Genomic DNA, 51,479 nt, shown 5'->3' on the forward strand with positions numbered 1-51,479 from the left:
GAAACAGATCAATATTTAAGTCCTTTTTTACTATCAATCTCCACTTTCACTTACACTTTTTTTGGTGACTTGAATTATTTGTGCATATCACCACCTGCTAGGCAGGGAGGAGAATTTATAGTAAAAATGTATAGTACTTATCATATCGCATCTGAAGATATGGATGTGTTCACTGCAGTCTTATGGATTTCTTTTATGCTGACTTTATGTGATTTTTGGAGCTTCAAAGTTCTGGCCATTCACTTGCATTGTATGGACCTACAGAGCTGAAATATTCTTCTAAAAATCTTTGTGTTCAGCAGATGACAGAAAGTCCTACACATCTGGGATGGTATGAGGGATGTAAATGATGAGGGAAATTTTTATTTTTGGGTGAATTAACCCTTTATTGCCCGTTAAGCATTAGTTTTGTTAAACTCATTTATACAGCCCTTCTTTTACTGACACTCTTACATGTTTCTTAGCTCTAATTAAACATGCATGGACTTTGACTTTATTCGATTATATTAGAAGAAGAGCTCTATCGCATAAACAGCTGCAGAAGATACACATACAGTTCTCTGAATCAATTTCTCTCATCAGGAATATTCACTTAGCCAAAAGGAGGGGCAAAGGAAAACACAAGCTTTCACCATCCAGTGGAATTATGCAAAATGATATCAGCAAGGCAGGTTTGATCGAGAGAGGAGAACTCAATTTTTCTCTTCTCTTTCAGATTTCTGATTCTGTTACACTTAACCTTTCTCAGGTATGCTGGCATCAACAAAGAAATTTGCTGCAAATAAAATAAAAGGTTCTAGAAGCTAAATGTCATTTTTATTGCTCTGCTTCCATCTTGATAGAAGTTAAATTTGATAAACTTTCACATTTACATCTGAAAACCACATGTAGTGCCTGTTTAGTTTCACTTTTTATATCTGAAAGTGAAAGTGGAGATTTAGAGTAAATAAAATAAAATAAAAGACTTAAATATTGATCTGTTTCTCACCCACACTTAGCATATCTCTTCTGAAGTTATAGATTTATCCACTGGAGTCATATGGATTACTTTTATGCTGCCTTCATGTGATTTTTGGAGCTACAGTGGTCTGATCACCATTCACTTGCACTGTAAGGGCCTACAGAGCTGAAATATTCTTCTAAAAATCTTTGTTTTTGTTCTGCTGAAGTAAGAAAGTCATACACATCTGGGATGGCATGAGGGTGAGTAAATAATGAGAGAATTTTCATTTTTGGGTGAACTATCCCTTTAAAACATGTAGTTGCATTTCATATTTCTATTTTCGATTTCATTTTCCTTCAGGTTTTCCTCCAGGGGCAGACGAATAAATGCAACTTCTCGTCCACATAGAAAGCAAACGGATGAACATTATGAGACCGTCCACAAAAGAGAAGCGACTTAATGAACCGTCTGCCAACTTCCTTCCGCCCTTAGTTACAGTATGGTTTTGTTCGAATACTTGAAGTATTTGCTTGCACTATTCATTCAGTAGAAGACAGTATGCAGATTACAGAGTGAGCCGCATTCGCATTGAACAGAAGGAGTGAAATCACTCTACATCTTAACAGACTGGCTGGGGGAGGTGAATGGACTATTCTTGTAACAGTAGCCCTTGTAAGAACTTGCGTTAAATAGTCAGGACGCAGCAGGCAGCAGAGTGGAAGCAAACAAACGGCCTTTGCCAGGGAGAGAGGTTGGGTGCGAAGAACAGTAAGCGCCTCAGCATCATATCTTAACGCGCGTTTAGTGATGAAAGTGAAGCAAGGCTGCGACGCGGGTGTACCGTGTACAACCGAAGAGGATTTGTTGAAAAACACAATAATAACGCCGGAGGACGTTCTTGGGCTGCAGAGGATCACAGACAGTAAGTTTTCGTCCACAAACAGAAGCTTCCGAATACAATCGCACGCTTACGAGCTGCTCCGCCAAAGCAAATATTTCGTCATAGAATACCTCTGACTTCCATATTTTGCCAGCGAGAAACTGCAGATTTCCCTCCAGAATGTTTAGTCTTGCTGTCGATGTTTTGATTTGTTTTGACGTGAGGCGCCTCATTTCGCGTGTCATTATAAATACACAATTGAAAGGTGCTGTGAACGATCTTTTTCATGGAATAGTATGCAAAAAAACAATAAATAAATAATCCAACTAACTGAAAGATATTAATAAAATAAGTGTCGTGATATATCTCACTGGTCTCTGTGACATTTCTAGGCTATTTAAAAAGCAAACAAAAATGTGTCCGCGTGCCGCGGTCTTTGACGCTTTCTGCCTGTCAATCATTTTGCATGTTCTCATAGTGTTGTAGCTGCAGCGAATTATTGAGGCTTAATGCCATTTTTATGCCATGTTGTTCATTACACTTGTCAGTTGAGGGCGCTATTTTGCTGTTGTTGTTTTTGACAACCAGCTAAAATTGCTTACAGTGTAACGTCTTAATTTAGAATATAAACATCTTCATTTTGAATGTAATGTCTTCATAAAGGGTCATTCAAACCGAATGAGATTTTGCATCCTTCCACACTGGTTTTCAATTGTTTTTCAATTGTATACATGCACTTGACGGGCGTCTTGCTGCTTTTTTAGCGTCACGCGCAGGAGAGCCGTGTTTTGTGGACGCCTTGTCAAGTTAAAAAGAACATAAACTTAAATAAAAAAGTGCCTCGAGACACCTGCATTCTTTTTCCATTCATGGAGCAGCATTTAGCTTTTTTTAGCGCAAGAATGTGTTCGGTGTGAATGCCGCTGAAGGTCTTCATTGGAACGTATTCACCTTTTTCCTATACACGAAATTTTTCCTCGATTTATAAAGGAAGACTGTTTTTGTTTTCCGGTCTCCAGTGTTATCATTGCATCGCCATATTTTTTAGGGGATGTTTTGCGTTTTAAATTTGTAAAAATCTCCAAATCTCTGATACTTTACAGATTTGCAATGACTGTCATTTGGGAGTGCCTCGCCCATCAAAGTTTAAGGTGTGGGAGGTGAAATGAAGTGATGGCTTGATGTTAGTTATGTTGATAACATGAACTACTTTGAGTTATGACAGCCAACATCTGCACAAGTTAATTCTGAACTAATTTATACTCCAACTCCAACTTAAAATGGTTGTTGTTCTCCTTCTAGATTGCTCATTTGTTCGTTGCTCATGTTGTGCTTTTTGAGATGCTATTGTGCTCACTACAGTTGTACAGGGTGGTTATCTGAGATACCATAGCCTTTCTGTCAGTTTGAACCAGTCTGGCCATTCTCCGTTGACCTCTCTCATCTACCAGGCGTTTCCATCCGTAGAACTGCTGCTCACTGGATGTTTTTTGTTTTGGCAAAATTCTGAGTAAACTTGAGTCTAGAGACTGTGAAAATGCCAGGAGATCAGCAGTTACAGAAATACTCAAACCAGCCCTTCTGGCACCAACAATCATGACACGGTCGAAATCACTGAGATCAAATTTTTTCCCCATTCTGATGGTTGATGTGAACATTAACTGAAGGTTCTGATCCGTATCTGCATGGTTTAATGTACTGCTTTGCTGCCACCAGATTGGATGATTAGATAATCGCATGAATATGAAGGTGTTCCTACTAAAGTGCTCAGTAAGTTAATAGGTATAGTATGTGGGTGTTTTAGGCCACACACAGATAAATGTATAACATGATTGCATAAATTAATGTTTGGAGATTAATTCTATCCAAAGCAACTTACAAGAAAAGGCATGTAACTGTCAAGTACTTCAACAGGTATCTAAAGGATATGTCATGACTAAACCTCAAACCTCAATAAGCTAGTTACTGCATACAAAGAGCAACAAACAAAAAACTGATAATAGAGTTAGAAACTCCCGTTAGATACTTAAAATTTTTTCTTACACATCTGCTAGTTTTCCTTTACACAGTATTTAAGAAACAGTAGATAAATAATACCTGAATGGCATAGCCTACTGCATCTGCTGAAATTCTGAAGTGTGAACACTTTGTTATCCATAAGGCCACGGGAGCTAAAGAGCCGTCAGATTTGAATAATTCGTGTATAACTGTGAGCCAGGCGACTCTTTTTAAGTGTATGTTTTATAGGTACCAAGAAAGTTTTTCCTCATGGTTAATTTAACATAGTAACAACTAAGTACATTGTTTTTGGGGTTGTGGTTAGTAGGGGTTGCACGACAACTGATTTGTAATAGTCAACTAGTCGAGCCAATTAGTCAAGTCAAATTCAATTAGTCGTGACTCGTGATGTCATCCTCCGAACCAATAAAGTGTTTAGAAACTTGCCAGTCAGACACTTGTGGATGCACCAGACAAACAGTGTCCTGAATAGAAATGTAGAAATTTTGTTTTTATCAAAGGTTCTCAAATGTCAGTGTATATGTTGTGTGAAAGTTCACAGAGTATAGAGATGTATGCGCTAAAACCTGTCATCTTTCCATTATTTACTTTTTTTTTGCTCCAAAATGGCATGAAAGGTATTTCTGCATAATTTTTCTATTTTCCCAGGCATTGTTTTTCCTAGTGGGAAATACCTGACAAAAGTGATATATTATATATCATATATTAAATGAATTCTAAAATATTAAATTTATAATGATTGTAAAAAAAAAAAAAAAGTTATCATAATATGTATTAATAAGTATATTTTGTTGCTTGTGTTTCCAAAATGACTTACTAGGGTCTCTGTCCACCAGTCCATGATTCACACCTCACCACCACCACCACCACCACGGAGACCCCCTGAATGTCAATGTGTAATTCGCACCCTGACTAAAACCCAACCCCTAAACCTAATTCTAACAAATCAGGTAGAGTTTTCCTCATTAATATGAATGAGTCTTCCCTTCCCATCCACTGTTTCGGAAATTCCCAACCCGCTGTATTTACTACAGATGCATTTTTTTAAAATCATGTGGAAAGCGACTAGTCGACTTCAGGCTGACAGTGTCGACAACATTAGCTATAGTCGACTAGTCTATGTAAATCTAGTGATTAGTATTATGAAGGTAAAATAGTGCCTAAATGATTTGCATGCGCAGAGTGAGATTTGTGAGAGTGCAAATAAAATTGCATGCGTAATTGTTTTATCATTTGTTTTTTTTGTAAGCACACCGAACATTTTGTAAAGGTGTAAATCAAGTTGCAAACTAGTGTTGTCAAAAGTACCGGTACCAAGTCGGTACTAAAATAAAAAAGATGTAACGATACCAGTGTTTCTGCAGTACCAGTAGTACCAAGCACCGGTACCAGTGCGCAGTATGACTGACACACGACTGCTTTAAAATGCTCACAGGCTTAATTTGAACGCATTCTCTGTTACTCCTTTTGCACTGAAATGGACAATTAAGCCAATTGATGTGTCCTAATGTGATTTATTAAACCGCTGAAGGCTGCAATCTTAGCGTGGATGAGCTGTGTACTTTAAATGAAGGTATAAATCCGACCGCTCATACACTGGAAACTCCACAGACATTGAAAATCATTCACGTTGTTTGAGATGACAAAGCAGAGCACTAATCCACTGTGAACCACTCAGCACATGTAAACTATATATTTATATAATTAAATCGCAGCATTTGCGCTGTAATCTCAGTTCAACTTTATTTATATAGCATTTAAAACAACAGAGTTGACCAAAGTGCTTCACAGTAATAATTTTTAAAACATAACATTTAAAAATGACCAAATACACAAACTCCAGTAGTCTGAAATACAAACACTCCAAAACTGTGTCCTACATTTCATTTGTCAGACTCAAAGGACAGTGTAAACAGATGAGATTTCAGACATGACATAAGTCTTCAGTGATCACACTGGGCCCTATCATGAACTGTTTATCCAGTAAAGTGAAGCTTCCAGCAAAAAACCCACATCATAATAAAAGCATGATTCAAAATACAAGTTAGATGCTTGAATATTGAATAAATTAAATTAAAAACTTGAATAAAAATATATTAATAATACAACTGTATAGTAAAATGTAATATTCTCTGTAGTAATAATAATAATAACAACATTAATTAATAAATTTATCACAAGCAAAACAGCTGTTGATAAATGTTTGGCAAAAAAATGCATTGACATTAAAAAGTTCTATTTTCACTTATTAAAGTTTTAAGAATTAATTGAATAGACACCATTTTGATGATTAAATTAAACTTTAAAACATGTTCTGGAAAAGAATAATTATTATTAAATTATAATTATTAAAATAATTATTAAAATAACTAAACTTATGTGTTCAATAGCACATTATCATATTAGCATATATTTGCTGTGATATCGGAATTGGTACGAGAACCCTGAAATATCACTGGTATCAGTACCGACTACTGAAATTTTGGTACTGTGACAACACTATTGCAAGCGTAAGAAAAAATGATTAGCAATACATTAATGCTTTGCATAAGTGTAATTCATGTGTTGTAAATCTGTAACTTCATATTAACACAAATTAATTTGATTTGTATTCTTCTGACTTTTTTTGCGGCTACACTTTTGGCACTGTTTTAGCACCTAAACATGGCCAAAAACATTGCAAACCTGCAATCTGGTGTTTAAATGTTTCTTCTTGTTGCTGTTCATTATTTTAATTATATTTACTTGTAATTATCATTGGCGAGGCATTTTGATGAATAGATGGAATTAGCTGGTATCATAGAACTCATGCTAGAAAACAAATGAATGAAGTAAGACATATAAACGAAACTCTCTGAACAGATATATAGATAGAGTTTACTTATACAGTATAATTTTGTTTTCTAGAATGAGTTCTATGATACCAGCAAGTTTCATCCATCCATCCATCCATCAAACCATTTGCCATGCCAATGATAATTTAAAGTAATTAAAATATAATTAAAATAATGAACAGCAACAAAAAACATTTGAACACCAGATTGAGATAAATGGTGTCGGCTCAACTTTACTCTCACAATAAAAAAAAACTTTCAGTTTAATATTTAAGATAGGAGATATCCAGAGGAACGACGCTGAGCCTTATGAAGAAGAAGCTGTCTGTCACATTATTAAACCAATCAGGTCAGAGTAAACTGGTCAACAAAAACCTCATTTGATTGGTTACTAGAAGCAGGTAGATCCGCCTTCGCCCTCGCACTTGCAAAACTCTTTTCAGTGAGAAATTTGTGCTAAAAGTATGATCGCAACAAAAGGGAAGACAGAACAGTGTTTGTCAGATAATTTCTGAAAATGTTTTCGCCACAAACAAGTCATTTACACTTCTGCAATAATCTTTTTTTACACATACAGACTGATTCTATGCGGTCAATCCATTTTGCTGCTCATGACACCCTTTCTTTGCTTGCATATCGCTGTTTGCAGGTTTGCAAAGTTTTTGGCCATGTTTAGGCGCTAAAACAGTGCCAAAAGTGTAAGAGCAAAAAAAGGAAGTCAGAAGAATACAAACCACATTTACTTGGTGTTAATATGAAATTACAGATTCTCAACACATGAATTATACTTATGCAAAGCATTAAAGTATTGCTAATATTTTTTTCTTACGCTTGCAACTTGATTTACACCTTTACCAAACATTCTGTGCGCATGCCATTTATTTTTACGCTTGCAATTTGATTTACGATTTCACAAATCTCACGCTACGCATGCAAATTTTCTATCATGCTTGTAACTTCATTTATGCTTTTTCAAATCTGACTCTTTGCATGCAAATCATTTAGGCACTATTTTAACTTCATATAGTATATCATATTAAAAAAAAACACACAGATGTTGGTGGACAACATGGCAGATGTAGTACGTCCAGGAATGTATACTGCACACCTGCATATCTATGTATTTCATTAACGGTCGAGAAGTAACTTCATCAAATTCGGTACATACTCTAAAAGTATGGGAATTTTATTTACTTTCCTACTTATTTACAGATTTATTTACTTTCCTGGAAACATCAGATTCTGAGAACTATTCAAATGTGTTATGGCAAGTTTTAAATTATGTTTTGCTTCACAAAAAACTGGCACTAAAACCATACTTCCACGAAAATCAGTTCCCACTGAGTTCAGTTTATCAATATGAGAACAGTTTTACAGAGCTGGCACTGCCACAATTGAAAGACAGTTGCATTACATTTGCCTTATTGTCACCCTTATCGCATAACTTTCAAAGCATCCTAGAGCAAATCTGAGCATCTCATATTTACAAGGAAAGTCCATTCTGCAAATCTGCTATAATTTGTCATGTTTGCCACCACTTGTTGTGGGTGAGTTAGTTTGTGGTTCAAAGACAAGTGGTTTGTGGCTAAAAATAAAAAGTAAGCTCCAGGCTACAAATGAAATATTTAGGAATGTGTGGATGAGAATCTGAGAAAAATGCTGATAAATCACTATTGTATGTCACTCTCTTTCTGGTGTCTGACTTATCACGCAGATAAGCCCTCTAAAAATAGAAGCTGCTCTTGTTTAAAGTTCTAGGCAGCTATTCTAAGAAAGGTGAACTTGTGTATACTTGGTTGCTTTAGGTGCTTGATTGAGGTCATTAAGTTAACAAATGGCTTTTTTGTCGTTCTTAACTGCTGTTACTACAAATTAGAACATGAAGTATGTGTATGGGTGAAGAAAATGTGTATAAAATGTAAGTCATGCTAATTAGTGATACAGTTAATTAATTGGGCATGTTGATGGTCTGTTTTTAGCAAATGGTTGCAAGACTTTTTCCTCTGGATTAACTGCTCAATTCTGTGTTTTGTTTAGAGTAATTGGAAGTGGACACTGAAACAATCATAATCTGTGTTTGTTAAATGCAGCAGATCCCTTTGTTCTCCTAAGACTAACAGGTGCTAGAAGCTGGTAGTTATCCTGGATTTGTATCAGAGGACATGTTGCTAGGTAACAGCATTAGAAGCAGTGAAGCATGGCTCCTTGCTAGTTAGGTTGAATGAGGGAATAGAGGGTCTGATGATTTGGCAGTTACTAGATTTCTGTCTCTGTAATGACCAGCCCATTGACATGTATGTTGGCAAAATTTACATATTTCATGTTAGCTAACATAAAGCATGTACTTCATGTGATAACATCAAAGTTAACTGGCTTTATTCAAATCAAAGAGTTAAAGATTATGTCAAGTTAAAGATTTTGTCAGGTATAGCTCTTTAAAGTAACAACACTTATTTTTACCTTTTTACAGAGTACAAAATGTAAACCAGATCAGTTAAATCAAATCATGCAGAAGCTTTTCCCACAATGTAGTCATTTTTGAAAAGAAAATATCAGTTCTATTTTTTTAGCACTTTGTAGTCATGATTCAGAGATTTCAAAGCAGTTCTTGACTCTAACTACATAAGTGACTTACTGTATGTCATGGATTGATATACTAAAAGTTTTAGGCATGTGAATATCTAGAGACCTAATCGATTATTACTCACTTAATCTTGAACATTGGCTACACTAGACAACAAATTTTGTCAAGTTAAATGGTTTATGTGGTAACATCTTTATTTAATGGTTTAAATCTAAAAACTATTTTTTATAATTTTATTTATTTTTTTATTTATTAATATTATTATTTTAATTCAAAAATATTATTTAATATAACTGAATCAACATGTTTATAATGGGTTACAATGACAAGAGTAATTTTTTCGGTTAGGTCCAGCAGACTCCTTGATAAAAACTCCACAAATGCACTTTTTACAGTGTACAAAAGGCTGGCTACCAAAATTTGCCTTCACCATGAAAACTGTGTTATCAAAACTAGATAATGTTATATGAAATAAATACTTGCCTATAATATACAACAATGTTACGTCCAAATGATTTGACAACTCTCTCTTTTTTCATTACCCGTTATCAGACAGAAATCCCTAAATTTATATATATGAGAGATTTATACATTTTAAAATGCATACTGCTATTTATGTTGATATATACAGTGCATTCAGAAAGTATTCAGACCCCTTCATTTTTTTCACCTTTTTTTATGTTGATGCTAAAATGCTTTACAATTTTTTTTTTTTTTTCTGAAGTATTCAGACCCTTAACTCAGTACTTAGTTGAAGCACCTTTGGCAGAGATTACAGCCTCAAGTCTTTTTGGGTGTGATGCGACAAGATTTGCACACCTGGATTTGGGGAATTTCTGCCATTCTTCTCTGCAGATCCTCTCAAGCTCTGTCAGGTTGGATGGGCAGTCATTTTCAGGTCTCTCCAGAGATGTTCAGTTGGGTTCAAGTCCGGGCTCTGGCTGGGCCACTCAAGGACATTCACAGAGTTGTGCCTAAGCCACTCTTGCGTTGTCTTGGCTGTGTGCTTAGGGTCATTGTCCTGTTGGAAGGTGAACCTTCGGCCCAGTCTGAGGTCCTGAGCGCCCTGAGCGCTCTTGACCAGGTTTTCATTAAGGATATCTCTGTATTTTGCTGCTTTCAGATTTCCTTCAATCCTGACCAGTCCTCCAGTCCCTGTTGCTGAAAAACACCCCCACAGCATGATGCTACCACCACCATGCTTCACCATTGGGATGGTATTTTGCGCAGGTGATGAGCGGTGCCTTGTTTCCTCCAGACATAATGCTTGGAATTGAGGGCAAACAGTTCAATCTTCATTTCGTCAGACCAGAGAATCTTGTTTCTCACAGTCTGAGAGTCCTTTAGGTGCTTTTTATGTGTTTTGCTCTGAGGAGAGGCTTCCGTCTGGCCACTCTGCCATAAAGCCCAGATCGGTTGAGTGTTGCAGTGATGATTGTCCTTCTGCAAGTTTCTCACATCTCCACAAATGATCTCTGGAGTTCAACCAGAATGACCATCGGGTTCTTGGTCACCTCTCTTACCAAGGCCCTTCTCCCCCAATTGCTCAGTTTGGCCAGGCGGCCAGCTCTAGGAAGAGTCCTGGTTGTTCCAAACTTCTTCTATTTAAGAATTATGGAGGCCACTGTGCTCTTGGGAACCTTCAATGCAGCCAAAAAAAATGTGTAGCCTCCCCCAGATCTGTGCCTCGACACAATCCTGTCTCTGAGCTCTGCTGGCAGTTCCTTTGACCTCATGGCTTGGTTTTTGCTCTGATATGCATTTTCAGCTGTAAGACCTTATGTATACAGGTGTGTGCTTTTCCAAATCATGTCCAATCAATAGAATTTGCCACAAGTGGACATCTCAAAGGTAATCCAGAGTAATGTGATGCACCTGAGCTAAATTTCAAGTTTCAAAGCTGTTACACCTTAAAAATAGAATGTAACAAAAAGATGCAGGAAGACCAGAGTAGCAAAAGCAGGCACATTTATTGACAGCTCAGTATGTAAAAAGACAACAAAACTCTGGAGTTTACAATAACGAAAACCACGAATTCTACGTTCCAGCCAAGGGGAACCCGGGAAAAAGAGTCAACACACACCCGAGCGCTCATGATCAAGGTGGCTATAGCTCTTTTATATACGATGCAACACACTGCACACCGGTGCGCCCCATCAATAATCAGCTCCATTGGCCACAGCACACCTGAGAGCAATCAACAGAGAGAGCGAGAGAGAGAGAGAGATATAGAGAGAAAGACAACACAGACCACATACTTCATGCACACAAACGGTACGGCCGAGAGGGCCGTGACATAGCAAAGGTTCTGAATACTTATGTCTATGTGATATTTTAGTTTTTTCTTTTTAATAAATCTGCAAAGTTATCAAGAATCTGGTTTTTGCTTTGTCATTATGGGGTATGGAGTATAAATTTAAAGCATTTTAGCATAAGGCTGCAACATAAAAAAAATTTGAACAAAATGAAGAGGTCTGAATACTTTCTGAAACTGGCACCACTATTACAGCATTCTGCACTGTAACTGCGAAACGGTTGTTTGGAGTCTTCTTTCAGTACTCGGTTGCCTCTATAGCTATATGCACGTTTGCTCTCAAAAAATACAAAACATGCCCCTGAACAATTTTAATGATAGCTGTAAGTGTTGATGTTTGTGAATCGTGCTTGGTTGGATTAGAAAAAATGGAAAAAGCTTTAATGCAAATCATCTGTCTGGTCTATTCAAGTTTTTATGTTAACATGCCACTCTTGCTGTTTAGTGTGTCTATATCTGCAGGACATGTTTGAAAATAACACATTAAAAAAAATAAATACAATTTAAGATAACTTAAGATTTATGCATTTTAAAAGTTGTCGTTAATATATGGACTTTGTGACAATGCCATTAAACTGCCTTTTTTGAATTGTGAATCATCACAGTTTTCATCCTTAGTAGGCAACATGGGTATCGCTGCAATATACAGTTCAAAAATTGCTCAGAGAAGTACTGTATAGAGATAATAGTTAAAGAATAGTTTTATGTTGTTGATGATTTTAAGAAAGAATTTGTGTGTAGAACAGACATCAAGTAGTTAATTATTTCATTAATTAAGCACAATATACGATACAGATGCTTCAAAGCCACTGGTCCTCAGCAGATGTTTGCACTTTACCTTCCCTGTCTCTACCTGGCACACTTAGAAAGCTGAGGAGCTATAAATATCTCAAGTGATTGTCTAAAGCCTGTATGTCCATCTGTTAACTAGCAGGAAGCTTGGTGGATATGGATGGGACTGCTGGTTTAGGCCTATAATGTTACTTTGCATCAACACTGAAAAGGCACCTAAACACTAGAGAAAACTTACGCAGGAATACAACAGATTGGTTGGACTGTGAATTTGGCGACAGTAGGTCGATAGTTCTGCTGCTGAAATCTGTCTGTGCTTGGGTCATTGGCAAATATTGTTGTCCGAGGTGATAAATAAATGAGAAATCTTTTAAAAATATATAGTAAACACAAGTCGTTCATAGAAATCGAGTCTTTGTGTCTAATTTGATTTAATACATTTTTGAAAAACAAAAGGATATTAAAAAAAAATGTACTTAGAAAATGTCATGTGGTGTAAAAATCAAATAAAAGGTATTAAAATACTTTCCTTGCTCGAATACATTAGTGTACACAACTTAAATTGGTCTTAAAAGGCCTTTTTTCTCTCTCTCTCCCCTTTTTCTCCCCAATTTGGAATGTCCAATTCCCAATGCGCTCTAAGTCCTCATGGTGGCATAGTGACTCGCCTCAATCTGGGTGGCGGAGACCGTCAATCCGCGCATCTTTTCACGTGGCTTGTTGAGCGCGTTACCACGGAGACATGGCGCGTGCGGAGGCTTCACGCTATTCTCCACGGCATCCACGCACAACTCACCACGCCCCCCACTGAGAGCGAGAACCACATTATAGTGACCACGAGGAGGTTACTCCATGTGACTCTACCTTCCCTAGCAACCAGACCAATTTGGTTGCTTAGGAGACCTGGCTGGAGTCACTCAGCATGCCCTGGGTTCAACTCACAACTCAAGGGGTGGTAGTCAGCGTCTTTACTCGCTGAGCTACCCAGGCCCATAAAAGGCCTTTTTTATTATTTTAATATGTTCCTTGAGGTCCACTTATAATATTAGTAAAGTTTTTTGCACAAAAAAAGTCATGTATTTGTAAAACATGATCATTTTCTACCCTCATTCTAACCCTCTGTCAGAAACGCTCGGTTTTGGTGCTGCTTCTCCTTTAAGACTTGACAGTAAATGCCCACTGTTATGATTGGCTCTCTGCTCTTGACTGCTCTTGAGTTTTAAAACATATTTTTCAAGGTAAAATTTTTTATTTTATTTTTTTATACAAATATCATGTATTTTTGAGTCAAGAATATCAAGGAATGTCCTCAGGATTTCTCCATATGACCTGAACAAAAAGTGCCTTTTCATAAAAAAGGTCCAAATATGTGATCTTCTTCTTTCGGCTGCTCCCGTTAGGGGTCGTCACAGCGGACCATCCGTGATCTGAATATTTGACTAAAAAAAGTCCAATTATATGATCTTTTTTTTTAAACTTCACACAGTCATGAGTGTCTAAAGGGGTCCTTTCTGGGGGTTTTTTGTCACATGGCAACCTATAGGTGTGTTCGACTTTAACTGCATCTCTATTTACTGATTGGTGAGATTTGCCAGTTGCAGTCGGGGGAGGAAAAAGGATGCAGTATTTGTAATAATTTTGAAATTTTTTATGAATAAACATGATATTAATATGACAAACATAATATAACATGATATAAACATGATGTACTGTTATAAAAACATGGATTTGTGAGAGTTTTCGCCAAACTGGAGGTGGATAAACAGCTTGATAATGGCAGAATATTTACACTGAAAAAGCAGTAGTTAGAGTAGTATGTGAAGTATGCCATTGCGACCGCAGCCCATGAAACATGTGTAACCATTGTCACGTTGTGAGTCTGGCCAATCGTGAATAAACTATGTCATCATTTAGAGCTCGTGCAGCCGCTCTGGAGAAACTGCACTGGCTGCGCCAGGCGGCTGATCTCGAATAGCTCTCGCTGTACTTTGATGGCATATGTCACGGTGACACAGTGTTTTTCTTTTTTTTACCTTAAGTCCTAAAAACAATATCAAAATTACTTTGAACTCATTAAATGAAAACATATACATTATAGTAGAGGTGTATTCAAGAAATTGTTTTGTGTGAATTGCCTTTTTAATGTATTTTTGAGTAACTTTGTACAAGAGTGTCACGTCACTGACCTGCTTACTGAAATTCAAACCACTGCCACCAGTGGCATAAGATGGAATTGTTCTTGAATGTATGGGTGCGTGTGAACTCCAGTTTTTGGGTGAAATGTCTACATAGTGGTGCCAAAAGAAAGTTGTATTTTTTGTTGTAAATTATGTAATACTGTCAACAGGAAGACATATATATGATATATATTATATACCCTACTTCCTAACCCCAACCCTAAACCTAAACTCTAGTAGGTGCACTTATGCTTCTGTGCATGGCGAATAATTAACATTAAAAAATGAACCTTATATACATTTATTCTATTTTGTCATGTTATACTAGCAGGGATGGACATCTCAAAAGTTAGAGTTGTCCTATATCCCCTTAGTATCTCACAATCTGCGCCATATGATGGTGAACAGTGTTAAGCCTCTTAGGTATAATCCAGCCCAGAGAGTGGAGGGCTGACACAGCTGCTGCTCGCACCTTAAATGCCTCCTCTAGTAGTCTTGCACAAGTAAACAGGAATGCCGTTTAAAAGGTTTGTTAAGAATAAACTGTCCTAAATGTTTTCACCAACCACTGGCCACATATACACACATACTGTATAAATCCACATATAGAGTCAGTGGAGTCCAAAATTATTCATACCCTTGAGCCACACTTAAAAATACACTGGGGCAGATATAGGGCAGGAGCTTCAATTAATGTTCACATCAACCATCAGAATGGGGAAAAAATGTGATCTCAGTGATTTCGATCATGGCATGATTGTTGATGCCAGACGGGCTGGTTTGAGTATTTCTGTAACTGCTGATCTGCTTGGATTTTCACGCACAACAGCCTCTAGAGTTTACTCAGAATGGTGCCAAAAACAAAAAACATCCAGTGAGTGGCAGTTCTGCAGATGGAAATGCCTTGTTGTCAACGGAGAATGGCCAGACTGGTTCGAGCTGACAGAAAGGCTACAGTAACTCAGATAACCCCTCTGTACAATTGTAGTGAGCAGAATAGCATCTCAGAATGCACAACATGTCAAACCATAAGTTAGATGGACTACACAGCAGAAGATCATGTTGGGCATTTTATTAGGAAAAAAGTGTTCCTAATAAAGTGCTCAGTAAGTGTTAATGAATATCATTGGATTACATAACAAATATCATACCCAGTGGTATTGTGTATTTTAAAGAAAGATCATTTTGTATTTTAAATAGAAGCACACTTTTCACGCAACACATAAAAAAAAAATTTAAGTTTTAAATGATAAATCACTATATATATATATATATATATATATATATATATATATATATATATATATACTGTATATATATATATATATATATATATATATATATATATATATATATATATACATACACAGTTCAAAATAAAGACAAAGTATTTGGAAGGTTCTGTTTGTCAAACTTAGCTGAATGTGTCCATAGTCATTGTGATGAGCTAAACTTGTGGTGACTCTCCTGGGACACCTGTGTGAACTTGAGTGGAGCTGACTTTATACATCCACTAAGTGTTTAAAAATACAAAGTTATCCATAACTACTATATAAACAAGATTTTGTAATCTAAAATGAAGTATAAAGCATTTTAGTGATGTGTTTATTAATGTTATGTTATAGTGCTGTCTGACAGCATACTGTCACAGTGTATATCAAAGGAATAGTTCACCCAAAAATGAAAATTTGCTGAGAATTTACTCAACCTCAGGCCATCCAAGATGTATATGAAGATTTTTAGGAAAGTATCCCAGGTTTTTAGCTTAATCCAATGTAAGTGAATGGACACCAGTTTTTGATGGTCCAAAAAGCACACTTAGTCAGCATCATAGTAATCCACACGACTCCAACCAATAAAGTAATGTCTTCTGAAGTGAATCGATATGTTTGTGTGAAAAACTAATCGCTAATTAAAACTTTATTTACTTTAAAAAATTGCTTCCTGTAAACACTCAATGCCTCACGTAGCTGTCGCGTGACGTCATGACATTGGTTCGTTCATGCGAGAATTCAGAAGTTCCGGTCTGTTTAACACAGAGGAACGTACTTCATGCGAGAGTTAGATCAATTCAAACAGCTACAGGGAGCTGGTGGAAGCACAAAAATCGTTTTAATTAGCGATTTGTTTTTCACACAAACAAATCAATTAACTTAACAAGACATTACTCAATAGACTGGAGTCATGTGGATTACTTTGATGCTGCCTAAATATGCTTTTTGGACCGTCAAAGATTGGTGTCCATTCACTTGCATTGGATGAAGCTAAACACCTGGGATACTTTCCTAAAAATCTTAAATCCGGTTCTGATGAAGACAGAAGGTCATATACATCTTGGATTGCCTGAGGGAGAGTAAAGTATCAGCAAATGTTCATTTCTGGGTGAACTATTCCTTTAACAGTGTCAGCCTCTGCAGGCAGGTAATGTCATCAGGGAGTGCTGTGTTCATCTTCAATGTCATTTCCATATCACATCAAAGAGTACAGAAATAGCTCTTTTTGTTTCTGAAGTCCATCAGCATTGCACAGCCCTGAGGCATGTATTTTACCTATGTCACACACAGATACACATTGCGAAAATGTGTTTAGCTACATATTTTGAAATGATCTGGAGAGAATCACGCACATGGTAAATGTCATTTCACATGTCATTACCTTATGAATGTTGATTAATGAAAGTCATAACCAGAGCACATCCTGAATTGCTGTGTGTATTTTATTTCCCATAGATTACCTCTGTGGTCCAGAGCAGAACATTCACAATATTGACTTCACCAGGTTCAAAATCCGAGACATGGAGACCGGCACAGTACTTTTTGAGATCACCAAACCCCCTACTATAGGTATGTCACAAACCTGGCCACTTAAAGGTATGGTTCACCCAAAAATGAAAATTCTGTCATCATTTACTCTCATTTTGTTCCACACCCATATGACTTTCTTTCTTCCATGGAGTACAAAAAGGAGATGTTTGGCAGAATTTTAGCCTCAGTCACCATGCACTTTCATTGCATGCAAAAAAGATGCAATAAAAGTGAATAGTAACTGAGACTAACATACTGCCTACACAAGGGTAAGTAAATTACAAAATTTTCATTTTTTAGTGAACTATCCCTTTAAATTCACACCTCTTTTGATCCCCACTCCACCTAAACAAGCTTCACATTAAATGCAAGGCTTTTCCATAAAACCCTGATTTCCATTTAGATGCAGTGCACTTCACAAGAGCCCTTCAAAGGCTTGTTCGGTAATACAGACCCCTTTCTGATTCACAGAGAGTGTGGAGGATAGAGAGCACTTTGACCCTAACACTGGACGCTTCGTACGTTATCAGTTCACCCCCGCCTTCCTCCGACTACGCCAGGTTGGCGCCACGTAAGTAAGGACTTCAAGGCATCAGTGCCAGAATTACACTTGATCCTAAGACTGCAGTCTAAAATAGCCTGAAATTACTCTTCAATCTGTTTGACTTAATCTTAAATACATGCATTTTTTTAAAGGCAGCTTCCCAGCTGGGAAAGTGGGTCTTAGCCAGTGAGCAATGACCTTTCAAAGCCAAAAGACTTCACATGTTTACTTAGAGGTTAAATTGGGATTTTTGAGGGGCACGTGCCGCAACCCATTAAAACAGTGCCACTCTAGGCGAACATAGCGGACCAGGTTCCGACACAGTCTAGACGGAAGCATAATGCTTATGTTGTTATCTTTAAGAACTTTAAAGGCTTTTTTCAAAGCGAGCACACTCGCTAAATGTAGACTGAGTGAACAAACTGCCAATATATATATATATCAAAATTTATATATATATATATATATATATATATACATTTAAAAAAAAAACATTTTTTATTACTATTATTATTTAATAATAATAAAATACCGGAAATACCGTTACGGACCATTCCATGCCAATTTAACCCCTGTGGATACTACCAGTCAAAAGCTTGGACACACTTGACTGAATTAGTTTTTCATGATCTTGAAAACAGTTCCATCTAAAAGCTTATGTTTAACCCTTTAAGCTCAGATGGGCCTGGGCCCACGAGAAAAACGAATTATCAAAATGTTAATAACTACAGTCTTGACCATCACAAAATAGGTATCATTTTAAAGCTTAGAAGTTCTACTTTAGAATGCATGTAGGCATTATGACCAAAACTGAACAAGTGCTTTGAAATTTGCAGACAAATCAGAAGTGTTCCGTTTTTATAATTTATAAAAAAAAAATGCACTGTACATATTATTGTAATTGGTAAATACATCAATCTCATCAAATTGCCACATGTTGTTGGAAAGCTCTCAAAGAGTAGAATACAACCAGCCTATTTGTTTTACTCACAGACAAAAATATAGTGAGTAATAGCTAAGTATATGTTTCATGTGAACAGGTGTTGCTTTTATGTCACGTTTCCGCTTATAACTTCACGAAAAATAAAGAGAACATAAAATATCACATACCATTAATTAGAGGCGATTATCTTTAAAAAGAGCCCACACACAAAATAATCAAATACATAGATCATTAGATAACCCACACAAAGCACAATGTGCACACAGCATCTGGCTATCTGGCATCTTGCAATCTGGCTACAAACACGATAGTTTTCCTAGATCAAATGAAGTCATCGGAAATGCTGTAGCATCATTGAACGCTAAACCAATCAGATTGGGTTCAGATTACTCCAACCAGTGTTAATAGTCCTCCATATTTGGGCAGACAGTCATGTGATCAATCACTCTTATTACATATGGCCACCAGGAGATGGCGCCAAGTACATGACACAGACTCAATGATGACTCAAATGGCACAGAATGAAACTCATTCTGTGAAATCTTATTACTTAAATCATGTCTGCATGCTATGCAACCTTTAGTCATTGTTGTGTTTTGCATGTGTAATTAGTTCTTATGTACAATTATTATGTTTTATTTGTTTGGAGGGGCTTTTGGACACTTGAGACATTTTTGGACACCAGGATAAATTATTTTTAAAACTTTTGATTTCTTTGTTGTATTAACAAACATTTTTACTCAGTTACAGCTGGCATGATTGGGAATAAAGATGCCTTATTTACACCCTGAAATATATAATGTCAAATCAGAATTTTTTTTTTTTTTTTTGGTTTTTTTTGTGATTTGTCATCTGCTTCTTAGGCTGAGAGTATCAGAATTTATCATAATCCATATCATACAAAAAAAAAAAAAAAAAAGTTTTCTTTCAAATGATACCACACTTGACCATCCTTGTTTTTTGTTTGTTTGTTTTTTGTTGGGTTTTTTTTTTTTTTGTCGAATAATAGGCCTTTAATTTTGGGTATGCCACTGAATGGTAATGACAATCTTTAAAACATGCTCAGAGCTTAAAGGGTTAAAAGCTTGAAATTGTTTCATAAATAAAAATTGTGCCTATGTAAGCATTTCTGGGAAAACTTTATAATAACTTTCATTAATAAATCATTAACAAACATTATATAATGCTTAACAGATCATTAGTTCATAAATATTAAAATAGTTAGAAATATGATATAATGTGCCTGTTAACATTAACTAATGATCTGTTAAGCATAATATAATGTAAATTAAAATACTTACAAATGTTATTAAGCTTTCATTCATATATGTCCTTGCATTTTTAACTTCTACACATGATTTTAACACATGATACTGTATATAATGATTAACAGAATTGTTAACGTACATTTGAATGGTTACAAATGTCATTAAACTTTTCATAAATTATTCAAAATGTGCTTTTTTACATTTACAAAGGTTTTCAGAAATTATTTGTATTTATCACCATTTCACATATTATTCATGTTTACAAATTATTCATTAATGTCCAGCTAATTAGTAACCAAGGTCTGTAAAAGCCACACATTTGCTGTTTGTTTGTTCTGGTATGTATGCATGCTTTTACAATTTAAACATCTTTAGAAATCAATTATTAATTAATTGTTCATATTTTTGCAGTACCCAATCTAAAGTTGAAACAATTCATCCACTGTTTACAAATACTTATTTAGTACCTTTATGGGCATAGGATGTAACAAAGTTTGTGTAAGGGGTAGTTTGTTAAATTTAGTTGAAAATAAACATAATTTGAAAATGAAAATGAAATATAATCTTATATGTACATTTTATGGCCACTACATAATTACCATTCTTCTAATGGTGACTATTACACTAAAATGTGAAAAATAGTAATAGTAAAGAATGAGTAAGTGCATCCAAACTTTTGACTGGTCAAACACATGTCATTAATTGTAATGCATAGTTTATCCAACATTCATGTTTTATGTCTCATCTCCTTCTAAAATAAGTATAAAGCCACTTTCATTTCTACAACTTTCCATTTGTCCTTAAATCAGCTCTTTTTCCACCTCCACAGGGTGGAGTTTACTGTTGGAGATGCTCCCATCAACAACTTCCGAATGATTGAGAGGCACTATTTCCGTGGGCAGCTGCTGAAAAGCTTTGATTTTGAGTTTGGCTTCTGCATCCCCAGCAGTAAAAACACCTGCGAACACATCTATGAGTTTCCTCCTCTTTCTGAAGACATAAGTAAGTTGTGGATGTAAAAGATTAGTTCACTTAAAAATGAAAAACATTCTGATATAATTCACTCACCCTCATGTTGTTCCAAACCCATATGATTGTCTTTAATATAAGTCAGAATGTTCCCATAGCTCTTATCCATACAATCAAGCTCCAAAAAGGACAAAAGAAAATACCATAAATTATTTGTCCATATGAATTGTGCGCTATCTTGTCCAAATCTTCTGAAGACATACAGTGTGGAATCGGCAAAAAGTTGTTATTCAGTAAAAACTTCCTCTCCACCGCAGCTCTTAAATCTCATTCAGGCTTGGAACACAAAGACATGTTTCAGGTTTAACATCAACGACACCAAGCACTGTTGGTTCTTGTGGTTGACGTGTAGTGTTGTGAACAGAGAACCAGTTCTTATTCGGAACTGCATCCACTTTTTTTAAAAACCGGAACTGTGATTTTTATGACCTGCGGTTCCATTAACGTTTCTTGAACGTGAATTTTTGGGGGTCAGGGGAGTAAAGACGCTGACTACCACCCCTGGAGTTGCAAGTTCGAATCCAGGGCGTGCTGAGTGATTCCAGGCAGGTCTCCTAAGCAACCAAATTGGCCCGGTTGCTAGGGAGGGTAGAGTCACATGGGGTAACCTCCTCGTGGTCACTATAATGTGGTTCTCGCTCTTGGTGGGACACGTGGTGAGTTGTGCGTGTATGCCACGGAGAATAGCATGAAACCACAACATGCACTATGCCTCTGTGGTAACACGATCAACAAGTCATGTGATAAGATGTGCGGATTGACGGTCTCAGACGCGGAGGCAACTGAGATTAGTCCTCCGCCACCCTGATTGAGGCAAGTCACTACACCACCACGAGGACTTAGAGCACATTGGGAATTGGGCATTCCAAATTGGGGAGAAAAGGAGAGAAAAAAATAAAATAAAAAAATTTTAAAAAGTGCATTTTTCTGCTGATGCGTACGGAGCACTTTACTAAAATACACAGACAGTGTTTTCTGCTGTGCTATACAGCGACTGAGCTGCCCATCTACTGAATCAACAATGCGATACATAAAGCGCAAACAGTGTAGTCTGATTCCCTAACGAATTACTCTTATGAGCCAGCTCTTTTGAAAATACAGCGCAAAACACAGCGCGACCAGTGTAACGGATCCCTAATAAATGAATATTATGAGCCATTTCTTGTTAGTGAATTAAAAACACTACAGGAGTGGTAACTGAATTAATCTTACAAACCTGGGGTGCGTTTCCAAAAAGCATAGTTAGCCAACAATGGTCGCAAGTCCTATCGTTACAGACATAGTTCAATTATTTGGTGTTTCCCGAAACCCTAGAACATACACAAACTACAATGCAAAGTTGTGTGGTTGGAACTACAGTTCTCCACCTGTGGTTAGAAGAATAGTTCCTTGTTAGCTTGCTGTGTGGGCGTTATTTCACTTCGATGAGGCTTCTATATCTTGTATTACAAATACTGTATATATTTCATTCTGTCAAGATTTTGATCACATTTACAGTTGTGCTCAAAAGTTTGCATACCCTGGCAGAAATTGTGACATATTGGTATTGATTTTGAAAATATGACTGATCATGCAAAAATAAAAGTCCTTTATTTAAGGATAGTGATCATATGAAGCCATTTATTATCACATAGTTGTTTGGCTCCTTTTTAAATCATAATGATAACAGAAATCACCCAAATGGCCCTGATCAAAAGTTTACATACCCTTGAATGTTTGGCCTTGTTACAGACACATAAGGTGACACACACAGGTTTAAATGGCAATTAAAGGTTAATATCCCACACCTGTGGCTTTGTAAATTGCAATTAGTGTCTGTGTATAAATAGTCAATGAGTTTGTTAGCTCTCACGTGGATGCACTGAGCAGGCTAGATACTGAGCCATGGGGAGCAGAAAAGAACTGTCAAAAGACCTGCATAACAAGGTAATGGAACTTTATAAAGATGAAAAAGGATATAAAATGATATCTAAAGCCTTGAAAATGTCAGACAGTACTATTCAATCACTCATTAAGAAGTGGAAAATTCGGGGATCTCTTGATACCAAGCCAAGGTCAGGTAGACCAAGAAAGATTTCAGCCACAACTGCCAGAAGAATTGTTCGGGATACAAAGAAAAACCCACAGGTAACCTCAGGAGAAATACAGGCTGCTCTGGAAAAAGACGGTGTGGTTGTTTCAAGGAGCACAATACGACGATACTTGAACAAAAATGAGCTGCATGGATGAGTTGCCAGAAAGAAGACTTATGCGACTACTGCGCCTATGCATAAAAAAAGCGAGGTTACAATATGCCCGACAACACCTTGACATGCCTCACAGCTTCTGGCACACTGTAATTTGGAGTGACGAGACCAAAATAGAGCTTTATGGTCACAACCATAAGCGCTATGTTTGGAGAGGGGTCAACAAGGCCTATAGTGAAAAGAATACCATCCCCACTGTGAAGCATGGTGGTGGCTCACTGATGTTTTGGGGGTGTGTGAGCTCTACAGGCACAGGGAATCTTGTGAAAATTGATGGCAAGATGAATGCAGCATGTTATCAGAAAATACTGGCAGACAATTTGCATTCTCCTGCACGAAAGCTGCGCATGGGACGCTCTTGGACTTTCCAGCACGACAATGACCCTAAGCACAAGGCCAAGTTGACCCTCCAGTGGTTACAGCAGAAAAAGGTGAAGGTTCTGGAGTGGCCATCGCAGTCTCCTGACCGTAATATCATTGAGCCACTCTGGGGAGATCGCAAACGTGCGGTTCATGCAAGACGACCAAAGACTTTGCATGACCTGGAGGCATTTTGCCAAGACGAATGGGCAGCTATACCACCTGCAAGAATTTGGGGCCTCATAGACAACTATTACAAAACACTGCACGCTGTCATTGATGCTAAAGGGGGCAATACACAGTATTAAGAACTAAGGGTATGCAGACTTTTGAACAGGGGTCATTTCATTTTTTTCTTTGTTGCCATGTTTTGTTTTATGATTGTGCCATTCTGTTATAACCTACAGTTCAGTATGAATCCCGTAAGAAATAAAAGAAATGTGTTTTGCCTGCTCACTCATGTTTTCTTTAAAAATGGTACATATATTACTAATTCTCCAAGGGTGTGCAAACTTTTGAGCACAACTGTACATGCATTTAAGAAAATTACTTATTATGGGGTTTTACAGAAATTGGCGCTCTGATACGTCATTCAAACGCGATTGCAGTCGTTGAAGGGATTAAAAGCTGTTAAGAGAAAGTGCTTTCACACACAGTTTCTGTTGGAGAACACGGCTTCTTTGTCCATGTTAACACCCAAGTGGCATTTTTGGTTGGATTCCAAATGTGATAAATCAGCCTCCGAAGAGCACTTCAAAGGGAGTTCAAAAGTCAGTTCCAAAAGATTGTTATTTTGGAGCCCCAAATCTTTCAGCCCTCCAGTGCTCTCACAGTGGATGGTAAAGACTTTGAAGGGAATAGGGTATAGGGATGATCTGTTTTGAATGGAACGCACCCATTTGAATAGTGAGCATGTGCGTATGTGCTGAAGCATGAACCCAGATGTCTGATGTAGAGGAAAACCCCACTATTGCTGCTTAGTGTATCTGTCTTATTACACTGCACGCCAATTTCGTGTCTTCGGCAGCTTTCTCGCATTAAACATCTTTCTGGTGTACGTGTGATGTTTGACGTAGTTACTACAGTTTGGGCAAACAGTCGTGACAAGCTAGTTAATTTCTCCAACAATGCATCGTACTGTGGTGGTTAAGCAGTGAGTTATGTTGTTGTACAGGAAACGTACCCCTGGATTTTATGACATCATATCCAGCTCAAAACTAACCAAGAACTGTTGTTATGTAATGTTGTACTTAAGGCTTATGAGACTTAAAACAGGCAGTGCAGATACTGACTATTCATATGATAATGTGTAGTTAAGAGTTTTGTTGTAATCAGTGAAATTTTATATATAAAAACAAAAATAATACAAACATTACATAATGAAATATGATAGTACATTTTTGGTTTGTTCAGATTTTTTATTTAATATTCAGTTAAAGTTACAGTTATAATTATTGGATTGCAATAATGGATTTATGCCTCTAAAAAATTTTTGAAAAGTAATTTAAAAGTCTGTGTAAACAAGCCTTTGCAAGAATTGCATTTAAAAAAATCTGATTTGTTATGTCTGCTTTGTTGAAATCTGAAATGATCTCATCATTTGGTTACAGACTGCAGAGGGCAGTAAATGCAAAAGAAATTGCATTTCTTATTTCCAAATATTTCTTCCTCAAAAGTAAGAATCATTAATTGAACCGTTAAGGAATCTGAATTTTTAAGAGGAATCTGAACCAGAATTGTTAAATTCCTTACGATTCCTATCCCAAGTGACATGAAAGATTTTATTTGAATATACAGTCCTGCACATTAGATTTTTATCACTTAGTAACTATTACTTGGTTTTAGATCTTATGGCTTGACCTAAAGGCATCATGTGGTGGTGTGGTGATGTGCATGAGTTGTTTTGATAAACACCTATATGTGATATTTTGTTTCTTGCATCTCTCCATAGTGCATGAAATGATCCTCCACCCCTTTGAGACTCAGTCTGACAGCTTTTACTTCGTGGACAACAAGCTGGTAATGCACAATAAAGCAGATTATTCCTACAATGGTGGACCGTAAGAAGACTTTCACTTCATTTGCAGAATGGACTGGTACAGTAACACCTACTGAAAATGGCTTATAGGCCTCTAATCGTTTATGAGATGGTGCATTTAGTAAAACAAAAAATTAAAAAAATCACCCCAATCTCAGGATTTTTGTGTGTGCGTGTGTATTTGTGTGTGTGCTTGTATGTTAAAGGGAGAATGTTAATCTCAGAAAGTACGAAGCGTGCATTTCGTGCACAGATATTTTTCCTTCAAAATCATTTTACAAATATTTGATAATTGACTTATTAATTTTTTTTTCCTCTCTGAGTAGATGGGCGTGCCTGCACATGTGCATTAATCGCATGCTTGACATAAGCAAAAATGTCTTGGTTACTGGTGTAACCTCTGTTCCCTGACGGAGGGAACAAGACATTGTGTCGATGTAGTGACACTAGGGTTCGCTCTTGAGAGCCCCAATCACCTTTGCTTTATTCAGAAAAGGACAATGAAAATTGGCGAGTGGAATTTGCATGCCGCTCTCCTCCCCAGACATATGGGTATAAAAGGAGATGGCGTGCACCACTCATTCAGATTTGTGCCAAGGAGCCGAGAGAGAGTCCCGGCCATGTCAGCAGTCGGTTCAGCACCATGGCAGGAGGGACACAACGTCTCGTTCCCTCCATCAGGGAACAGAGGTTACACCAGTAACCAAGATGTTCTCTGTCTGTCACTCACTCGACGGTATGTCGATGTAGTGACACTAGGGTTTCCTATACGAAACGCCACAGGCACTGAACCGTTTCACGAGGTACGGAGGAGCAGACACGGGCAAGCTGCTGCGTGCCTCGAAGCGAGCGCTCGACCACGTCGTGACCTTCCAGCGTGTTAAGTAAGGCGCCTCCCTGCTCCCATTAAGGGTGGGAGGAGGCACTTACCCGAGGCTACAGCGGATTTTTGTATCAAGCAATTTCCCACCGAGACCTGATAGAATAGCGCTAGGGAAGTGCTCTTCCCTTTCCAGGAGGGAGAGCACTATGGAGACCACATCCTACCGGAGGGAGGTTAACATGTGGCGAACACCTCACATGGACTTACCGACCGGGAAGTTCACATATGGAATGATGCCACTGCGAGGACCCTATCTATGGAGAGGGTACACAGCAACAGTGGCCGTGGCAGAGCGAAGCGTTGTCAAAGGGAAACACAGGGTTCACAGAGGGGAAACCGAACAGTGGAAATGTATCATACCGGATTATCGAGGGGGGAATCACCACGTATGGAGCACTGAGCCCAAGTACACGGGCTCACCTGAAAAGGGGCATACCACGAGTACCGGGCCTGGTGGCATTACTCCTCTGCCGAATTCATCACCGAACAGTGCTTAAGAAATCAAAAAGGCATCTAGTGTTCACCAGTTGCGGGGAACTGTTGTGGACAAGATAGCGTGCATTATCACCTCGAAAGGGGAAAGGCACTAATGCAAGCGATACACCCAACTGACTGCCTGGCCTTACCAGTTGTTACCCTGGAACACTCGGGTCGAAACAGATTCTATGCGGATGTTGTAGAACCTCGCAAATGTATTGAGTGTAGCCCAACCTGCTACTCTGCATATGTCTGTTAGAGAGGCGCCCCTCGCCAGTGCCCAGGAGGATGCAACACCTCTGGTGGAGTGCGCCCGAACTCCCAAGGGGCACGGCAGGTCTTGTGATTGGTAAGCCAATCATTCCAATTTGCGAAGAGACGCCACTTCAGAGCATACAGCCACCTCGTGGAGGGGGCTCTGGCCTAAGTGATCGTGTCTATCACCGCTGGCGGAAGGCCTGTTAGGTCTTCCGCGTCCCATCCAGGAGCCAGACGTGGAGGTTCCAGAGGTCTGGCCGTGGGTGCCAGAGCATGCCCTGCCCCTGAGTGAGAAGGTCCTGCCTCAGGGAATGCGCCAGGGAGTGGCTACTGCCGGGAGCATCAGGTCTGAGAACCAAGTCTGGTTGGGCCAGTACGGCGCAACCATCAGAACTTGCTTCCCATCCTCCCTGACTTTGCACAATGTCTGTGCAACGAGGCTCACTGGGGGAAATGCGTACTTGCGCAGCCCCCGAGGCCAGCTGTGCGCCAAGGCATCCGTGCCAAGGGGAGCCTCGAACAGGGCCAGCAGCTCTAGGCAGTTATATGCCATTGCAAGCAGGGCCCTGTCCAGAGCCCCGATACTGCCTGCCCATTGCACACGGCACTCAAGACCGAATTCGAGGCATCCATCATGACCACGACGTGCCTCGAGACCTGCTCTAAGGGAACCCCTGCCCATAGAAATACCAGATCTGACCAAGAGCTGAAAGTATGGCGGCACCTTGGCGTGATAGTCACCTGGCAATATTGTGAGGGCACTCATCTCGTGCTGGCCCAGGGGTGGGAGTGGGGCCCTTACGCTCACCTGGGTCAGGCCAGTCGGAGTCAGTAGCCTCATCCCTGGGTCGCCTGTCTCGGGTGCTTTGAAGCCTGTCCGGGGTTCTTGGCGGCCAGATGACGGGCAGGCAGTGCCACCTTCCTGTGGGAGGATCTTCTTCTCAGAGGCCATCCGGTGGGGAGAGATAACGGCCACACCCAGTAGCACAAAGGCGAAAGGACATCTTTAAAAAGACGGCAATCATTTGTGCGAGCTCTTTTAGAGAAAATATACTCTTTTGCATATACTCTTTTCACACCTGTGGACTCAGCCGCCGAAGTGCCCAGGGGAAGCACAACACTCGACTGTGCGAGGATGACCGCTGAAATATGCCGTAATTCCAGCAACAATAGTGAGGTGACGGGACGAACACACATGTGCGCTCGACTCCGAAGTCTGAATGAGTGGTGCACGCCATCTCCTTTTATACTTGTATGTCCGGGGCGGAGAGTGGCATGCAAATTCCACTCGCCGATTTGCATTGGCCTTTTCTGAATAAAGCAAAGGTTATTGGGGATCTCAAGAGCTAACCCCTAGTGTCACTACATCGACACAATGTCGAGTGAGTGACAGACAGGGAATCAGTGTTTTTTATGTATTCTTCAACACCCAAACCCAAATTATTCTACAATGTGACACCTACAGTAGTTCCTCTGAAACTCTATTTATTTTATGTTTTCATGTATAGAAATGCAGGTTTTAAGACTTCATATGCAGATTGTTCATACAGTGTCATCTCACATTAGTTCAGAATTATTCAAATGTGTTTTGTCCCTTATTATTCATTGATTGATAGCTTCCTTATATGCTGACAATTGAAATATTTAACATGCAGTACTTGAGACTTTGCTCATATTATGATCTGATTCTGTGTTTTGCATTTAGAGGACACAAGGCCATATAGTCATAAGGAGATATAGGGCCTGTAAGATTCAGTGTGTTGGAATCTTTAAAAGGTTCAGACTAAAGCTGTATAAACTGTGAATTCAGGGTCACTTCACTTTAACCTCTATAAAGGAGGCCTCACTTTTATCACTTTGGCTTTTGAATGCTTATACCTGTAGTGTAATTCTATAATTATGTGTTATTTATATGAACATACTGTTATTTATATTCATATACATTGTTTATTTTTATTAGCACCTTTTGTCAAAAAATTGTTAGGTAGGCCTATCTGTTCTGTGTTAATTGTTATATGTGGTTCAACAAAAGAGAGACCATAAAAAATTCCAAAGATCATGTTTTGGAAATCATTAAATGTTTTGATTTCATTTCTTTCCTTTATTCGTAAATGTTCTGTATTGAAACTCATATAAAACAATACTTAAATTGTTGAAAAGAGAATAATATACAGTAAAGGTAAAAAAAATAATTTACAGTACTGATAATATGCATTTATTTGCCATGCACTCATATTATTTCCATTTTAAAAAAATGCTAATGGTTTGTAGTTGACAAAAAAGCAGTGCTGTTTTAACTCGCTGTTGTGTTTTTCAATGTTTATTTTTTTAGGAAAAAGAGGTAACCACACCTCCCTGTGGTTGTCATGGCAAATGCAAACATAGAAATCAATACTGACTATGAAATTATGAATACTCATTTATTACAGCAAGTCCGGAACGACTCATTGAAATCTTTCCAACCAAAACACTGAAATGGGTTTAAACAATAACACTTGCACAAAAGAAAACATCGTAATAAATGAAGGCATTGTACTATTGACAGTTTAGGCCACATTGAAGGGCATATGAAGTTACTAACTTGATTCAGAGCATAGTAAATCCTTATAGAACGTTTTGGAATTTAAAAAAAGCCCAAAAGAATTTGCATTAAGTGGCATTTGATAATATAGTTAGACACGAAAAAGACGTTTTTGTTTTTTGTTTTTACATAAGGACCACCTTAAAAGTCACACTTTTCAAAAATTCTAAAATATGAACTCTTTCTTTATTCCTGTGGTTCACAACTGGTTTTGCTGGTATTATTATTATTATTTATTAAGCCAGTAATTCACCACATAAAACACATTATGGTTGGTGTAAACTATGTTTATCCTCGAGTGAACCATTATTTAATATAGTCTGTGTTGTTCTTGGTTTTCTTTTGAAGGTTGATAAGCCTATACATTTTGTTATCCAAACTATACACAATTATGTGGTTAGCTGTATTTTATTATTTGCATTTAGCATGGAAAAGGGGACTTATTGGAAAAAGACTGATTGCTGGGACACCACATAGTGATTTCGTCCTCATAGCAGAGGGATGGAAGTGTTTCCTGAGGAAGAGAGGAGACCTGGCATGCCATCTGTGCTGGTAAAAGCAGTTGTGAAGAGCCCGTTGAGGTACAGCTCAGAAACGCTGCCTTGCACCCCACCTTCAATCCCCACTGACCCCACCTCCACAGCAGACTGGCCATAGACCCCAATGCTGTCCCTGGCTTGGGTTGGACTAAGCTGGGTTGGGGAGAGGGATGCATCCATGACTACCAGAGAATCTGGAGTGAGGCTGTCATTTCTTAGTTCTTCCCAAAGATGTCCTTTAAACAAAGATGAAGAACACTGCATGAACCACACAAGAAGTTAAAAGTCACTTTTATCCAAAGCAACACACACAGCAACACTGGTTCAATCATTGGTGTGAGTTTGGGGCTGGATTATCTGTTTGTGCAACCAATGGAAGATGGAAAGTTTTCTGGAATTGAAAACAGATTATTTTTGCAATTCTGTTTAGTGACGCTAGTTTAACAGAAATTACACACTTTAGCTTTCAACACTGTACACTCTGTCTTACCATGTAATTGTAGGTCTGTGAGGCTGGGATTTAATGCGTCAACATCATTACTGATTTCTCCCTCCAGTAGAAGATCCTGCATGCACCCTAAAGCACTGTGAGTGGCCTGCAGGGCAGTGCTGTAGCTTGGTGGGGTGTGTGCTGGTAAAGGGGAGCCCAAGTTGCCATTCCTGGGGGGATGCCCAATGCTGGGCAGCTGGGTAACGGGAGAGTAGTATGAGAAAGCTAAAGGGTCTGGGGATAAGTATGGGGGAGGTGGTGGGACAGTTTGAGAGGATAAATAGCTGTAGAGAGGCTTCTGATGCAGGACACTGATCTCATTGACAGATGGCTGCTTGTAGGACGGTTGCATGCCAACTCTTAAGGCCTGAGAGTATGAGTGACTGCTTGCTAAACTAAAGTGGGCACCAAGAGGTTTCAGCTTCTCCGGTCTCTCCCCAAGCAGACGTTCCAACTCCTCTGAAATAATGAGCAAAATTTTATATAAAAATCAATTGTATATATTCTTATAAATGCTCAATAAAATCTAAATATGTTATATTTTGTCCCTCTTCTTCCTTTATTTGAAAGAGGGCACCATGTCTAATTATAAAATGATATATAATTGTTTAAAAAAAAAAAAAAAAATCAGGCATTTGGCTATTTCTTTGAATTAATGCAATGCAATTGCATAGGGTCATGCAATAAAAAAGTGCATTTTGTTTAAACATATAATTGGTTTTACTGGATGTACACAGTTTGGAAGAGTTTACATGTCCCAAATTACCAGAATTCAAATTATTATTTGCAAGTTGCTTATTTATGCCAAGTGGCAGTTGCACCCTCTGCGCACCTGGTCGGGCCATGCTCCTTCGTACAGTCAGGGGGTCTTTACGTCTCCACTTGTGTAGTTCCTCCTGCATCTTTTCTACCTTTGCTGGGTTCAGGGCCCATAGGCAGCCCTTTCGAGAGGAGTTTCCATTCTTATTCTCCACTTTCTCAAAGCATTTGTTCAATGAGAGGTTGTGTCGAACGGAGTTCTTCCAGCCATCAGGTGCCGTCTGAGGAAACACAAATGGAATCTGAGGCTCAAAGAGTAGCATGATGGATGGATATATATACGTGTGTGTGTATATATATATATATATATATATATATATATATATATATATATATATATATATACACACACACACACACACACACACACACACACAGCTCTGGAAAAAATTAAGAGACCACTCCAAATTTTTCTTAAATCAGCATTTCTACATGTATGGCAGACAATCCATTGCAGTGTCTGCTGGATTCCTGCTTGAATTTTTGAGCCAGGAGTGGCATAAAGTCACCCAACAGCAATGTGAAAGACTGGTAGAGAACATGCCAAGACGCATGAAAGCTGTGATTGAAAATCAGGGTTATTCCACCAAATATTGATTTCTGAACTCTTTCTGAGTTAAAACATTAGTATTGTGTTTGAATATGAATATGAACTTGTTTTCTTTGCATTATTCGAGGTCTGAAAACACAGCATCTTTTTTGTTATTTTTGTTAAGTTTTCATTTTCTGCCAAAAAATGTTTAAATCACAATATTTTTATTTGGAATTTGGGAGAAATGTTGTCAGTACTTTATAGAATAAAACAAAAATGTTTATTTTACTCAAACACATACCTATAAATTGTAAATCCAGAGAAACTGATAATTTGGAGTGTTCTCTTAATTTTTTCCAGAACTGTGTATATATATATATATATATATATATATATATATATATATATATATATATATATATATATATATATATATATATATATATATAACAATCTTTTTGAAAATATAATAGAACAGAATAGAAGAACAGGGAGCCCTGTAACAGATGGCATGGCCCACACAGAGCCCTCCACTGAACATCGAGTCAGTCTGGGATTACAGGAAGAGACAGCAATTGAGACAGTCTAAATAGATAGAAGAACTGTGTTGAATTCTCCAAGAAGCTTGGAACATCCTATCTGCCAACAACCAAGAAAAACTGTGTCCAGGTGTACCTAGGAGAATTGGTGCTGTTTTGAAGGCAAAGGTGGTCACACCAAATACTGATTTAGCTGTATATATATATATATATATATATATATATATATATATATATATATATATATATATATATTGAACTTAGAACATTGATTAAAGGTATAGTTTACCCAACAATTAATTCTGTTAATTAATCCTTGGACAGAATAATTAGATAGAAAATAAAAATTCTTTAATGAATTACCCACCTTCATATTATTCCAAACCCATATGACTTTAACACAAAATAATGTATTAGCATAATATCTAAGCTGCTCATTTCCATACAATGAAAATGAATGGTGGTCAAGAAAGATTAAGGCAAGTAGGTAAGGGAAGGTAAGATTTTCAGTAAATAACAGTCTTCAGTACATTATAGTGCAGGAATATGTCTGATATCTCTTTCTGTGTTTTTAAGAAAGAAAGTAATATGGGTGTTAAACAACATGAGAGAGTGAAAAATGATAACAGCATTTTCATTTTTAGTTCAACTATTCTTTTACAGCACACCTACTGAAGAACTTCCCCTGAAGAAAACCTTTGTATCAGCATAATTTTAAAACAGAGCTTATACGTGTATGTTACTTTGGTCAGATTCAACTGCGCACACACACACAAACATTTTAACAATGACAGAAAACACTGATGCATAATGTGAACCTGGACCCATTCCATCACCTTACCACAAACACCTTCTGTCATATTAACCAGCCCATCATTGTGTTCTTTAATAAAACTGCTTCCTTACAGCTGTTCCTTAGTGAAATCAACAGAAGTTATGTAGATCGGTACAGATTTGTATGATTACCTGATGATGAGCCAGAACAGTGTCACATGATAAATCCCTTTACCAGCAAAGCCCCAGCAGGAGGGTAAACCAAATCATCAGGCATATGAGATCATGCCATAACAGGTCTGCTGAACTGCTGCTCCAGAAAACAAATCTTTTTGCAATCTGTATTTGGTACATTAATCATGGACATGCAGCCCTTTGCCAGGATGCTCCTCCAAGATATCAGCATTTCACTGTAGATCAGTGTACTGTACATTAGATGTAGAAACGATTCTGAGATGTGATAATGAAGCTCACCTTAAAGTAAGGGAAATGTTCTGTCATGAAGCTGTAGATCTCACTTACTGGCAGACTGCCAGTCTTGCTATTCCTCAGTGCCAGGAAAATGAGAATACTACAAAGAAACATTGAACATCCAAATGAAACAAGACATTGTATTGTGGTGGTTTGGTTTAATTTTTTTACTATGTGTTAATGCAGAAATTGTATTTATGTTTTAATGTAATCATTTTTTTTTTCTTCATGTTGGAACATAATAAATAAATGGATATATGAAAAAAGCTAATTCTAATTTCGCAAAAGGGCTTATTTATCTTTTTGCTTGCTAATTTGTTCATCTATTTGTCTATTTTTATTTATTTTATTTCTTATTTATAAAATAAGAAATATTATATATAATATTGTGTATATATTATGTGTTACTGTACACATGTATACTGTATATACAGTATAGAAAGAATATATATACAATATTATATAATATTTTATAAATAGTGTATGTATATTTATATATAATAAAGAATGAGTAAGTGTTTCAAAACTTTTGACCAGTAGTGTATATATACTTTTTTTCCCATTATTAGCATTTTTTCACTCAGGACAAGTGGAAAGTGCACACACTAACCTATAAGAGTATACAGGTTTAGGGTACATTGGCAGTGCACTGTCCTGAGACGTTTGTGAAGAGAGGTTGTGGTTATAGTAGTTAGAGATGCTGTCTATTCCTCTTGAAGAGCACACACCAGAAAACTGGAAATAGTACGTACAAACATACAAACACATCCACATTAAAAGCCAAGCCAGTTAAAAATAGTTGCCTTTAGAGTGTAAAGTATGTTCATTTATTTGATTTTTGGATAATGTGAAATGCTTTTACCATAAGCATAATATTTTTAGCATGTTTTTAATGTTTTAAAGAAATAACATACAACCATGTTTTACAACAGTGTGGCTTTGTTCTTTGTCAGTCTGAGTATGTAGCAGAATTTCCTGCCAATGTTTTGACTATGAACACACTGTAACATGGATATAAAACCTTTTTGTTATCATTTGATATTTTTTTAACTTCTAACACATGCCATGGTTAACCTGCATGAGTCATACTGACTTTCTTACACATAACACACATAATTTTAACTTTTTACCCAGAGTTGTGTCCCATCAAATAAATAAATAATGTATTAAAACACACACATGCTCTTACTCTGTCTATCTCACCTGATGTTGTAGAGGACTGATGGGACTGTATGTCTGATAGGTAACTGACGTGTAGCTGGGAGGTTCCTCAGAGCTCGTCTGTGGCTCATCAAAGGGCTGTTGAGTTCCCTGCCCCAAGAGAAGACCATGTGCTACTTAGTTCTGGCATATCATAAATTAATGCTTCTTTAGAAAGATTAATAAGGACATCTGCTAGCACATCTGCCTGACAAGTCTACTTGTTTCCATGTATTTTGCCCCTGGCTGCTGTGTGCTGGCATATATTTTCCTGGGGTAAAGGTTATCTTGATTTAATTCTTTCATTTCATTTTCATTTTTTTATTTCATTATTTTTTCATTATAATTATTTCCTTCATTTTTCTGTTTTCTGTTTTTTTTTATAATTTTTTTCTTCTTCACTTATTTTTCTCCCTTCTTATTATTATATTTTTAGACCATTAAGCAGGATTACGTGTTTAAAATACAAAATATTAGTAATTGTATTCCACTACAGTTACAATTTAAATCAATGGTAATGAGAATACAGTTATGTTAAAATGTACGTTTATAAATAGAAATAAACCTTGTGTAAATTGCCATGTGAATATTTAGCTTTATGCTAATGCTAATTATAGCCATTTTACATGCACCTGTTACCAGGCACAATCATATTTTATCAGGAAAATCCACATTAGATCATAATTTTTCTCTCTAGTAAGACCTTTAATATTAGGGCAAAAATATTATTCTTGATGATAATTTTTTTATTGTTTTTCTGTAAAAATATCTAAAAATCCTTAAAGCAAGATCAGTTTGCTGTACCTTGTTTTAAAAGCAACACTGCATAAGATATTTAGGCTTCTTTTTTTTTTTTTTTTTTTCAAAGAAAGTATTTTTAACATGTGTTAGTCAAGTGGAGTCTTACTGTACTGGCAGATTTTCTATTGTCAAAACAAGTGAAAAAATCTACCAGTGCTGAAGAAGTCCAAAGTATTATGTTACTGACCTCTAATCTGTAGTAGAATACATTTTAAAAGTAACCCTCTCAACCCTGCCATTAAGACATTTAATTCTTTTAAGAATTTTATAAAAAACATCCACCGCTACAAACTACAAAATGGGTACAAATTCCCATTTTATCAAAAGATGTTCATCAGCAACTGTGACAATCTTTCCATTTCTGTCTAAACCACTAAATATACTGTACCTTCACAGTTCCTCAGTCTTACCATGAAACTGGTGGTCTCCACACTGTTGCTTAACGGAGTCCATGAGGATTGTTCCTCTGATCCATCAGCTGTAGTCAGTTTCCCACCCAATCCAGCCGCCCTGAGACAACTAAAGGCATGAACTTCAGGGACAGCCCCTTCACTGCACTGGCGGTTGTATGGATGAAAGTGACTGTTCTCTACCGGGCCAGGTTCCTGTCCTGATCCTGTCCCATTTACACTGTGTCTACGAAAGCGCTCTGCAGTAGCACTCTTCTGCCTGTAAAGGACTCTTTCTCTTTGGGAGTATGGTGCATACCCCTCTCCAATGTTGCTTTGGTTACACTATATGTGGAGTAAAAAAATATATTAATTAAAATAGAAAATATCTCAAATAAAATAATGCATATTTGCACACCAATATGAATTTGAACTTGAGTTTGAACTTACAGTTGCATAGTATCATCAGTATAGACTAAACATATTCAGTGTAAAGAAAGGTTGCATTTTTATTCCTAATTAATTCACTTAAATGACGCAGGTTTTCCAAGTGGAAATGCAGTAGCATGTAAAGATCTTTGATCTGCTAAAGAATCTGCTAAAGCATTTAAAGTGACATACAGCTTTCCCCAGGGGTCATAATTAATAAATATTAAATCAAAAGGGTTTGATGTAAAGGCAGGATGTTATACATCTATTTCTGCCCCAGGGTCTTATGTCCTTGAATGGTGCCTTGTGCAGGGGTTCATGTCCTCATCAAATGGTAATAATTATGACACTGTGCCTCAATGAGAGCAGCTGGCAGGCAGCAGTTTCTAAGAAGCGGCAACTACAGAACAGAACTGATGGTACAGAAGTTAGAACCAATGTCTTGCAGCTTTATACTTATGGTCAGATACCAAAGATATCAATCTTTCTCTCTGTCTGTCTATCTATCTATCTATCTATCTATCATCTGTCTGTCTGTCTGTCTGTCTGATGTAGAACATCTAGTCACAATTTGATTTCATTGCGTTCTATCCATTTAAATTTGTAAAACGGAAGTTTACTTAATCCATTTGAGTTGGGAATACATGAATACTTTTTGCAGTGTTAATGTAGCATTGATAAAACTGGGGATGGGGATTTCCATTTCCCAGCAAATTTTGCATCGATAGGGAGAGTAAATGTTAAAATTAAGTGTTATATTATGTTCACATTCACTTTCACTAGTTAGTACATAAAGAAATAAAAGAGATTTACTTGAGTTACATTGACACGTTTCATTTTGTTGGGTTAAAACCAATTCAACTAGGTTATTTTTACACTAAGTGTTTGTGTTAATATGATATAGTAATTTTAAGTTAAGAAAACTCATTACAAACACGTGGAACCACTGTGCACAACTGAATCAAGTTCAGCCAAAGAGCTGTTTTTTGAGTCTACCATCTATCTATCTATCTGTCTGTCTGTCTATCTGTCTGTCTGTCTGTCTGTCTATCAGTTAAGCAAGCAGGATTGTCTTCAAAACTACACATGTTAAAAATACCTGTGGTTCTGGCATCTGAAAGCAGGGTGTCCCTAAATGGTCAAAGGAGTGTAGTTGGCCTGGAGAAGGTATTGGTGAGCTTCTGTTGCTTGCGGATGGGAAAGACTGGCCCTGGGGCTCAGAGGACATTGTCCTTGCAACCTGCCTCTTCAAAATAGCACAAAAAAAGGTCATTAGGTCATTATTCAAGCTATTTTTGTTTCACAATATCATCTAACAAAGAAACTTGCCATTACAAGTGACTACATAAGTGATGTATCTGTTATTAGGGCCCAAGCATTGAAAGTATGGAGACCCTATTGTTATTCTAAGGATTATTATCATTAGAGCACATGCACTGAAAGTGCGGAGGGCTTATTGTTCTTCTAAGGCTTATTATTATGGCCCAAGCATTGAAAGTGCAGAGGCTCTATTGTTATTCTAAGGATTATTATTATTAGGGCCCAAGCACTGAAAGTGTGAAGGCTCTATTGTTCTTCTAAGGATTATTGGGGGCCCAAGCACTGAAAGTGCGGAGACCCTATTGTTCTTCTAAGGATTATTATTAGGGCCCAAGCATTGAAAGTGCAGAGGTCCTATTGTTCTTCTAAGGATTATTATTATTTAGGGCCCAAGCACTGAAAGTACGGAGACCTTATTGTTTCTTCTAAGGCTTATTAGGGCCCAAACACTGAAAGTGTGGAGACCCTATTGTTCTTCTAAGGATTATTATTAGGGCCCAAGCATTGAAAGTGCAGAGGCTCTATTGTTATTCTAAGGATTATTATCATTAGGGTACAAGCACTGAAAGTGTGGAGGCCTTATTGTTCTTCTAAGGATTATTATTAGGGCCCAAGCATTGAAAGTGCAGAGGCTCTATTGTTATTCTAAGGATTATTATCATTAGGGTACAAGCACTGAAAGTGTGGAGGCCTTATTGTTCTTCTAAGGATTATTATTAGGGCCCAAGCATTGAAAGTGCAGTGGTCCTATTGTTCTTCTAAGGATTATTATTATTTAGGGCCCAAGCACTGAAAGTGCGGAGACCCTATTGTTCTTCTAAGGATTCTTCTTCTTCTTTTCAAGGTTTTCTGCTTCAATTTTTTTTTAGAATAATGTCAAGAATTAAAATTCTGAAGGGATTCTTGATATCTTCAGCAGTGTTGCCCTTGCAATACCTTAAATGTCATTATTCCTTTTTATGTATATTCACATGTTTTTGAGGTACTTGGTATGCTTGAATTTTCATCATATTTTGCACACACATCAGAGTTGTCAGCCATTAGGCCTGGGCAAAAGTTAACACATGGGCATGGCTGGGGAGCTCTGTAGCACCACCTTTTGACAAAAGTGGTGGGGTCAGTTTCTTCTACGGTCACCAAACTTGCTAAATATTGTTCTCATCAAGCCAGACAACTTTCAAAATTACAGTCATTAGTGCCACCCAAGAGTAAGTTAGCCATTTTAGACTGAATGTGCATTTTTTTAAATTTCAGGCCCTGAACTTCTAACAGAGAAATGTGCCATTCCAAGTGATTACAGTAAGTGGTATGTCTGTTATTAGGGCACAAGCACTAAAAGTGCAGAGACCCTATTGTTCTTCTAAGGATTATTAGGGCCCAAGCATTGAAAGTGCGAAGACCCTATTGTTCTTCTAAAGAATATTATTAGGGCCCAAGCATTGAAATTGCAGAGACCCTATTGTTCTTCTAAGGATTATTATTAGGGCCCAAGCACTGAAAGTGTGGAGACACTATTGTTCATTTTAGGATTCTTCTTCTTTTCAAGGTTTTCTGTACTTTTGGGGTACTTAACATGCGTGAAAACTCTTGAAAGTTTGCACATACGTCAGAGTTGTCGACTATTAGGGCTAGGCAAAGTTGCGGCAGGGGGGCATGTGGGGGGGGGCTCTGTAGCGGCACCTAGAAGATGGGCATGTTTGGGGGGCTCTGTAGCACATAGGTCTCATCAAGCCGGACAACTTTCGTGCTGACAGTCATAAGCTCCGCCCAACAGGAAGTCGGCCATTTTGGATTGTTTGAAAAATACATGCTCTGAAATTTGAAATACTGCTCCTAGGGATTTCATGTTACTGGTACCAAATGTGGGCAACATCATGCCAAGACACTGATGATGCTAAATTGCCAACATATTTTTTATATACCGACGTTGTTGCCATGGCGACGCGATAAAATAATGTAAAAAAATGGGAAAAAGGAATTGTCTCATATCTTCTGCAAGCATCGTGTGAATTACATCAAAACTGAGCCAAATGTTTGGAGTTGCGGGCTGATTACATTGATGTGGCCATTGTGGGTCACGATCATGGGGCCACCAACTGGCGGAAGGAAGTGTGGCACTTTTAACAGACTTTGAAATATCCTTCTTATGTTTACCTGAATTGCTTCAAATAAATTTGAATAATGTCAATTTAAAATTCTGAAGGGATTCTTGATATCTTCAACAGTGTTGCCATGGCAATGCATTAAATGTAATCATTCCTTTTTATGTATATTCACATGTTTTTGAGGTACTTGGCATGCTTGAATTTTCATGATATTTTGCACACACATCAGAGTTGTTGGCCATTAGGCCTGGGCAAAAGTTAACATATGGCCGTGGTTGGGGAGCTCTGTAGCGCCACCTTTTGACAAAAATGGTGGGGTCAGTTTCTTCTACGATCACTACATATATTGTTCTCATCAAGCCAGACAACTTTCAAAATTACAGTCATTAGCGTCGCCCAACAGGAAGTCGGCCATTTTAGATTGAATGTGCATTTTTGGAAAATTGCAAGTCCTGAACTTTACTGATACTCCTCCTAGGGGATTCATGTGACTTGCACCAAACTTTTTTATATAGTGAATGGTGTTGCCATGGTGACGCAATAAATTAAGGGCACAAATGTGAAACAGGAAGTTCCTTATATATTCTGTGTGCATTGTATGATTTTGATAAAAATTCAGCTGTATGTTTGGTAATGGGTGCTGATCACATTTATGCAGCTATTATGGGTCATGGTCATAGCACCACCAACTGGCACCAGTAAGCAAGGCAATTTTATCAGACTTGAATTGCTTAAAAAAAGTTTTTTGAAAGTGTCTTTGTCAAGACACTGCTGATGTAAAATTGCAAAGCAATATTTGATATCTTAAATACTGTTGCCATTGCAATTTATTGTGCAAGTGAAAGCAGTTTTTAAAGTGAAATAAAAAAGCTATAGAAGTCTAAGTTTATTGTAATGAAAATGTACTGCACAAACTTTTTATTTTTTATATAAATAAAATATAATAAAAATATCAATTTGCATTTATTTTGAATGCAGTAAATGATGTTGTTCAATCGAAATGGCTGTTATTACATTTTGATATGGAATATGATAATTCTGAAGTAAAATATTATTATTTGTTGTATGTGGGTCAATAATTTAAGCAGTTAAGACACATATTGTATGTCTGATGGTAGTTTTCATTTCTAAGTACCCAAATTTTTAGGTTTTAGAAGTGTGTTAAACATGTGAGGATGTGTATTCATCAACCTGTTACATGTCCCGCATAATCATACAGGCTCATTGAACCAAGTTTAAACTTGTTTTGCAGATATTTCAGAAAAGAACCCACATACTTTCTTCACTGTAAACCATATATATTCCTTTATAATAACTTTTTATTAACATTAAAATACATTATTACATTCTATAAAGCATAAAAGATTATTAAAACTGCAGCGCTGCCTATTTCCACCATTGAAATCTGCTGCTCGAAAGAACCCAGAAGTGTGGTTTCCTGCGGTGTGATGTCAGAGTAATTTTATCTATAGTGTGAGGTTCCATGGTTACTTGGGCTGGCCTACCTCAGTTTAGAAAGCGACATTAACCATGTGATCATTTCGAGCATTCCAGAGGAATAATCTTGTATAATTTATGGCAGAAAAAATATAATATGTTTGTTGAAAAAAAAGTTGCTGGCTCCAACTGCTAACAGCAGTTACATTGTAACCATTTATTTTAGAAGTTATTATAATATTTCTAATCTTGTAAACATCTTATATTATTTTATGCAATAAAATGATGTCACTTCACAAGTGGTTTGAGAGGTGTTTCTAACATTAGTTTTGTTTAGATCCCAAACTTTGTATCTTACTGTCCCAACTTTATGGCATTTTATAAAAAAATAAATAAATAAAAAAAAAGACTTGTCCTGTCCTTAGAAAAAGCTTTCATATAACTGATTTTTTTGTATTATTGCTCTCAAATTCATATTGTGTTTTTTATGCCAATTCCTGCCTAGTTTACTTTTGGTCTTTTGGGAATAGTTAGGCTCGTTTGAGATGTCAAACATCTTGCCTTGAAAGTAGATGAGAGATGGCTGGTGCAGTCCGGGGAGGAGTGAAATAAGAGCTGTCAAGTCAGACAGTTCTCACCTCTCGTAGTGGATCAGCCACTACGAGATCAAAGGCAGATTTTGTGGATTCACATTCAGGTTTTATTTTTGTTTTTTGTTAATAAAGTGGATGCAATTTAAATTCTGTTGCATTTAAATGAAAATAAATATGATGTACTCAATATACCTGTTATTTAATTCTCCCCATAAGACATGTCTTTCCATAAATGTTTTGTTTAATAAAGACACACATTTTAGATATTTCAGAAATATGATACCAATCACATATCCCATACAGATATTGCACTGTCAGAAAGTTGGGAATATTCACATATAATTGATACACATAAAAACATGATATTAGAGATTAAAAAAAAAAAAAACATTTTAAAAGAGAACAAAACATCATGGTTGTTTAAGCCAATGAGCATTAAGCTGTGTCGTCAGCAAGTCATTTCTCATCATGCTTGCAGTTCGCACAGCTCGGAAAAAGCAACTGTGTCGCCTGCCTGCTACAACTGCGGCCGCCTCACTCTCACTGGATTATTTTTGACATACGTGGTCATGATTTTACAGCAAGTCAGACAGATTTCTAACCTGCATGCACCTGTCGGTGATCACCGGTGATTGGTTCTGCACAGCACTTGGTCATCTCAAACGAGCCTAATGAAATGCATGCTGTTTTTTCTTTAATCATTGGATTGGATCATAAGCAGAGAATGTGAATCATAAGTAGCCTACTGTCAGTCACATGTCGCATACTTTAGAAATGCACTCTTTTAACAATTTTAAATATATTTTGACTGTAATGTTCTAATTGCTAAATAGACTGCAGAAAATGAAAGTTGAATTTTTAAATTGAATTTGATACCAAGTATGTGAACACTGATTAAGTTTTTGATATAAAAGAAAGCATTTGTTTTTAGCCAAAGTCAAATGGCCCACATGTTGGCCAGTGACAGTTAACAGGTTTAAAATGGGCATGCAAGACGGCCTCTGTAGCACCCCCATTTTCACCTACAGTCACCAAAATTGGTACATATATATAGTTCTCATCAAGCCGGAGAACATTCATATTTATAGTCATTAGGTCCGCCCAACAGGAAGTCGGCCATTTTGGATTTTTTTTTATATTGCAGTCTCTGAACTTTTAAATTCTCCTCCTAGGTGATTCATGAGACTGTCACCACAATTAGACAACATTATGCCAAGACATTGAAGATGCTAAATTGAAAATAGATTTTGATATATCAAAGAGTGTTGTCATGGCGAGGCATTAAATTAATGACGAAAAATGGAAAACCGGAAGTGTCGCATATCTTCTGTGTGCAATGTGTTTAGGATAAAAATTGAGATGTATGTTCAGAATGGGGGCTAAATTAACTATTTTGTGTCACGGTCATAGCACCACCACCTGGCAGCAGGAAGTGTGGCTCTTACAACAGACTTTAAAATAGTCCTCTTATATTTACCAAAGTTGCTTAAAAATTGTTTAGAATAATGTCAAATGCCAAATGCATGTGTCCACCTTGCATTGTTTTCCGAAAGCCACTGGGTGGAAATGGACCCATAGTGCTTGGGCCCGTCATCGCTGCTTGCAGCTATATTTCCAATTTATTCTTACTGCAACATTGCTGTTTTAGGGTTCCGTTTTATATATATATATATATATATATATATATATATATATATATATATATATATACTAACAAGGTAACACTTTACAATAAGTGTCAATTTGTTAACATTAGTTAACATGAACTAACAATAAACAATACTTTTACAGCATTTATAAATCTTGGTTAGTGTTAATTTCAACATATACTAATACATTTTTAAAAACAAAAGTTGTATATATTACTGTTACATTAGTTAATGCACAATGAACTACCATAAACTAACAATTACTAATTGTATTTTTATTACCTAACATCAGAATTGGGTAAGTTACTCTAAAAAGTAATTAATTACACTGGTGCAGTTATAGGTCAGTTGGAGGAGATAACTACAGATTGATGGTCAGTGCATTGACTGGATGATACTTTTATACTGCTAATCACAGAGATTATCTCTAAAACCAACTACAGGTTCTGAAATTGCTGTCCTTTTGTTCAGGGTCTCACTGGCCATCATAAGGTTAGTCATAACTTACAAACAGGATTTAACATGCAAATGTGGTCCCTACAGCTACTGTAAGAGAAGAAAGGCATTTTCAGAGGAGTGTGAAAACACGGTACATTGGTCCCTCAAACCTCAATTTTTGGTGTGAAGTGATGCTAAACAATAATTTTGTGTGACCCTTGCTAAATTGGGAGCATGCAGAGACCTCGTTCAAGATAATGAGTCAAGCTGGATATTCAAAGCACAGTTTTCATAAACAGGACATATAGAGTATCAATAAATGTCCAGTTATACATTTATATTGCACTTATATTACCTCATGGCCACTGAATGGTTTGCAAAACCAAACACATTGCACATTACAGTATTATTTAACCTCATGTTATTCTCTTTGAGCATCATATCATAAAGGTATTTTCTATGTATCCAAACAATCTGTCTACACAGCTATTTGGCCATTGGGCAAACGTGTACCTTTACGGGGCATAATTGTGTAACTACATGTAACGAAAATTCTTTTCCAACTGTCTATTTTGTATTTTCCATAAAAGTGACGGCACCTTCTCCCTACTGGAATGCAAGGGGCCCAGTCCACTGAATTTCATTGCCCTGCAATCTGATCATAAACAAGTAAAACACAGGCCCACAAGAGTATCAAGTATTCCTGGAAACTCTGGCCCCTCTCACTTACTGTCAGCAGACTGTTGCTTTGTGCCGTCTGAGCCAAAAACTCATTAAAATCACCAACAAACCATGAAGGAGAAGCTAACAACGACCGAAGTGTGTTAGTGACATGAAATGGAGATGGGGGAATTTTGCACCATGTAAAACACAGAGTGTAATTCAGTATTGGACAGGAAATTGAGCTGGCCTTTATGGTTCATCACTGTGACTTTATTGATCCTTTGACCTGTTATGGTTGAGATACAGACCATTTCCACTTCTGAGAGGAAAGAGAAAACAGCTGAGTATTAAAAAAGGTTATGGGGTCCTCGTTTGTGTTTAAAAGAGAACTGGGCAAGAAATCAGGTTTGAAAACTTGTAACAGGCTTTATGTTACATATAATGATAAGGCCTATGATGTTGGCATTTAAATAAGCATATGACTATGGAAAATTAAATCCAAATATATTACAAAATAGGAACCCACTTGTTGCTCAGATGGACTTGTGGTCCTTAATATGTGTGTATAACTTATTTAAGCATGAATGCATGCCTTTGTGTGTATTGTACACACACATTTGTAACTGTGAGCACTGCACCCAATGCAAGGGTTTTATGGCTTAGCAACTGAGTATTGTGTATTGCAGTTGTTGAAGTTTTGATTCCTCACAGAGGGAACCGCAGGAGTGACCTATGAGCTACTGAGAACTTGAAAACCAGTGTGTCAATGTCACTGTGTCACTAAAACACACTAAATGTTGCTCTAGGGGGTTGTAAGGTGTGGACACTGTCCCTAATGTAGTACTGATGAAAGACATCAGCTATATGGCAAGTAATCATTGAGAGCATGGGGGAAGAAGTGGCAATGACATTCTGCAATGCTGTCAAAAAAAAAAAAAAAAAAAACATTTCAGGTAACCTTTTTTTTTTTTTTATTTTATTTATTTATTTTTTTTTTTTGCTTAATGTCTTAATTTAACATCATAATTAACTGGTTCTTTTTTAGTTTAATATTTAAAGGAAAGAAGACAATTACAATTTTGTTAATAGCTCTTTAGCGAAAATGCATGTGATGAACATTTTTAGTTTTGCTTCAACACCAAATTCACCCTTTCGGAAGCAAAGTTCAGAATGCTGTATGAGGAAGGACCAACTATGCTGACTCATCCTCTAATACAAGTCTGAAAAGTGTGAAGATCATCTGGCGTAAGCTAAAAATGTGTAACTCTATATTTCTAGAAGTAGACCCTACTTTCTGTCTCACAGGACTCCTTCCTCTCTCAAGATGATCACATTCAACTTACTTTGATCTGGTCTCTTGCATGTCTATACAGCCACACCCTGTGCACTGGAACCGCTCTCACCACACTTGAGTGACATTTCAAATGGACTGTGCATCTTTCTTTACACTGTCATCCATCAAGTAATTGGTAGGATTTCTACTCTTATGTCTACATAGCACTTTCACTTCACTTCAAAGGGAACAACTCTGTAATTTGTAAAACCTCAACACTTCCTAATTCTCTGCATGATTTGGACAGAAAGTCATATTTATTTTTTATATTTTTAAAAATATATATTTTGATTGCGATTTGAACTGTGATATGATAAACAAAAAACTAGTAAGTGATTCTGTGAAACAAAGAGGAAAAAAAACACTGTCTTCTGTGTTTTTTTTTTTTTGTTTTTTTTTTTGTTTTTTTTTCAGGGTGAGGAAAGCAGACAGGCATTTCAGATGAGCAGGTAAGAACTGTAATTTTCTGAAAGGGTTAATGGTCAAAACCAAATCTAAGGCACTGAGTTAAACCAATGAGTTCTAAACAGTCAAGCTTATATTTTGGCAGACAGCTGCATGAAGAGTTTTTGTGTAGCTGAGTTCACATTCACAACAGCTGTATAATGAGCTCCTCATTTTAACATTTCCTCTGTCCACAAATACCCCGTGCCATGGGATGTATTATTCGTATTTGTATATTAACTTGCAGCGGCCAAACATATTCAGAATTAAGCAAAACTGACATTAAAGTGAATCTGGAGCTCTTTAAATACAGTATAATACACTCAGTACGTGTAAGCAAACAGAACCAAACTCAGAGCGCATCTGCTACTCTGAGCACGAGATGGAGTTGTGGATTACAGAACCACTCTGAAAACACTGTAAAAATGCACTAACACAATACAGAAAATTGAATCGCAGCCCTTGCACAAGGTCACCTCATGATATCTATTTTATTTTGATTAATTGTGTAGCCCTACAATGAAAGTAAATGATGAGCAGGGGCTGTCAGCACCAAAAATGTGACTTGTCCACTATATTCCAAGTTTTCTGAACCCATTCATAAATTAGTTAGCAAAAGTCCATGTTCACCTCTAACTTCCATTGTATGGAAAAGAGCAACATGAGCATCCAGTCAAACATTTTCTTTTGTGTTCCAAGGTAGAAAGTAAATCACACAGATTTGGAATGACATGAGGATGAGTGAAATTTTCTAATTTGTGTGAACTATCCCTTTAATAATGTAGCAAATATAAGGAAAACCTAGAAACTTCTAAGAATCATAATTTCGCACGAAGTAGGAATGCAGTTGGCAGGTTGCTGCATGAACATGCACTTGCTTATACATTGATTACATACAGTATACATTATACAACACCTTACTGAAGGTTTCTGGTAACACAAGGTATTAATTTGTATTATAAATGTTGATCAAATGCAATGAATAGATGTGTTTACACACATCAGCACGGGCACAAATAGTAATCATAGAGTTGTGTTTGCCAAATCCTACACTTAACAGAAATGAAAACACCACTGTTTTTCATTGGATACACAAACAGATAGTCTTGCCCCAAACTCACGCCATTGGTCGAGACAATGTTGGGCTGGACAGGCTGCCCAAGCAAACAGAGGGATGTTTTGATACCACAACAGAGCCGCAATGTTACACTTTTAGGTGAAATCAACCTAAAAGTGTCTCACTAGTTGACTCTGCATATTACTGTAAGTTGCAATACAAGAAAGTTTTAAAAAACTATTTGTAAGTTTAAATAGCACCTGCCACACAGCATGGCTATTTGCACTACAATAGTTTAGTAGAAACACAAATTGAAGACAAACTGCGGCCCCAGTATTGCTGCAGTGGTGTGGAGTGTCACTATGATGTGGATGAGCTTTTTTCATTTGGATGATACGGGTTCGATTCTGCCTTTTGTCCCACTTTTTCCCAACCTGTTTCCTGTCTCCACTCTTAATATTTCCTTTAATACTACTTATAATAATAAATAAATATGTATATAAAAGTTGATTGTCTCGCAGTGATTTGATAACGGTGAAGGTCAGGGAGTTGAGAGAAAGGTTTGATCTGGTAAAATTAACCATGGTTTTACTATAGTAATATTGTAGTAACCATGTTTTTTTGTGGAAGCCATACTTTTAATGGAATTACCCATGGTATTACTACAGTAATATGGTGTTAATATAGCAACCATGTTTCATTTTGTGGTTAATGTGATTTTAACACAAAGTACCGTGGTGATGCTTTGGTTACCGTAGTAAAACCATGGTTAATTTTTTGTTAGGGTTAGGTTTAGTGATAGGGGTTGGTGTAGGGTGTCTGTGGGACTCTAAATAAACACAATAAACACGCTGCAGTGATGTCCTATACTGTAAGCTAATATTTAATTGGGGGTGCAAATAGCATCTAACACTACTTGCACTTAGTGCAAAGAAGATGCTTTTGGTTGCTTTTTACGCTTAGTGCAAATAGCCTCTGCCTTAAAATAATTAATAAACTTGACGTAACAACACTACACATTCCTGGACTTCTAAGTCTAACAAGGATTTCTACATCTGCTGTGTTAATTACAGTAGAAATCAGATAAATATGTATATGCAATTATTAGTGTTCATTTAAGTTACATCATCAGCAGTGTCCAACTCATTGTAGTCCTAGCAAAAAAGCAATGTATAACAAGGTTGCTATACCTGGCAAAGCTGAAAACCATATCTGTAATAATATATTTGTAAAATTACTCATTAAATAATCAATCCCATTTATTTCATAACTCATGCCTCATAAAAATAAATCGGAGATTTCAAATAATAATATTTAAAGGGCTCGGTCCCTTTGGCCCTCAGCCAACATGTGTGGCCACACACCCCAAGGGGACAAGCCTACTGTAACAGGTTTTCTGATACACATGCATACACACATATGTGCACTCAAGCACACATGCACACATGTACACACTTCTTACTGAAGTCACTGGAGCTGGGAGCCTCTTTCAGAGGTAATGAGAACATTTTTTAAATGTACATCTGACACATACATAATCATATCCCATAGAGAATGGGCTCTTTGCCGAAGTTCAACACCCAGAGGGAGAAGACTCTGCTGATAGAATATGACTGCACCTGCCTTGCCCTGCCCCCTCTCTCTCTCTCTCTCTCTCTCTCTCTCTCTCTCTCTCTCTCTCTCTCTCTCTCTCTCTCTCTCTCTCTCTCTCTCTCTCTTAATCTTTCCTGTATCCTTCTCTTGTATTTTTTAGATGAATTTGAGCAGAGATTTCATCCAGGTGGAGACAAGCCTAACAAGGAGCCTGGGGACATTTTATGATGCCTTATTTACTGGTGCCAAACAAAATACAGTAGTACAATAGTTTCTATGTAAGATAGAGAGCAATGCGAACCCGTAGATGTTTACACCTGTGTATACTACCTTTGAACCTTAAAGCACAGCCCTACTAGACTTTAGTTTTTGATAATATATCAGTACTACAAATTATCCTACTATGTCCCAAATGGAGATAAATGATAGTTCACACAAATGAAGTTGTAGTGCACACCTCCCATCACATAAAGTTAAAAAGTCTCACTTACCACTGTGTGTGGTGCTTCTTGGCCCAGGCTGTAAATCTAATGCAGATGGTTCACACTCCACACAGGTGCCTACAAACTGGCTGCAGATCTCAAAAATCTCTCTCTCTATCAGAGTTGCCACTCTGCTTTTATTGTGACTGACTGCTGACAAGAAAAACAACTGAGACATATCTAGAGAGAGAGAGAGAGAGAGAGAGAGAGAGAGAGAGAGAGAGAAAAAAGAGAGAGAAAAGAGAGAAAAAAAAGAGAGAAAAAAAAGAGAGAGGGTGGGAGGAAACATTTATGTCAATACAGGTGAAATCTTCCCCTACCCTCCAAGTGAACCTGGGAGGCAGTGCCACAGCCCTCCTGAGCTGCTGTATTAAAATCAGATTCTAATGGGAAGGGGAGATGGTTTAGGTAGAGGGGTAGAGCAAAAATTGTGATAGCGAAACAGAAGAACTGAAAAAGTGCTTATGTTATACTGTTGGCTGGGGCAGTATGGGTCTCTTTCAGGTTAGGCAATCATAACTAGAGGGAATGAGATGGAAAAAGGACAGAATGCAGGAATTGTGAACATGCAAGAAGTTGTCTGGGTATTGCAATAGACGGACGGACAAACAGATAGATAGATACTCTGTGCAGAAGTGCTGAATTCCTTCAACATGTCGCACTAAACCCATTGGCATGTTTCAGCAATGCTAATTCAAAATAATACATTACATTGCCCTATTACATTTCAACTGTCTCTTTGATTAGTCTTGTTTCAATGTGCTCAGTAAAGAAACGCTTGGAATAACATGCCTTAAGCCCTGTGATGGGGTAACTGATCGTGGTGAATAGTTTGGCATCAGGACATGGCACGACAAAGCACACTTGACAGGCACATGGTTTTCTGGTTTGGCATCTCAGCTCATGCAAAATCAACACACAAGAAGACTACCTTTTTTCTCTGTAGTGTGCAGAAAATCAGAACGTGTTAATGATGAGCAACAAACAAAAGGGAAAGATTACATTTCTTTGTGAAATGACTGGACCTGCTCTTTAAAACACTAAGGCAGTAAAGCTTATCAGTTATCACTGATTTCAAATAATTGTTTCACTGAGAAAAAAGAATGACATTTTGAAATAGCAAATGTGCATAAATGTTCAGTCTTTGATGGGTGAAATTTCTGCAGTTTTCTGAGGGAGACACAAAAATATAATCCAGAAAAACAATTGCAGCACCTGGATTTCTGAAGTCAGGTATTCACTTTTGGCTGAATGGTCATAACATTTTGTATGTAGTCTATCATGCACACACCTCAACAGCTGCTGTGTTGTCTGAGATGTGAGGCAAAATTTCAGTGTGCAGCTGAAGTCATATCCCTTAAAAGTGTTTTCTTGTGTCATCAGGTTTTTATAATTAACCCTTTTTTTT

General features: G+C 37.3%; 2 protein-coding genes across 2 annotated transcripts; one reads left to right on the forward strand and one right to left on the reverse strand.

The window, feature by feature from the left end:
- The first annotated feature begins 1,316 nt into the window (after positions 1-1,316).
- On the forward strand, positions 1,317-29,471 carry unc119a (unc-119 homolog a (C. elegans)). The gene is made up of 5 exons (XM_051665035.1): positions 1,317-1,865; positions 17,273-17,386; positions 17,819-17,918; positions 20,932-21,104; positions 25,689-29,471. Exons 1-5 carry the CDS (start codon positions 1,751-1,753, stop codon positions 25,799-25,801), a joined length of 615 nt encoding a protein of 204 aa, XP_051520995.1. The 5' UTR covers positions 1,317-1,750; the 3' UTR covers positions 25,802-29,471.
- A 612-nt stretch (positions 29,472-30,083) lies between these two features.
- On the reverse strand, positions 30,084-50,209 carry foxn1 (forkhead box N1). The gene is made up of 9 exons (XM_051665027.1): positions 50,081-50,209; positions 38,057-38,203; positions 36,550-36,873; positions 35,342-35,449; positions 34,749-34,873; positions 34,142-34,238; positions 31,836-32,043; positions 31,004-31,462; positions 30,084-30,749 (listed from the first exon to the last, which is right to left on the reverse strand). The coding sequence occupies exons 2-9, from the start codon at positions 38,183-38,185 to the stop codon at positions 30,463-30,465; spliced, it is 1,737 nt and encodes a 578-aa protein (XP_051520987.1). The 5' UTR covers positions 38,186-38,203; positions 50,081-50,209; the 3' UTR covers positions 30,084-30,462.
- Between the last annotated feature and the right edge of the window lie 1,270 nt (positions 50,210-51,479).

This window comes from Myxocyprinus asiaticus, chromosome 31 (assembly GCF_019703515.2).
Source record: "Myxocyprinus asiaticus isolate MX2 ecotype Aquarium Trade chromosome 31, UBuf_Myxa_2, whole genome shotgun sequence".
In the NCBI taxonomy this organism is placed as follows: Eukaryota; Metazoa; Chordata; class Actinopteri; order Cypriniformes; family Catostomidae; genus Myxocyprinus; species Myxocyprinus asiaticus.

Excerpts from the sequence above, each read along its gene's own strand:
- unc119a (XM_051665035.1), top strand. The coding sequence starts at position 1,751 with ATGAAAGTGAAGCAAGGCTGCGACGCGGGTGTACCGTGTACAACCGAA. Across the intron at positions 17,919-20,931 it reads CTACGCCAGGTTGGCGCCAC|GGTGGAGTTTACTGTTGGAG; the intron begins GTAAGTAAGGAC and ends CCACCTCCACAG. Across the intron at positions 21,105-25,688 it reads TCCTCTTTCTGAAGACATAA|TGCATGAAATGATCCTCCAC; the intron begins GTAAGTTGTGGA and ends ATCTCTCCATAG.
- foxn1 (XM_051665027.1), bottom strand. The coding sequence starts at position 38,185 with ATGTCCTCTGAGCCCCAGGGCCAGTCTTTCCCATCCGCAAGCAACAGA. Across the intron at positions 36,874-38,056 it reads TTCAGATGCCAGAACCACAG|TGTAACCAAAGCAACATTGG; the intron begins GTATTTTTAACA and ends CTCCACATATAG. Across the intron at positions 34,239-34,748 it reads AAACCTGTATACTCTTATAG|TATTCTCATTTTCCTGGCAC; the intron begins GTTAGTGTGTGC and ends GTTTCTTTGTAG.